The 71,788-nt window shown below is 40.9% G+C and overlaps 3 protein-coding genes across 6 annotated transcripts; 1 reads left to right on the top strand and 2 right to left on the bottom strand.

Moving 5' to 3' along the window:
* The first annotated feature begins 20,767 nt into the window (after positions 1 to 20,767).
* Positions 20,768 to 22,527, top strand: dnajc19 (DnaJ (Hsp40) homolog, subfamily C, member 19). The gene is made up of 6 exons (XM_069704718.1): positions 20,768 to 20,882; positions 21,089 to 21,140; positions 21,666 to 21,739; positions 21,837 to 21,916; positions 22,108 to 22,178; positions 22,333 to 22,527. The coding sequence occupies exons 1-6, from the start codon at positions 20,880 to 20,882 to the stop codon at positions 22,401 to 22,403; spliced, it is 351 nt and encodes a 116-aa protein (XP_069560819.1). The 5' UTR covers positions 20,768 to 20,879; the 3' UTR covers positions 22,404 to 22,527.
* Positions 22,528 to 23,213: 686 nt separating this feature from the next.
* fxr1 (FMR1 autosomal homolog 1) lies at positions 23,214 to 33,963 on the bottom strand. 2 transcript variants are annotated; one of them, XM_069704712.1, is made up of 18 exons: positions 33,887 to 33,963; positions 32,266 to 32,318; positions 32,076 to 32,169; positions 31,891 to 31,962; positions 31,545 to 31,693; positions 31,246 to 31,339; positions 30,944 to 31,060; positions 30,064 to 30,234; positions 29,184 to 29,262; positions 28,773 to 28,882; positions 28,547 to 28,633; positions 27,333 to 27,606; positions 27,128 to 27,221; positions 26,867 to 26,988; positions 26,526 to 26,735; positions 26,194 to 26,271; positions 25,393 to 25,475; positions 23,214 to 25,240 (listed from the first exon to the last, which is right to left on the bottom strand). In XM_069704712.1, exons 1-18 carry the CDS (start codon positions 33,953 to 33,955, stop codon positions 25,049 to 25,051), a joined length of 2,148 nt encoding a protein of 715 aa, XP_069560813.1. In that variant the 5' UTR covers positions 33,956 to 33,963; the 3' UTR covers positions 23,214 to 25,048. The 2 variants fall into 2 exon arrangements, with proteins under 2 accessions (XP_069560813.1, XP_069560814.1); XM_069704713.1 differs by lacking the exon at positions 26,194 to 26,271.
* Positions 33,964 to 52,430: 18,467 nt separating this feature from the next.
* ttc14 (tetratricopeptide repeat domain 14) lies at positions 52,431 to 64,122 on the bottom strand. 3 transcript variants are annotated; one of them, XM_069704711.1, is made up of 13 exons: positions 63,520 to 64,122; positions 60,329 to 60,459; positions 59,238 to 59,437; positions 58,941 to 59,025; positions 58,024 to 58,153; positions 57,558 to 57,713; positions 56,950 to 57,021; positions 56,673 to 56,792; positions 55,847 to 55,969; positions 55,103 to 55,220; positions 54,249 to 54,355; positions 53,899 to 54,098; positions 53,636 to 53,806 (listed from the first exon to the last, which is right to left on the bottom strand). In XM_069704711.1, exons 1-13 carry the CDS (start codon positions 63,651 to 63,653, stop codon positions 53,739 to 53,741), a joined length of 1,644 nt encoding a protein of 547 aa, XP_069560812.1. In that variant the 5' UTR covers positions 63,654 to 64,122; the 3' UTR covers positions 53,636 to 53,738. The 3 variants fall into 3 exon arrangements, with proteins under 3 accessions (XP_069560810.1, XP_069560811.1, XP_069560812.1); XM_069704709.1 differs by having other exon boundaries at positions 52,431 to 54,098; XM_069704710.1 differs by having other exon boundaries at positions 52,431 to 54,098; positions 60,329 to 60,456.
* Between the last annotated feature and the right edge of the window lie 7,666 nt (positions 64,123 to 71,788).

The following is a 71,788-nucleotide window of genomic DNA, read 5'->3' as shown; positions in this document are numbered from 1 at the left end:
GGCTCCTTTCCTTTCCATCCACTTTACTAGTCTCAGATACAAAGTGTGCCCATTACAGGTAATCCACTAACGTCTTTGTTGTTTGAGTGTCGAATACTTTGTTCCCCAGAATGAAGGATAAAAGAAAAGAAACTATTACAGAGAGAGAATAGAGAATGAGGCAATGTCTGCGTCTGTCAGTGTAAAATAAGAGAAAAGAAGTGACACCTGCTTCCCGACGAGCATTTAGATTTGTTTATTTTCGCAGGAGGCTACCAAGCATGAATTCACTCCGACACTACAATGCGTGAAATAAGACACTCCCCTCTGCACTACGCAGAAAAAGTTAAAGCAAATTGTGAAAACTTTTAGATTGACATGGGATAAATCATATAATTACACCGTTCAGGTAAACCAAAAGGATTCCTTGTCGACAGGAAATAAAACAGAATTTGATTTCATTCGTAAAATCCTGATGTAAAATGTGATATTTCAGTGACTACAAATAATAAACAACATAGCCAGCAGAAAGAAGCAATCAATAAAAAAAAAAAAAAGATGTCCCATACATAAAGCCTTTAAAAAAAAATTTAAAAAAAACATTCTAGAAAAATAAAACTGGTTATATAATATAAAGAAAACTGAAATTCCATTGCTAAAAAGAACAAAAAGTGAAGTTGGTGAAAGTTCAGTTTGTTCGCATAATTAAATGACCTCTGTCACTACTTTTAAGATTTAAACACCTGGAGGATATGAATGGGATCAAAATAACAATAATGGCAGCTATTACAAATCTCTGACAGTCCGGTGAGCATAAATATTTCCCCTTTGTAACTGTCATTTTAACCCCTCACTTCGCCTCCTTATCAGCATGAGACAACTCCCGTTTCAAAACCCACACCTGGAGCTGAAAGCTGCCCTGCAGTATCTAAACCAGGGGCTTTAACAGCTTGACTGTCCCTCTCCGTCCACTAATGCAGCTCGTAACACTCCCATCACCCTTCGCTATAACCCTCATTAGCTTATCGGGACAAGACAAAAGGGAATATTAGCACTGCCTAGTGTGCTCAAGGGCCAAGCTGAGGTGTCACATCTAGATAGCAGGTATTACTATGCGAGTGGCACCGTCCTTGTCCACTGATACAACTCTGTAAGCCTCTCATTGCCTTATCCTCTTAAAACAATACCCCCGTGATTCCCACTCCTCCGCCAAGACCATCTGTATTTACGGAGATATTCGCTGGTCAGCCGTTACACGTGGCACCCCGAGACTCAAATCCACGACCACCAAACTTCCCCTTAACCCCCTCTGTGTCCCTATTACCTTATCTGGAGAAGACAAAAGGCAAGCAGAGGTAGCTTTAGTTAGCAGGAGGTCTGACTGATTGACTTCGCTCGCTTTTGGATTAGCAACAGGACCGAACGCGGCTCCCGCAGGGCCAAGGTGAGGGCTGTCTTAATGCAGCAGCTTTGGGGCAGAAAGCTGCCTAATTTCAGCTTCTATCGCCGCTAGCAGGGCTTCAGGAGGCTTCCCGAGAGCCACGCGGAGCAGCAGCTAAGACAAAGTAGCGCAAGGTTAATCCCAGCAGTGGAAGAAGTCAGGAGGTATTAGTGGATATTCAAATGAAGACACACCTGTTTAAAACTTCAATGAGGGTGAACATACTGTATTTTCTACAACAGGTTTTCAATCCACTAGTACTGCAAACACACCAAAAGTGGAGTAACTATAAGTTATTGAGTAACAAATATGCTGATTCAAAAAAAGATCGACAATAATGCAAAAATAGAATAGATAGTTAACGTAGCACCCAAATGAACAGCTGACGTCATCAGATGGAACTGGTGAGCTTGTGGTTACGACACACAATGCAGGAAAGGTAAAGGCACAGTGACGGCGGGAAAATATGAGTTTTCCTCAGAAATGTTATTAAATTAGGAAGAAAAATTCTACACAATTAAAAACTACAGTATGTCAACTTGCCACACGATGGAAAAATGTACTTCCACGGCCTCTTCCTATTCTGAAACCGTCAACAGACACGTCATCGATTCATGAACTCTGAGCTTTCTGAAAATTCAGAGACGCGAAGACGTGGATTTGAAGGCAGCGACTTTCTGATGTCTTCAACGATATCGATTCGCAATGTCCAACACACAATAATGTGTAGACGTCTGCAGAAACCATGATCTAGTAAAGTCTGAATGGATACACACAGATTGAACAAATAATAATAGATAGTGAGCAAGTTACACTCTGGCTGAACCTTTTAATGATCACTCATCTTGTATGCCGTCACTTATAATATGTGCAGGTGTGCTCGTGTTTTGTGTGTGTGTGTGCGTTTATGCTTTCTACCATCTGCCTGTGTGAAAATAGATTCGATTACAGGTTTCAGTGGAACTACCCCGGCATTACTGTCAGTCTGGAAGAATACGCAGCATCTATGGCCTTTGATCATCACGCTGTCATGTCATGAAGTCGCACAACAGAAAGAAAAGGGACATGTCATTTTCTTCTTCAAAACCAAACAAAAAAACTTGAAGAAAATAACATGAAAACACTCGCTAATTTCATTCGCAAAAGAATTGACATTTTAACATTTCTTTCACACAAAAAAAAAAAACACGTCAAACCCACCTTTCATACGTAGGTACACGGCGGCATTAAATATGCCTTCTTCTTTTTCGTGTTGAATACTGTAACAAAATGTACAACAAAAAGCTGCACACTGCCTCCACAAACACATCCATCCTCCTCATGAGGAGCCAGCGAGGGAATCACAGTTCACAGGTTAAGTATAGAAGCTGTCCAAATCAGTAGGTCAGCTGGCAGACAGAGGAAATGACGGGCTTAATGACTGGCTGTTGCTGTTAATGACTGTCTATGCACAGCGAGCTGCAAGAAGAGGAGCATGACTGACAGATGCAGACACACACACACACACACACAGGTGCACTCGCACACACACAGATTACAGATGAAATCAGCCCTCAACCTCTCCTGCTCGATGAGCTCTAATTGGTGGTGAGACCCAACCATCCAGTCATGAGCGGCACAGGCCCCGCCCACTACTTTAACAGCCCATTAGCGGTTATTAGAGGGTCCTCTGGGAGCTGCACGGGTCACAACACACCGCTAACCTAACAGAGATTGATAACCCATGAGATTTAATAGAGACAATGCTGCTGCGGTCAAATTCAAAATGATGTGTGGTACTGCGGGAGGTGAGAAGATAAAAAAAAAAAAAAAGGCTGCTGGAATTAAAAGATGAAATATTCCCTTCGATACGCTCAGACATGCTTCATGTTTACAGGCCCCCATAAAAACACTCATGCAGCTACATCGTCAGCGGTACACCTTTTCACACGTCATAGCAGGGGAAAAAAAAAAAAAAAAAATCACAGGTGTATCAATGACAGCTACGTTCCACTTCGGGGAAAGTCACAGCAGTCGTGCATGCTGGCTCACTGTCATGGTTTACTGGGACGCTTAAAGGAACAGAGCCTTTTGTTAATTAAATTGGTTTCATCAGTGCTCTTCCTGCTTTGATAAGTCAAGATGTCTGCTGTGAAAAGGGCCATTGTGCTGCGAACAGATGGAGCCAATTTCCTGATGATGTTAAATGCTCCCCATTTCTAACCACATTCACATCCGACTTAAAAACCTTTGCTGTTCTCCCGTTCCTTTGATTTCTGTGTGATGTATTCTTTTCTTTTTTTTTTATTGTGTTTTTAAATGCTATTCTAATGCATTTCCTTCATCTCCTTTCGGGAAAAGGACTAATGCACTCATTATCTATTACGCAGGTGCATCAGAGAGGAGGTTAACGTCTTGTAAATGAAACAAGATTCCTGCACACGACTTTAGCATGCAAGAAATTCTTCCCAAGAACTCTGAAACTAATCAGATCAGCAGCCAACCAAATGAGTGCTCCACCAACATACACCATGTATACTTTATAAATCATACAACACACTGTGGGTTAGTACAGAGTTAGGACACTGCAGTTATGTGAAATACTTGAGATTCTCATTATTATGGTTGAATGAACGAAAAGATCACAAACAATACTGCAAATTAAAAAATTAAATCGACTTCCGAACTGTTTTTTTTACAGTCACATTTTGTTTTTGTTTTTTTTTGCTTTTAGTTCTGAACTACAGACACAAAGTTTTTGGTGCAATGTATGGAATCCCGAAAAAAAAATTAAAAAAAATTAAAAAAATTGGTGCTGAAATACTGTGAAGTGTGACTGTAATTTGTAGAAACACAACAGCGAAAAGCCAATGTGTCCTTATCTTCTCCTACTTCCTCCTCCTACACACACACACACACACACACACACACACACACACACACACACACACACACACACACACACACACACACACACACACACACACACACACACACACACACACACACACACACACAGGGGAGTAAGGGGTTCAGTTGTTCGTCGGTAACAATCAGAGCGGTGATGCATGCCATGTGACTAAGTGACTGTAACCCTCCAGGCAGACTGGGACTCTGCCTGTTAGCATGTGGCAACACCAAGATAGCTCATTACCCATTCTGTTCCAATTGAATTTTAACCAGCGTATTTGTTCCAGTGCAAATTCTGACATTTCAATATGCCAACAGAGAAATCAGCTCATTTTAATGTGGCCCGCTTGTTTATTGTTCCCTGAATTAAAAACAAAAATTTTAAAAATGAGTGGGAGGAGGGAAGGTGTGAAACTTTATTAAAAGGGTGACTGAGTCGTTTCAGGCGAAGCAACATCAACTTTAGTTTCTATAGCGTTTACCGAATTAAATTTAAGACGCTTTAATACCATACATAATACACTTTCATCACCATAATTAGTAGTGGCAACAAGGCCTACAATTATTTACTAACATTTTGATATTTTACTATATTTTCCTCGGTACTTCTGAGCTGTTTACAGCTGCAACAATGGTCGACTTTTGTGATATTTTTCGTGCAAAATTGCAAAAATCAAAGCTGTTTTTAGCCTCTCAAACGTGAATAGTTGCTTCTTGTCTCAGTTTTATATGCAGTTTGCTGAATGTGGAATGTAGGTTTGATTAAAAAAAAAGACATTTGAAGACATCACGTTGGGTTTTTGGAGAACTATTTTCTGACGTTTACAGACTGAAGTACTAATATTACTAATACTAATAATAATAACTGGTCGATTAATTCTATCATAAAAATAATAGTTGCAGCTGTACAACTGTGTATAACAAATTAATGCAATGTCATTAATTAATGTGACCCGATACAGATGAGTGGCAGAAAATTGCTGAATGGATTAACTATTAGGCAATAATTAATTCATTTTGGTTAATTAAACTTTTTGCCCAAATTGAAAGTCACCCATTAAAAGCTGATGAACTTTCAGGCTACTGTAGCAAGCAGCAGTGTTTTCTACAGGTCAGATGACACTAAAACTTCAGAAGAGGGATTTGAGGCCTCCAGCATGTACAATCCACCGCAGCACCGGTCTGACTTACACTTCATTGATGTCCTCAACCACAAGAACAAAAGATACGAATAATGTTATAGTCTACAGAAGGAAAGACAAAAGATTCAAGGCCTAAATGGCATTCAAGAGTTTTTAAGACACACAGCATAATTCATTGAAGGTAACCATAGCAACCACTCATCAGAGTGTTATGTAAAGCGACCGGTCACATCAACAAATCAATAGGCTAAAATGACTACAAACATGTCAACAACAGTACAATAAAGTGACTGCACATTAAGAAAAATAATAATAGAGGAGGTGCAGATGAAGTAGCAGAGAAACATTTCCAAAGTTGTGTGTAAGTTTTGTTTGTTTGTTTGTTTGTTTGTTTAAAATAATGAAAACCACCGAAAATGATTCCTCAAACCTCGACCAAGAACTGCAGAAAACCAAAACTGGTTGAGTTCAAATCATAATCCATCTTCAAAGTTTGTAATCTGTTTGGGTAAAAGTTATTACGAGGTTGAGTGAGTTAAGTTGAGCGAGTCAATCAGCCAATCGCATTGCCAGCACACACTCTGACTATGCAGAGTCACAGTCACCCATGTTCGTCCAAATGTGTTATTTTCAGCGTGTAGGTTGCTGCTCAGAGGTTGTTGTTGTCGTTTCCTCTTGTGACAGGGATTTTGAAAGTGGCAACACAGACAGTATGAACAATGACGCCTGAAATAGTCGGTCAATGACAGGTTCGTACCAACATCCTACATCCGGTAAGTCGGAGCATCTAATTACCGATGCATTGATGTGCACACCGTGTCGGTGTTGAAGCGCGTAAAGGTCGTACAAACTTGATGTATTTTTCTCGGGATCAATAAAGTCTTATCTCAAACTGTGATAATAAAACCTAACTTATTTGTTGAATGTGCAAATTAACCAGCAAGTGCATTTACTTTAAAAAAAAATGAAGCGGAGTAAAAGGTACAACATTTGGCCTTGAAATTCAGCAAGGCATGCTAAAACCTCGGGAAAGGTACAAGTGCCTTCAAATTGCACTTGGTAGTAGTTGTAGTAAATGTCCACTCTGTGAGAGTGAGACGGGAACTGGGATTTTTAGATGTGGACACGTTCCCTATAACTGCATCTTTAAACGCAACATTTGCAGTAAAAAGGATGCTACATCTCAAACAATAAACCATGCGCATGCTCAGAGTCAACAGGTGAGTTCACCTGATGACGTCATGCTTTCAAGCCTTAATACTGTGATTCCTCACTGTTGATCTCTCAGTGAAGTTGAGCTGTTTTATGGCAGAAAGGGAAGAACTGCAGTTTTAAAGCAGTGTCACTAGAAAAATGTAGTTTTATCATTGAAAAGATAAGAATCAACTTCAGCTTTCAACATCATAAAGGTGTACGATGTACCTTTCAGAAGACACAGAGTGATTTTGTGATAAAAAAAATAAATTAAAAAAAAGTCATTTACTTTTTCAGTGAAACTACTTCCCAGAAACCTGATCTCTACTTTAGTTTAAGATTTACGCCACAATCCTGGAATATTTTTCAGCAACGCCAACAGAGGATTCCCGCTGTAATCTAACTGTCTGAAATGAGTTCACGAAAACAGCTTTTAGATTTTTACAATCCGCTTCACTGAAAATGTGACTTCAATCCAAAGCGTCATTTGAGGAGTAAGAGAGTCAAATATATTCCAAGCTACACTAAGATTGTTTTTTACTTCTGCTGTATTAAAATGATGTTTCTTATTCCTTAACTTCTCAGTAACTCACTTTTTTTTTTTTTTTTTAACAATGACAGCTGACAGTTTGCCTCGAACTTACACCACTTGATAACTTTTAAGATGGTTAAAGTCATTTTTGATTGTCGGTGGAAGATTTCTGCGGTGTTACAAGTGAAAACTGTGTTTCATTACTTGAGACACAATAACACAGTTATTTCTTACAATGCGGCAGTGCCACTATAACACAATACATCTTAGGAAACAGTCCTGCATTGTGCTGAGCGCTTTGACTGAAAGGACTGCAGAAAGATTTATAACGCGGAGGTATTTATTCGCTATAAACATTAAGCACCTTTTACTAAGACTGAATTAAACCAGATTCTGAGCGTTTGGTTGTTAAACTGTTGTGGAAAAAGATTCCCATCTTCAGCTGTAACTCTAATCAAAATAAACTCAAGGACAGATCAGTTCTGGCGCACAAAAACCTCCAAAACTGGGAACAACATAAGAGATAAAAAAAAAAAAAAAAAAGGTAGAGAGGAGATTTTCTTGGCATGCAGGAATATGTTTTAAATTCAATGCTTCTAATAGAAGCTATTAACACAAACATAAGACGACAGACTTAATATGGATCGTATACTTTCATTCATGCTTTTAGCTAAAACGGTGCAGTCCTAATTCAGGCACCTCAAATGACAGGAGCTAAGGATGAGCAGAGAGGCGATGGCTGTTTAAGGCATTCACAAGACAAAACAGCTGATTAACAGGTGAGAAAGAGTTATAAATACTGCGTAGAGCGGACTGAAAGAGCGATGAGAAAATATAAACTGTCATAACTCACCGGTCTGTGAGCTGCAGGAGACGTCAGGTGTCAGTCAGGTGTCCAGGAACCAGTCTGCAGGCCGGACACAGAGACAGCGGACATTTGCATAAACTCTAAAGACCTCTTGTCAGGACATATTTAATCGAAACTCGATGAAAAGCTGCATCACAACTGGACCCGCTACAGCTGAACTGTTGAGTGTCTAATTAATCATCATCGCTGTGACTACATCTCAGGTGAGCTGAATAAGCGACATGCTTCCAGACGTAACGCAACACCTGGTGAAGTTCACTGCTGCTGACAGTTAACAGGTTACATTAAGTTCAGGAGCGTATTCTCCTTTTAAACGGTCTGACCTGTAATAATCCGTGAGAGCGACCCTCCCCAGGTGTCACTCAGGTGAATGATGGCGCAGATCCACGCAGGTAAGACGCCGAGTGTCCTCCAGCAGTCAGGCGCCAACACCGACGCGTGGAAGTGAAGGAACAGACGGATGAAACCAGCCATCTGAAATCCTCTTCCTGCCCCGTTCGTAATCCTCCAGCACAATGATCCCTGCAGGATGTGTTTTTTTTTCTTCTTCTTCTTCTCCTCCTCCTCCTCCTCCTCCTCCTCCTCCGGCTGCTCATCTTCACCGCCGCTCCGGACTCCTCTGCCGAGGTGTTGCCACCTGCAACAGGACAACAGGTAAGAGGAGATCAGCCGATTTCAGTGCCGCCGGAACCCGTCTTTGATTCCTCTTCTGTCCTCGGCATCGACAACTCTGTCTGCTCCTCGGAGTGCCTCTGCCAAGAGTAGCCGGGCACAGCAGTCCTGTTTGGCCGCTCTTTGCCAAACACACACAAACACACACACACACACACACACACACACACACACACACACACACACACACACACACACACACACACACACACACACACACACACACACACACACACACACACACACACACACACACACAGAAGAGAGTGTTGTTTTTTTGTTTTTTTTCAGCAGCCAAGCTAACCCTGAGCCGGGGCCCGGTCTGCCTTTGAGATGCTCTCTAGCCCACAAACACAAGACGGCTTTCATTATCTTGCCCGTCGCAGCGCAAGGCCTAGCTTCTAAAAGCTACTGATTTCTTTCTTCCCTTAGCCCCCTGCACAAAGGGAGGGCATTTTGTAAATTACTTGCTCGTTTCAGACCAACAAAAGGTACTTTCATTGAACCCTCCCACCCCCCACCCCTCCACCTCCCACACACTGCTCTCCCTCTATCCTCCCGCCATTTGATTTTGCTCAAATTTGATTACAAGGCTTGAAAAAGGAGGGGAAGAAAAGAGAAGAGGAAATAAGAAAGCCCCACAGATGGCGTGTTCATTCAGTGCTGTGAATGGCTTTATATGGGTTGCCTTTATACATGTGGCAATCCAAAGACGCTTCAGCCGCTCCGCTAAAAAAAAGAACTTGACAAAATTATTGGTTTGGCGGCTTTCTTACACGACTGACACGGGGAACTCAGAGAGAGAAAAAAGTCTGCCTTCTCTTTCTCTTTCCTTTTCTCTCGCTCTTCTCGTCTCTGCACCGCTACACGCTCCCCCTTTGGTTGTACACATCGATGAAAACAAACTAAATGAGGTGTCTGATTGTGGGAGAAAAAGAGCGTGTTTGCTTACACGGTGTGTGTTGTCATATTAATCACCACCTGCCCTGGGTCGACAACATGACGCATACCGAGACAGCAAGGTCGCATATTCAGCAGAATAGACAGGAGAATAAATACCATGACACACACACACACACACACACACACACACACACACACACACACATACATCCAGCTCAAATCAAACATCTCAGACTGAACTTGAAAACATTAGCCAACACAAAGCACACAGCGTTCTCTTCTTTCACAGGCTATAATCCCGTTTCCACAATGGACTACTCACTCTGCACTTGTTTTCCTCAGGAGGATAATTATAGGTCTTGAGACACACACACACACACACACACACACACACACACACACACACACACACACACACACACACACACACACACACACACACACACACACACGTATGCAGCAGAGGAGCCGGTGCAGAGTGAACTACGACTTGTTATCCCATTACCAGATCATCACACACACACTCACTGAAGATGGCGCTGCGAGATCTTGCACGGCCTCTCTGGTCAGAAAGTCAAACGGACAGGAGTCAGTTCATCCCTGGGTCCACTGACCACACATCAGCGTCCAGGTCGTGGGCGGGTGTCACTACATCGGTGTGTTAAAACGGTGGGTCAGCTGGCCCGAACGGCACCTTTCATCGGGCTCAATTTTAGTCGTCAATACTAATATTGTGCCGCAGTGAAACTGACACAAAGATCTGTTTCACTTGCCGAGCAGCTCCTGAACTTCACGAATGAACAGCTGGTGAAGTGAAAGAACTGGTTTCAACAGGGGTTATCACTTGTCAGACAGCGTGAATCGGTTAAATTCACATGAAGTCTTTTCCACAGAAACATGGCAAAAGACCTACAGCCGTGCTACGATTTCTGTGAAGCTGCACTTGAGGCCGACGTCAGCACGCTAACATCCTCGCAATGACGGTTTGATCATTCGTGGCATTAAGCAGGTTTTAATGTCTGCAATCTGAGCCTGTTAACATTTGAGTCTATAGCTGCCATTAAGTTTTCAGAGCTAAAACACAAAAGGAAAAGTCAGGAGATCATCATATGTTGCGAAGGAAACAGGACTTCTGTACAACTCTCACGGCAATCCATCCCCTGGTCCATTTTACCGGCCTGTGCCACGGCAGGTTGCAATACAGCCAACATGTTATTGGAGCAATAAGTAGATAAAACATCCACAACAAAGCCAAATCAAAATCAGTCTACCCACAATCTGACACTTTCCATGCTACAAAACCACGTTTGTTTGTTTTTTATCCAAAGACTGATCTGAAAAACACATGAAAGAAGCATTCTGTTGTATTTGGGTTTCACATTTTGAAAACACCTGAACTCCCCCGAAGGCAAAACAGCTTTGTAGAAACAAACAAACAAAAGAAAGAGATAATTTCCCTCCAGTGGAGAATATTGTTTCAGTACCACAAAAAGTCTGGGCTGCACACGCCAACCTGAACCCAAACGCAGTCTCTCTCTCTCACACACACACACACACACACACACACACACACACACACACACACACACACACACACACACACACACACACACACACACACAGAGCTTTGGAGAGCAGAGATATAAAGCTGTAAAACGCTGACAGGGCAGAACAGCAGCTCTCACAGCTTCCATATCTCCCACTTTAGAGATATTAGTACCACCAGCCATCATCACCAGCCGACCCACATTACAATTTTCCCTCCAACCTGCCTGACCGGGGTTCATCGCGGTGGACTACAAACCCACTTTCCCAGAGATGCCTCTCTTTTTTTTTTTTAAATGAGCACAATTTGATTTTGTTATTACTGATGAGGGCAGAGATTCCTCCTCTGCGGGCTGAGAACATTCATAATCAGCAGTTGGGTCTCCAGCCGCAAACCTGAAGTAATTATTGTCTCAAGATAAAAAAAAATTTTAAAAAACGGAAAGCAGAGGTGATTTTTTTTTTTTTTTTAAAGGAGAAAATAAACTAGAGATAGAAATGACCTTAATATTATTTCTCACTCTGGGCATTTCCAATAAGAGTATTCCATCGGAGGGTTTGATAAAAGGATTATGTGGCCAGCTTTATGTGGCCGGAGTCAAATCTGGATACGGAAGGAGAGCTGTTTGATTGAATAATTCTTGTTTCCTTTCTGCCAAGCCAGCAGTCTTCTTTGGGAAAAGTCAAAATCAGCATTATGCCAGATTTAAACATGTGCTCTGACCGTCTGCCTGTCTGACTACCTGCATCTGGATGTAGAAACAGAAACAACTGTTTCTGTTCACTGACTACATTTCAAATGTGTTTCAACAACAGCTCTGTTTCTTGGGAAAACACAGTAATCTATAACTATATAGAGCTTCCTCTTCACTTTATTCTTCTGTTTAATGCGTATTTAGGCGTCTGAAACTGTCAAAGACATCACTGACAACCCTGACGATATAGGAAAAATACTTAATCTTTCACTTTGGGGTTGATTATTCAGTTGTGTCTCATGTCTTTTTGTGTTAATCAGCATTATTAACCCACTTCCTGTGACAGAAAGTGCTTCACAGTGTGTGATTACGAAGGTTATTGTCATAAACTTGCACAAAGAGGAAAATGAAATACAAAAACTCAATACTGCCAATAAATTGACACATAAGTTACGTTTTATACGCAAAATAAAACGGAAATACGTGTAAGATTTTTGACTTTCTGTTTATCTGCAGGGTAATTTGTCATTTACTGACTATTTTTAGGCATCTTGTGCCATTTATGCAATGTGCAATATGATTTAATGGTTGTAACATACACAAAAGTAGTACTCTAAAAATAAACATTCAGAATTCTGCCATTACAATTTCAACATTTTCAAATTACTTTCATGATAAAAGGAAAACGTCACCCAAAACATACCTGTTTTGGGGTCAGTCAGTGTTACAAAGTTGCGACAGATCAGTTGGTGTTTGGCATGAAAAAAGCAAATTACTTTAATGAATAAATTTAGATGTAAACTGTTAAAATAACAAAGCATTTTTCATCTGCTGTTATCGTGCAGCATCGTCATCAGCCAGAGCAGACTGCCGTTCAGGCGTTTGACCTCACAGTTTAGTTATCATAACAGGGTTGTGACCTCACGACCTGCAGTCATTACTGCCGTCTCCTCCAATCAGCCCTCCAAAGCTCTGATAACGTCCTCTGGGACGAAACAGGCTGCTGGAATAGAGGTGACATTAGATTTATGTATGTGTGTTAGTAGTGCCGGAGCACATGCACGCCTCAGTGTGTGAGTGTGTGTGTGTGTATGTTGTCATGTTTCATTACTTATGAGGACTGAGACGTTCTCAGAGAGATGGAAAGAGGAGGAAAACCCACCAAAGTGAGTTTTTTTTTTTTTTTTTTTTTTTTTTAATGTTAGTCACCTCCCGAGGAGCTTAGTTTAGGATTTGCACTTTTGTTGAGGGTTAAGATCAAATTTAAGATTAGGTAAAGGCTAGTAATGAGTTTAAATGTAGAGTAGTTTGTGGGTAGAGCTTTGCTTTAGTTATATGTAGGGACAGTTTGGGCTTTGGAAAATTGGGTTTAAAGCGTCTTATGTCAATATGTTGCTATGGAAAAAAAACAAGTGAAGATTTATTTTCATTCTTGCTCAAATAGACTTAAAATGTCACTGGAATCTTTAAATAAAAATCTCAAGCCCGAAGCCGTTTTGCAGGTTGACTATATTTGATAGTGTAGACTGTCGTCAAACAAACTTAAACAAAAACCAAAAGCCACTGATGCACCATGGGTAATGTGGCAAGCAAAATAATCAACTGTCCACACAAAACCATTTTGTTTTTTGATTCACTTATCCCAAAGAAGCAAGAGAACAAAATAAACAAAGGAGTCATTTTTTTCCTCTGCGTCTCTCGCTCTGGTCAAAAAAAAACATAACCAACCCAAGTGCATGCTGGTCCTATACCTCCCTGCCTACCTAACCTCAGGGAAACCAAAATGAAAAAAGCAAAAACTATGAAAATCGAACCTAAATAAATATCTAAAGCAGAGCTTCTCAACTGGTCGACCCGCAATTTTCTTTAGTCATGAGGTCATGCCTCAAATTTTTGACAGTGATAGAGAAGGCCGTCATGTACTGTTAAAAACATGAGATAAACAACACAAAAAAATTGCAACTACAGTTCAAATAGGAGTAAAAACACAATTCAATTTAAACCAGACTTATTGAACTAGAGGCATACATGCTTTTATAAGGAGGTTAAACTGGCGATTCACATCAAGTTTCAAAATTAAACTTTTTGAAATAAAATGGCAGACTTTTCTTGAATTCAAGAAAAGGCCAGACTTCAGACTTAAACATGTTACCAAATGCTCGAATGAGAGCGAACTACTGACGCACACTTATGTCTTTCTAAATAAAAGCACAGCAGCAGCTTCTTTTGTTTTACCACTCAACATTTTTGGTTTCCATGCAACACATCCGTGACACACTCAAAATGGCTGTGTGATACACTGTGAGGTCATGACCCACCAGTGGAAAACCACTGATTCATAAAGTAATCCAAGCTCAGAGAAAACGAATAAGAAGAACCAGGAAACAAACCAATAAACAGCTCCTTACAAATGTTGTTGTTAATATAGTTGACAGAAAATAAGGGGAAGGAGCGGCGGGATCACGTAACAAAGATTCCTGTCTGGCTTTGAACCAGTCTTTGTTTACGTCGTATACATCTGACACTCCTTGGCAACTTGACCGCTAAGTAAAAAATGTTATCCTTTAGCCACACTGCTCTATAAGAAGGAGCATGTTCAAACTGGGATCTGAGGCGGACCAAAAAACTCAAAATTTAAAATGGACTTTTGCATGACGATTTGAAGATCTTTACAATCTTCCAAGTTCGGTTTTGACGACATGAAACTCCTTCTAACCAAATAAAAATCCCATTTCAAGCACTGCAGTTTTATCACAGTATATTTATGTGTAATACAATCAAAGATAAAGGGCATAAAACCTGTGACAAAGTGTAACTTCAGCTCAACAAGCAGCAGGTAGTTCAGCAGCTGGGCCCAACACACCTCTATCTGAGACCAGGCTAGTTCTTCTGTTGGCAACCAATGGTTTGAGACTTCATTTGAAGCACGAGGTGCTTCTTTCCTCAAGTGTGCAGCTAAATACTATTTTTTTTAAAAACACGGGTTAAGGTTAGACTGAATGCAAAAAGTAAACAGAGTGAATGCAAGTGTTTTACAGAGAGAATAAAAAGCTGTAGTTTTATTCCAAAAATAAAACCAAAGTGACAGTGAGTCTTTACAGTGTATTCATCCTGAATGAAGCCTACTTTGCAACAGTTTGAGATCATCAAGGTGAATTTACTTGTGCCTGTTTATAAAAACACGAGATAGAAAACGTGATGGAACCGTTGATATTCAGCTTAAAAATGTTTGTAGAGTTTTCTGTTAAATCTTTCACTACTTTTGCCTAAAATCTCATTTTGTTTTTGTCGTTAAAACATTTAAAAATATATAAATGTGCTGTGGCTGAATTTGTGCTTGTTTTAAAGTGCCACAATAAAAACACTGTATATGTGTTGGTTCCTTTCATAGTGAGAATATGTCCGAATTAAACTCACTCAAAAGTCAAAATGTCTTTCTGGGGATCCTGAGTGGAAAAACAGAAGACATAAGGCAGCGTCTTCAGAGGAAGGAAATCTCCAGGGATTCAGCAACCACTTGATAGACAGACAAACACAGATATAACATGCACTAATGTAATTAACCTAATGCAAAGTAGATATAGATTTATTACACTAGAGCACATTACTGCAATAAAAACTCATTCTTGTCATGATATCACAATTGCATTTCCTATTTTTCCTCCATAATAGATAATATCTCGGACCCAGTGAAGGTTAATCAAGACTTGGTGTTCCTTTAGAAGCAGTTTGGAGATCAACATTGATCCAGAATCCACGACGGTGAGGAGGAAAACGAGCATACTGAACAGTTGCATGTGAAGTCATTTAACTTGTTTGAAGAGGCTGTTGCATCCATTGTAAATACGCCGTCTTCACCCCTCCTACCTCATTTTCGTTTTGCTGATGATAACATTTGCCGTTGTAGGTCACACACAGACATGTGATAAGCTCTGTATGCTTTTAAACCAAAAAACAACAAATACAGTTAGATTTGATCAATTCAGATGTGGTTGGGATCTCAGGAAATGAATATTGAACAGTTCAACAATGTGTATGAGTAACCATGCAATAAAACGAATGCTTTTCTTTCGTGTTCATATGCTAAATGTTTAATGTTGTTTTTTTTTTTTTTTTTACAGCAGATAAGTTCATTGTGTTTATATGTTCTTCCTGTCTCCACTGTCAAATACAAAATATACTCTTAGCTGAGTAATGTAAACAAAACAAAAATTGCTTGTCATTTTCAATTGTCTGTAATTTGTAGAGTAGATGAAGGTAAATTAATCTCAGCTTTCTCTCTCCAACATCTGTAGATATTTAGTTTTAATGATGTAAAAATGAATTCTGTTTTTCCAAAGATCAACACAGCCTTTGGTGAAACTTCTTCTGTGGTGACCAGATCAAGCCTCAGAATAAACAGATGAACACATGGCTTGACTGAATCATAATATTACAGATACAGAAGCATAAATGGACTTAAGCCTAAAGGATAATTCTCAGATAAACATGTTAAAGCTGGCAAATTACCTATAAGCATGTGTCGAAAAGCCTTCTGTGTGTGAAAATGCCATACAGCTCAGTTGAAGCACCACGCCCACTAGCAGAAATGACTCGATCTCATGAAGTCACTCCAGAAATTGATTGGTCAGAGAAATAATCCGCTGACGCGAGGTTAAAACCTGACTCAATCAAAGTAGCCCTCAACGCAAATGAAACCAGCAAACATCCAATGGCTTTGTTGTTACTTGCTTTAAAGTTGAGAGGAAAGCTTTGTTTGTACAAAAACAAACGATGACAGCTTCACCATATTCCAGAGAACAACAATCTACTTCTCAAAAACTTCCGATCATCTAAATGACAAAACTTGTATTATCAAATTAACGTTTCCTACAAACAACAGTGCAAAGCTCGCTTCTCTGTCACATCACGCAGGTCAACTCGGTCCAAGTACATATCAGCCCCTTAAGTGCACAATGCAAATGCCAACTGCAACTCACAAAACATAATCGAATGCAGCACTGCAAGGCTCAAAACTTAATATCACGCCTCTTCATCTCCTCCAGGCAGCCTCACAGTCTACCTCCTTGAGTGGTGGGGGGGGAAACCTGTACATCCCTAAAGTATCTTATTGTCATTCCTAATCAAACCTCCAAATCGTAAACAATCTCAACTTTCTTCTCCCCCCTCCCGCTTCCCCCATTCATTCCTATCTGCTTATGCAGTTCCCAGAAGGCATTGCCTTTTAGACTCTCCCCTCTCCGGCGGCAAAGATGTCGGGAAAACAAATAAGGGTGGAAAACAAAACAAAACAAAGTCTCCTGAAATACCTTGTGGATGCCCAGAGGAAGGCGCTGGACAGACAGATGAGCAGATAGGTTTCCTCTGTCCTCCTCTCTCAGGCTGCCTCCTCTCTCGGCGTGCTGTGGAGAGTGACTGCTCACAGCCTGCCTGGCATATCTAATTAGAGCCAGGCTGTTGCCACTATCGGGCAGAGGATCTACCTCTCCAATCTCTCCTGACTCAATCTTCCCCATCTCTGATTTTCTTTTATATTTATGCTGGAATATTTAATTGTAGACAAAAGGTTACTCTGGGCTCTATTCATCGCACACAGGCAGAATAATCTCCTTTAAAAGGCTTGACATTTCAGGCTTTTCAAAAGGGGCTGAAAAAATTATATCCCCGCTTTTGTTAATCAATGAAGTAGAACTCCCCCGAACAAAAGAATTAAATTGCTTGGTTGGGTTAATAAAACACACAGAAATAGCAGCTTCCTGTGGGCTTTTGTGCCTGCCACTGGCTCCCTCCATATGCAACCAGCGCTGTAATTCCATATGATTTGGGGGGCAAAACTCTCATTTCTCCACACAGTTGGCTTTTTAAATCCTATTGAATGAGCAGTCTGTGAGGCTGGCTGATTGGGACCTCTTGCCTGAGACTGGCTTGCTGGGCTGCCTGGCTAGCAGAACAGGCGCTCTCCATTTAAATATGACTTCCACCGAGGAGAAACTGCGAGTCCACTACAATTTACAATTTCTATACTGCCCCCTGCTTCAGAAAAACATTGTAATTATGCAAATGATAGGGGCAATAATTAGGCCCTTCAACTGTCCCATTGTGTTAGCTGCCGTCATGTTTCAGTCCAACGGTAGGAGAAGCACAGCGGGGAATGTTCTGGTTTAAATTGCTCCTCACAGACAGTCTTGCAGATGTTCGCAGCATCTTCACTCCTATAACTAACCGTCAGCCCGAGCCAGGAAGCCTCGATATACGACAGAGTCTCGTTTAGCTGCATGCCAGTGCAGCACAGAGGCCCGCTGGTATGTGATAGATGCCGCTGTAGCCTACACGCTGTGTTTTCTATGTTATGTCTGTCGGTGTGAGCAGCATATCAACCTGCCTGCACTGTATGTGTTGTATTATAATCAATCTGTAGGAAGAAGCACAAGCTTGGCAATGATTTTTTTTTTTTTTTTTTTTTTTTTTTTTAAGTCATTCAAAAGCATAAATGTGAATTAGGCATTCTCCACAGTCCCTTTGAGCTCTGGTGAAATAGTCAGAGCTATTTTTTTTAACTATTTTCTAAGTCCTGTACTATTACTGAAGTTTTTACAGAATAGAAATGATGAACGCTTAACTGAATGAAACCTTTAAAAAATAAAAAATAAAAAGTCGTCTACACGTTTACATTAAGATCGGAGCTGAAGACTTAACATTTGGTTAAATTGAATAATTCAGTCAGTAGAATGTGAATGACCATATTTCCTGTTGAGAGTTATCCTCTGTAATTTAAGTCATTTTCATATATGAAACAGGAGAATCAGGTCCGGACATTGTTCGGAGATGTTCTCACACTACAGATGTCACCTACTTTCAACTGGAAATACTTAGTTTGTCATGAATACATCCCACTTGCTCACTGTGAATTCTCCAGACGATGACCTGCTCTTTTCACACAAAGGCTCCATCAAATCTTCTAAATGTCCAATACAACTAATTCAGACACACAAACAGCTTCTCATGACGACTGACTAAATGAGTTCAGACTGGTCGTGCATGTGTGAAAGCACCTTCAGACAACTCGCCCTTTGAAATCAAATATAGGACAGTTTTAAAGCCATAAAACGTTTCAGCTGCAAATTACTTTGAGGGTGCACATTATTTTAATGAAGGTGCACACTGGTGATTACACTTCACCTCAACCCAAATTATTAATAACATCTGTGTCAACTGTAAAATACAACTTACACCACCAAATATTATCGTTATTAAATATCACACCTGTTGTGTAAACACTGTTTGATTTGTTTGAGCAATTTAACCTTGAAAAAGGTCTCTTTTAATTTCATTTAATATAAATCAATTTACCGTTTGATTTTGGCAGCCGTCCAAACATGGACATCCGTTTCAACACGACTAATGTGTCGTAGTTTTTCTAGTTTATTTTCTCAGTTTCCAAGAGTTGCTTTCAGCTGCAGCACAGAAACAACATGCAAGGCGGCTCCCAGTGACGTAAAGCTGATTAGCACTGCTTCCAGTATTTTTGGAAAAGACACACACGTTTAGATGATGAGAAAACGAGTCGCTTCCACTAAATATCTGCAATGATGTTGACAGTGACTTTGAGTAGCCGAATCAGCATTTTCCCTGTTATCCTAACAGCTAAGTGCACCACTCAAGCGTTTTTTCCAAACCACCTAATTCACTACGGCTTCGCTATAAGCTTTGTTTTACCGATGGTTGGTGATAATTTTGCGGCAGACTGCATTTCTTTTCATGAATAGAGTCCAAAAGTCAGGTTTTTAGTCAAATAACAGCCCTTCACCGCCCACCGCCGCCGCATCACGTGAAGCCCTCCGGAAACCGAGTGAAAATCCTGCTGTTCACTAATATGCTACAAGTGTGTTCAAATCATCACACCCACTATTTCCAAAAACAATTAAGTGGACGTGCAACTGGGTAAAGTGAATAAATTATAATTTTTGTAATGATAATAATTATATTTAGGGCCCTTTTCAAGCAATAAGCAAAAAGTGCTTTCCATGGTCAGAAAATTAAAAGATATATATATATATATATATATATATATATATATATAAAGATAGAGACTCAATGAAAGATTTTAGTGTAGTCTGTCCGTTAGTAAATTATGTGTATTACCTGCAGCTCCTCTCATCATCCTGTCGGCTAACAAAACAAAAATAGAAATAGTTTTATTAACATTAATTGACACTTTTTCTTCTTGAAAAATTAAGAGCAGTTCACGGTCCCTTGCTCAGCTGAGTTCAGTCGACCCAGAGTTTTTGGTCCTGCAGCTGTATTTTGGTCTGGTACTGCTCGTAGCTTCCGGTGGCTAAAATGAGCACGCATCCCATAAATAATGGCATGTAACTCACGCGAATAAATAATTTCCCTGTTATACAGTTGTGCTCTTAGCTGCCTGGAGTGCAGTTTAAATGCTTTTCCACTGAATTGTTCTGTTGACTCTTTGGCTGAAGTGTATTAAATTAACTGGGCCACACAAACATTAGCATCAGAATAAGTAAATGCTGAGTGGCATTTAAAGTACGACCACTGGCAGCATTTAAAAAAAAAAATTTTAAATAAAATAAAATAGCATGCAATTTACGTGACCGCATTAAAACCAACAATTAGCTCAGTTTTCTTTGAGGTTAATAGCCTGGGAAAAAAATTAATTAAAGTGTGTTTATTAAACTATCATTTCAACTTACTGACGTCATCTTCTTCGCGTCCAGGAGTAGCAAACACGAACAGGTGAGCGGAGGAGGGGGGGGGGTTTAAATAGCCTTGTGGGCGGGGCTTGACGGTTCAAATCCTCCTTCCCGCCAATTTTATTTACACGGGGGAGGAAGGGAGCGGATGACGGAACAGCGCGTCGTCTTCGGCTTTCGCGACAGTCCTTCTTCATTTCTGGCATAAACACGTGAAAACGCCCGGACGGCGGCGGCGACGGAAACATGAGAGGTCAAAAGTTATGGTCCTGAGCTCTGCCAGAAACGGACCGTAACGCGCAGACATGGTAGGTCAGACGCGGTGTTTACTTTTAACGAGACGACGACGTGCGGAAACGCCGATGACACGTGGGCTAAGCTAACGTTAGCTGTTGCTCGAATGTGCCTCGCAGCTTTGGTCACGTGGCTTGTTTTTTTTTTTTTTTTACGTTTTTCATGTGATTGACAGCTTTTTTTTTTATTATTATTTTTTAAATTTGTCCTTCCTCTGCAGGCCGGCTCCATGGTGGCGGTGGGACTGGCTCTGGCTGCAGCTGGATTTGCAGGTCGGTCGGTCACTCCTCTAAAAAAATATATATATATATGTTGCGTAATGTTTGCGTGTAAGAAAACGTGCTGGTTTGATCCCTCTGACTGATGTGTTATTTTATATGACGTCATTGGATTCCTAATAGTGAAGCTTCAGTGTGTCAGCAGCGTGTTATTGTTGTAGCTGCTGCAGGTGGTGCCAGTTTGAACTACTTCCGGTTTATGTAACGGGAACAGCTGATAAATAATCAGATGAGAGGAAACAAAGTTTTGATCCACAAATTATTATTTATTTATTTATTTTTTTGGGGGAGGGGAGTTGGGGAAGTATCAAATAAAATGAAGTACCTCAAGATTGATATGCCACTTGTTTAAAGTTACTTTCCCCACCGAGTAAACAACACACTAAACAATAACATGATGAACAACGTAAACAAAAAAACACTGTAACAGACAGAAAATCAGCTTTTTTTTTTTTTATTAACCATTTATTAAGTCAAGTGTTAAAAATATGCACGTTTGCCCTCCTCTTCGTCGACCAGGTCGTTATGCCATGCAGGCCATGAAGCAGATGGAGCCTCAAGTGAAACAGGCCCTGCAGAGCTTTCCCAAGACGGTAAGAAGGAAAGCGCTCTGACAACATCTTCGCTTTCGTTTGTTTTGTTTTTTTTCCTCTTTCGTAATCCACCAACTTCGTTCTCGTGTCGTTTCAGGCTTTTGGAGGAGGCTACTATCGAGGTGGGTTTGATCCAAAGATGACAAAGAGAGAAGCTGCCCTGGTTTTAGGTGTCAGGTGTGTGGTCGCTCATCTCCACATCCGTGTCTCTTGCCACCGTCCAGCTGCGGTGTATTACTGCACATCCACGGTCGGACATGCTGCAGATTCATGGTCCTGTGCTGTACGTCTTGCTGTTGTCCACTGTAGCAGAAAAAAAAAAAGCTACCGATACTAATTCAGTCCCGTACCACTGTTCTGTCTTTCAGTCCCACAGCAAACAAAAGTAAGATCAGAGAAGCGCATAGAAAACTGATGATCCTGAATCATCCAGACAGAGGTAAGTTGAACCGTTAAAATATTTCCTGATGTTTCAATCGATGCACCGAATAGTCTTCTGATTTGTTTTCCCGTCAGTTGTCCTGCATGACAGCAAAAATTTGGATTTATAGTGGTGCCACAAATTTCAACTGTGTGTGTGTGTGACCTCACAGGTGGATCTCCCTACCTAGCAGCAAAGATAAATGAAGCGAAGGATCTGATGGATGGTCAAATCAAAAAATAGAAGTGAGGATGCCGAGTAATCTTGCGCTGCTTTTATTCATCCTGTCGCACCGACCGGCCCGAGCGAGCACCTGATTTTTCTAACCAATTGTTCTCAAATAAAATCCCACTGTACAAATTGATAACCGTCCCGTCATTATTATCTCATCTCGTACATCGGATTAACTTTGTGTACATTTCTGAAAATGTTCCACTTGACAAGATCGCTAGATTCTCAAACTTTTTTTTTTTTTTTTTTTTTTTGTCTTAAAACAATATTCACCTTGAAAGAGTTTTACAGTGCACACTTGTGAATACGAGTATTGTTTTAAGACTTGAAAAGTAAGAGGTCGGAGATATGTTGGATTGCATTTTCCATTCGTAGGAACTTAATGCAGCTCTGACGAAGCAGATACGACGGTAGACGAGCTGACATCCTCCAACCGTTATCTGAACCCTTCATCCTGACCAGCGTCGCGAAGGGTCTTCCACCGAACTCGGCTGACTTTGGGCAAAGAGACGAGATTGTTTTGTCTGCCACAAGGACAACAGACGAAGAAAGACATTCGCGCTCACAGTCGCACCACCAGATTATTTAAAATTCACCAGTTAACCGTCCGCACGTCTTCGGGCTGCTGGTGGAGGCGCAGGCAGAGCGCGCAAACCGGCCGACCGGTTTGTGTCCTCCCGAGTCCCTCCTGCACGTTAAGACGATCTAAATCGAGCGTTAGGACCTGCCACAGCCAATGAAAACGACCAAGTAAGAGGTTTAGTGAAAGCGAACATTACGTTTGAACAAGTGATGTGATGTTCATAAGTGAGCCACGCACAGTTGTGTTTTAGATCTACATGGAAGATCAAGTTTATTTAAGAACTACCTGCATACAAAACATATTGCACATCAACCAACCAGAAGATCCTTAAAAAAAAAAAACAATATACTGCAGTTGACCCAACAAAAACACTTGGGATGTCACAACTCTCAGTAGTCCAAATTGTCATTTGTCTCGAAAGGAAACCTCCAGAGATCGCATGTTTTTAGTGTCAAGAAAAAAATGAAGAGCTTTTTTTTTTTTTTTTTTCTTCTTTTTTTAAATACTGTACATTTTTTAAAAATAAATAAACCAAATAAATCTCCTTCCTCAGTGAAACAGTCGTGACCAGTTTCCAGCCAGCCAGTGTGGAAGAACCATTAAAATGACAAGTGTCGTCACCCGGGTCTGTTTTTCCAGAAACATCTCAACAACACCGGAGTCGTCTGGATCTTTCAGGATCTTTGCGATAGTGGGCTCATAAAAGTGAATAATAACCTCAAAGACGGAGAAAAAAAAAAACATGCTTTGAATCTCTGGGGGGGAAAACAGCCCACAGGATCCCTGTTTTTGTACTTGTTTAGTAATGAGATGTTTCCAGGAAAACCCGGCACTGACGGCTACATCTCTGTCCAGCACTAAACAGTTAACAGGCCAGTTTCCAGACTCAACTACAATCAGCTTTGTTAACAGAAAAAAGGTTTCGTTTCAGTGCAAAGAAAACAACTCTTCTATTGTTTTGTTTCTTTTCCAGACACGCTGTAATAACATTTTCTTCTATGACCCAAGTGGTTGCATATTGAAAAAACAGGAAGCAGCTAATGTCAAACTCCTCAACAGATATATAGAAAGAGTAACTGGATTCATTTCCCTCCCCCCCCACCCCCACCCCGCACACACACACACACACACACACGCACACGCAATAACATTAAGAACAGACACACCTGATTCGAAAAAGATGCCTCTGAAATCCTTTTCGGGCATTTCACTGACATTGCCTTCACCCGCCCGCGGTAACACAGCAGAACATTTAGCTGGCGGACGCGCCTCATCCGGTTCGGTTGCGGCAGGTCGAAGGCAAACCGGGAACACGGATTTTAGTGAAAGGATTTCATACAGTGTGCAGAGCCGGGCAACGACATGTTGAATCTACTCTCAAGGCACAACAGCTGATCACATGTATGTCGAACATACTCCGGTTTCCAACTAAAACCTATTCTGCACTGTCGAACTGCTCATGCAGAAACATTTAATGTACAAACTACCTCGGATGCACAAAACATCCTGAAATAAGGTCGTGGAAGCTTCTGGTGAAAGGCAGACTTTTTTTTTTTTTTCTTTTGTTCTTTAACCCTGCTATAGTTTTACCAATTTAAAAAAAAAAACAACAAAAAAAACAAACTGCTGCATTCATACCACAGTATGGTTTTGAGTGGAATCCCTGTCTGCGTTTTTATAAACACTGCACTCAGTCCGACCTCTCAGTGAAGAGGGGACTGAAAAGTACAGTTGGTGTACACGTCTGTGAGTCTGTGTGTGTTTGACTATCTTTGGCAAGCTCATACAGGAAGAACTATTGTAAAAAAAAAATATATATATATGTATATATACTGTAGTAAAATGAATAGTTGGACAGAACACGTGTAAAGGGGAGGTTAAGGTTCAGACCTCGAAAACTTGCACAACAGAACCGGTTTCAAATATTCAGAAGGTAAAAAAAAAAAAGAACAGTGCTTGTTGTATTTAAATGTTAAGATTCACTTCTGAGGCGGCTCCGCAGACACGCAGGTTCAATCAGGCGCAGCCAAAGAAGCTCAAATATTTGAAACCAATTTCCTTTGCTGAGATCTGACTAGGAGAGTCCATTAGCAACGGGTTGCGGGCTAGATTCCTCGCTGTAGGAGACTTTAGCCGGCCTCTCGGTGGGAGACCTGGGAGCTGTCGTGGCGCCGTTGCCCTCGCTGTCGGCGGCGTCGTTGTTAGAACCATTGGTGGTCGCCGGGTCGGCCGGTGGGCTGTGCTCGGCGATGGCGTCCACCTGACCCTGAGCAGACATAAAATATTACTAAAGTATTCATAAAGCTGTATCTACATTTAGACGTAGAAAAAAAATAAAAAAATAAATCCATGTTTAATATGTATGAACCACCAGGAACAGCTTTATAAAAGGCCAACACGTGACATTTAAACACTGACCACGTCCTTGCTGTTCTTGGAGTCGTTGTCGGTCATCTGTCTGCTCTGAGATTCAGCCCTGGATATGTAGTCGGCCACAGTCACTGCACAGAGAAAACACAACCAGCGGTAAATAGGGGAGGACGGGAGCTGAAAACGGACACCGCTTCTTATCAGTTCTCAGGGATGCTGAGCAAATCCGTCCCAGATGTTCAAAGGATGGAAGGATTTCACCGGCAGATCTCATTATTCTTGAAGATTAGTAGAAAACCGATAATCGTGGCACTGCGAGGCATCTTCACACCTGTGTACCTGTGTCACTGTAAAAAGCAGGCATGTTAGTCAGTTCCCCAACGACTGGAGAAATCACAGCCTCTCTCTCAGTCTGAGAGCTTTTCACTCATTTCAGACTCAACAAGATTACAAAAATGTGTTGCATTCAGGTTTACTCAAAAACTGTTGTAAATGACGACACAAAAACACGTTGTGGCCAAGTTATGACAACGCCTGAAACCAGAAAGATGCATACTCACTGCAGTGTATTGCACAACAAGTGCAGGTCACGTAATGTAGTTAACTTTGTTAGAAAAATGTTGTTTTACCGGATTACAATTCCCACAACGGTCAACCAACCACATTTAATCATTTAGCAACAGCCAATGAGGACAAGCAGCACTCGGTTACCAGGTAGTAAACAGAAACTCTTCGATTCTGTGTTGTTAGTGGCACGCAAACAAACACGACGCCAGGCGCACAACTTTTTAGCCAAGCCTTTTGAGAGCTGTGATCAGGGCGGGGCACGCTGGCAGTCGCCACGGTTACCTGGCTGCCTCTCCTCAGGCAGACGGATGCGGCGACGTCGGCTACGATTACGACGCTGAGGTTTAGCTTCCGGGTCATCTAGGGATGTTGGATCATCAAAAAAAAAAAAAAAAGAGAGATTGGAGGCTTAATCGCCTTCAATTCGTAGATCTGCAGTTGAACTGCCTCCTTTTACAATTTAAAAACTGGAAATACCGCACCGCCACACAACTGTGACCACTGAAAGCAGCAGTTGTTTGACTATTTTGGATACGTAAACATACACATCTAACCTGTTTGCACTGTTTTGAGTTTGTGAAGGAAGAAGCAGCCAAATCATGTGACTTCCATACCTATTCCATTTTCACTCATCGAGGCGTTGTCAGACTCGCTCATGCCGTCTATCACTGTGGCGTCCTCGTCTGTTCGGCGTCGCCGGGACCTTCGGCGGCGGTTCGCGGTAACGTTGGAGTCGCTGGCGTCTGTGTCGGCCGTCTGGTCCGTCTCCGTGTTTGTCTCCAGGGCTCCGTAGCCATGGTGATCCTCGTGGTCGCGAGAGCCACCTGCAGAGTTAGGATCAGATTCGCAGACAACAGGCCACTCTTAGACGTGTGCTTCAATAAAAGAAAAAGACTTTGGTAGGAGAAGGTTGTGTCTTTGTTTCTCTCCTCGTCCTCTACGAGTGAATCTTCACCGTAGCTGTTGCTGTAGCCTCCTCTTCCTCCTCTTCCCCTTCCTCCAAGGCCTCCTCGGCCTCTGCCGGGTCCCGGCCTCCTGCGACCGTCTCTCAGTGGCCGTGGGCCTCTCTCCCGCTCCCTGCAAGTCCATCAGAGCACACTTAGACAAAGCCTGTAGAGATGATTGCGCTTCCACCGATAACTTGAAAAACTAGGATTTTTTTTTTGTTTGTTTTCTTTTCCAACAGCTTTGGGTCTGAGACTAGATGGAGGCTCACCTGTCCTGGTCGTCTGCAGCCAGGGACCAGTCACTCAGCTCATCCCTGCGCTCTGAATCGGTCTCAGAGGCGTTGGACTGCTCTGAGTTGGTGCCTAAAATAAAAAAAAAGATGGAGAAACAGCTCAAATGGAAGAGGTAGACAATTCATAATCATGACTGGAGCATGGTATATTTGTCTAGATTTTTAAACTTCACTATTGTACCATATCCCGTGCTGTAGCTGTGGCCTCTGCGCCCGCGGCCTCGGCCGTTGTAGGAGCGGGTGACGTGTAGGGTGGATGAGGAGGCATTGGCACTGTTGTCTGCGTTATATCCTCCTCCTCTCTCCCCCCTCTCGGCTCTCTCTCCTCTTTCCCCCCTCTCGCCTCTCTCCCCTCTCTCTCCTCTCTCCCCCCTGTCGCCTGGTCGGTGACCCTGGGTGATCTGACGCAACTGCTCGTCAATCTGCATCCGCTCCAGACGAAGCTGCTCAACCTCCTGGAGCAGAAGCAGAAACAAGGAACACAGTAATAACAAAGGGAAAGCAAATAAGACGGGGAACAGAAGATGTGTGAGATTCAGCTCGTCGCTGGATGCACATGATTAATCAGCATACACACATCCTCATTACAGCCAGTGCGCCTTGTGCTGCTTATTCTGAAGCTTGCTAGGCTGCCTCCCCGTGTGTACTCCACAATCTGCCTCAGCTCTTTCTCTACCTGCTGGCCCTCCGCATGAAGCTCCACCATGTCCTACACACACAGTGCAATACACACACACACACACACACCGACGCAGCAAAAAAACAAACATGCAAACAGCACAGCAAAATACACACAGCAGAACAGCAGAGATATCTAGGATGATTATTAAGTAGTAATTGTGACATTCACAATTAACACTACACACTCCAGCTAGTCAGAACAAAAAGGAGGTTATTATAATAGGGAACTGGGCTGCGTCCACTATGAAAAACAATAGCAAACCTTCATAATCCTTTTACCTACTGCAAACAAACACATCTATTAGTATTAAATTATATAGTTTCCCATTTGGTTTTGCATGCTTCCCCATCAAGTATCATTCTAGCACTCAGTTCTCTACAGCACAAAACAAAAGCGGTAGGCCTTGTGTGTGTGTGTGTGTGTGTGTGTGTGTGTGTGTGTGTGTGTGTGTGTGTGTGTGTGTGTGTGTGTGTGTGTGTGTGTGTGTGTGTGTGTGTGTGTGTGTGTGTGTGTGTGTGTGTGTGTACAAGTGATCTGCCAGGAAGGGCATCAAAAGCATTCCCTGGGATTTTAGTTTGACGCCGTGGCATTGAGTGAAAGAAAAGAATTGGCAAACACACAGACAAACATGCATCACACATATATACACACACACACACACACACACACACACACACACACACACACACACACACACATAGAAGTGGCCTTACATTGAGGTAAGAGATGTGGTACTCCAACAAGACCTGAACATTGCCAATACTCTCCTTAGTGCCGACAAAGGTGAACGGGACCATTCCCTGTGTCAACAAAACACACAAAAAACAAAAAAACACAAGACATGTTTGTATGGGACCGTGTGAACATCCATCTGTAACGAGCGTTTGTGACGCAGCATCTTTATCGGCAGCAGTGACCGAGTCGCAGTAGCAGGCTTACTTCCTGTTTGGGCTGCTTGGTGTCGTTGTCTCCTTCTATCCGGACTCTCACCACGCCAGACTTGTCCACAATCTCCTGGATGACCTTGCCATTCTTACCAATCACTTTGCCTGCAGACACACAGCAGGGAACGATGAGGAGGTGACCAGTAGAATAATAACTAATAATAGTAATACATTGTATTTGCTTTTTGTAAAATGCCACAATATATGAAAGATTTAAATATTTTTGTCATGTTTGGGATTTATTTGCCTCCTAAATTACACAAATATTATAACAATTATTAGATTACTGTCTTGCATATTATTGCAAATAACTCCTGTAATGTGCTACCACTTCATGACTTAACATGTCACTGTTTAACAGCAGGTTTTTGGACTTTCAAAACTCAGGAAATGTTTGTCTGCATACCAACGAGGCTCCTTGGCACCTCGACAGAATCTTCCAGAAATTCCAGGTAGTTCCTGGCCTTCTTCACCGCCTCCGCCGTCTAATGGACGACACGGGATCACTTTTTCTGTTCCACATATGTATCATCCACAATAATGCATCTGCATGTTTTACATGCAATTAACAGTCAGGTTGTGAATACAGTCACTTAACCGCAAGATAATAGTCACTGAAAAAAAAAAAAAAAAAAACACTAACTGTAAAAATTTGAATATAACATATTTACAATCTCCCACATGTTGCAATGAGTTGAAACATGTCCACAATGTTTTCTCTCTGATTGTTACTGTCAAAACTTGGCTGTTTCCCTGTACTGCCTGAGACTTATGAAAACCGAGCGCTTCACAAATCTAATTTCAGATCAACAATATCATATCAAGTCCAACCTGATCTGCCATACAATAAAAAAAAACATATGTAAAATAAATATATATCTAGATATCTAGATATATACAAAATATATTTAAAAAAATATTTTTTTTTTTTTTTTAAAAAACAATAAAAAAAGACAGTATTTGTTACTGTGCCCATGTCGATCTGAGGACATCTCTGATTGCAGGTAGCCACTGGACACGCATGTTGACAATTTGTTAACTGACATTCAATGTTGCTGAAAGTTTTAAGAGGCACAACCATGAAACTGAAGGACTGAAAGGGCCAAAATATCTCTCAATATCCAGTTTTTCCCCCTGTGCTTAGTCAACTAATGTAAAAACAAAAAGGAAGTTATCGATTTGAGTGGGAAAACCCCTTTTTGTTCTTGGTTATATGCACCTCAGACCCCCCCCCCCCCCCCCCCTTTTTTTTTTTTTTTTTTGTCTTTGATTTTGGTCCAGCCTACCTCTCCGTAAATCCTGAAAGTGCCCGTCTCCTCGTCCAGCTCGATGGCAGTGACACTTGGAACCTTGCGTGCCTGCTGGATGTTGTTGCCGTGGCTGCCGATGGCCAAGCCCATCAGGTCGGTCCTCACCGTGAACTCCTCTTGGAAGGACGACACCAGCTGCCTGGAGGTCTGCACACAAACACAAGAACACAGTCCCATTTTTAACAAAGTTCATAAAACAAAAAGTTCGTCTGAAATATCATGCTCATCCTGAAACTTAAGTTCTTGGTTAAAACTGACAGATAACATATCAAACTTTGCTCAAATACAAGTTGAAGATTCTTTTGATCTCAAAGATGCTGCGCCAACAGGATGTGATGAAGACAAGAAAAGTAAAGTGCCCGCATCGTGTATCAGTTCCTTTCCAATTATATCTATGGGAGGCTGTGGCTCAGTTGGTCGCACACTAATCAGAAGGTTGGTGGTTCGCTCCTCCTGTCCACATGCCCAAGTGTCCTTGAGCAAGACACTGAACCCTAAATTTCTCCCGATGGTGTACCATCGGTATGTTTTAAGTCGCTTTGGATAAAAGCGTCAGCTAAATGAAATGTAATGTAATATTTAATTGCCACAAGTATTAGTGGTATTTCTGTATAATTTAAACAATTAAAATAGCATGGAAACAGTGAAATATTTTAAATACAAAAAGCAGCACCATAGGTGCTCCTACAAAAAGTTCAGTATCAGTAGTGTTTTATGTGACTTCTAGTGGTAGGATTATATGGTTAGTAACTGGCCTTTATGTTACCATGGTGACGGACTAACTCTTGAAATACTAAGGAAGCCAGTAGTCTCCCTCCTGAAGATACTACGCTCGGTTTTCTTGCTGCCAACTGACCTCCAGGTGTTTTGTGGCCTCCTGGTTACGTGACATGAGCAGCAGCTTGGTTCGGATGCTGCGCAGGTGCATGTCACTGAGCAAAGACACGCGCTTCACCGTCGTCTCATTGGTGGACTGAACAGACACAAACAGGAAAAATAAAATAAACAATTGTGAAAATATGCGGAGCTGCTCGTTTGTTGACAATGACCGCAAAGAAACGAACATCCGAGTTATCCGCCACGCAAACAAACATGCAGTAGAACAGAAGCTACTCTAAATATCCAAATGAAAACACAGGATCACGGCGAGTCAGTTACCACAATCACAAGCTGACTGGTCTCGGGGCAGTACGAGATGCGACAGGCTCCCACAGCTTTCTTGAAGTCCTTGTGGGCGTTCTCATTCTGGCACCTGTAACATGAGGAGTACCGGATTACCTTGCAATCCCCGATGTAAACAAATGGTTTACCCAAACATCTGACACACAGCTGAAGTCAGAATACAGACAATGCGTGACACCTACGACAAACGATTACACCCCATACATGCAGATCGTCGCTAATAAAGCTGGTGAATTCGGGAAGTGTCCATCCTCTGATGTCGTTATTGTACGTACGCTTCTTGTAGATCTTGAGGAACAGGGACAGAGCACTTGTGAAAGGAGTTCTTGGTGATGGCCTTGTTGGTGTTGACTAGACGCAGGCGCTCAAAGGTCACGATCTCGTTGTAGGTGGCGTCGCAGGCAGCGTACTCGATCACATAGAACTGGAAAATACAGACACGGTAAGTGTTTACAATAAAAACCTACAGACAGCAAAATGTATAAATTTCACCAAACAGAAATCTAATAATAATAATAATACAAAATATGAATACAAAAGAATCAGTAAGAGCTTAATATTGTTCATGTGAATACTAAATGTACAGCGTAGAAACTTCCCTTCGTAAACACCAGTACTCACCTCTCCCTTCATCATCCGGACTTTAGCCAACCACCAACCACAAGGCTCCTGGTCGTTGGCTCTGGAGAAGATCTGCCAGGAGATTAAGACAGAAGCGGCATGAGGCGCCGACAGAGACGAACACGCAAGGACAAGAGGGGAAAATAAAAATAAAAAATAGGAGATAACATCTGCGTCCGTCTCACCTCCACCTCCTCGCCCTCTCCAATCTCCTTCTTGGCATCGGCAGGCGGTGGCAGCCTGACATCGTTGAAGGGCACCTGGCGTTCTGGCTGCCAACTACAGACAAATATGTTATTTTCCTACTTTGCTTAAAATTGACGTGAATTTGACGCGTATGGAAGCAGCTGAAATGCGGGAGAAACGGAGACTCACTTGTTCTCAAAGGCAATGGTGAGAGAGTCATCGTGGATGTCTTTGACAAAGCCCTGCAGGACAGACAGACAGACAAGACACGGACAGGTGAGTGAAATAAAGTGCCACCTATTGAAAGTTTCCTGTGGAGTTTTTTTTTTTTTTTGATGTTTTTCTATGAGTGGGTCCCCGTTATGTTTATATTGCGCGTGGAGGATTGTACAAAGCCATCTCCCGGTGGCAATGGCACACAAGAGAGATGCAGCAACGTCTGGGAAGACGTAATAGCCGTCCAGCTCGAGGCAGAGGCCGTCCACAGCATCCTCTTTTGAATATCCGGAGTAACGGAGACGTTTTGACGCTGCTGTTGAGTTTTATAGCATTTTATTTTAAAGTTTTTGCGATTTAAATAGAAAACTTAAATTAGCTCCAATGTTCTTGTCTCCGCAACGGACATCTAAAATACGGTTTCTGCGTGACATGAGACGACTAGAAAGAAAGCGAGGTCTTCTTCTTTCTAAATGAGGCTTTAAAACCTATAACGTCACAAAATTAGATCAATAGCGTTTCCAAATAAAGTACGAAAGATGTTGAGTTTACAGCTTAAAAACAATCCGTTTCTATTTTGATTTTCAACCACTGGTCACTTTACGAGCAAATACACCAAATATTATACTACTTTAAAGAAAAAAATATATATATTTCCCCGCTTTCTTTCGCCCCACGCAAAAAAAAAAAAAGACACGACATCATTGAGCTTTTAATTCAAGCCTTTGTGTCAAGTTTCATTTATAAGCAGAATTAACTGGAGAGTTTAAGGCCCGAGGAAGGAAAGGAAAAAAAAAAAGGGTTATAAGGGAAGGAGGAGAGGAGGGAAGGAGACAGGCAGCAGGGTCCAGAAATAGCTCGGTGGTATCTGACCCTCTGCTGACATACCAGCTGGTCAGGATTGACAAGGAACAGCTGGCACACGCACACACACACACACACACACACACACACACTTTGAATTTAAATAGTTTGAGCGTGATGAAGTATGAAATAATAGACCAGAGTTGAGTCTGTACACGGTTAAATTAAATTAAATTAAATTAAATTAAATTTAAAAAAAAAAAAACACACGACGACCGCTGCTGCTCTTTGATCTCCAGCAGCTTAAAAAAATAAATAAAAAAAAATAATAAATAAAAAAAACCAAATAAAAATGTCGTCAGCTGTAACTTCGTTCGACCACATCTTCTGTGACGTCACCAGTTAGCCAACTAGCAGAGCGAGCTAACTTTAAGCTCCGAGGAAGCTGCAGCCGGAGTTACTAACAGCTCCCGAGGGTTAACATCTACCCGGGTTATATCGAGGTCTTCCGTTCTAGTTTGTTGTTGTTTTAAATTAGGTTCCGTAAAAAAAATAAAAATAAATAAAGTGACAAGAAAGCGAAGACTTTTAAGGGAAGCGACGCTTAGCTTAGCGTGCTAGTTTTGGCTAGCAGCGCTAACGCCAGCTAACGACAAAAAAGCGCTTTTAAAGCGGGTTCAAAGAAGCGAGTCGGAACAAGTCGCGTCGGTCCGAGAGACGCCGGCCGACGCGCCGCGCCCGTCCGACGACCCCTCGTGTTCCGATGGCGTTTTAATAAGCCGGTATTTACCTTGTAATATGCCCCGTTGGAGCCGCGGACCTCCACCACCAGTTCTTCCATATTGGACACGCAAAGCATGCCGGGACGACAGGTGCTCCTTGAAGGCACCACGAGTTGTTGTGATGACTGGAGCTGCAGCTTGTTTACTGTTTACACTTAAAACAACAACACTGATAAACAGAAATCACCCAAAAACATAAGTGCTCAAAGGAGTTCAATACTTTTCCTTTCTGTTTAATATAAGCTGTAACTTCCCCCCCCCAAAAAAAACAACAACAACAACAACATGAACTTTAACTAAAGTCATAATCTTGCAGGTCTGAGGAGCAAAAACGCACAAAAACAACAATTAAATACAGTTCAATAGTTTATCTGAGGCTTCAGGTTTAGCTCACGAGGTTATTTCTCCCTGAAATTAAGTAGTAAAAAGTAAGTCAGTAAAAGTGCTTCAAATTTCGTACTTACTTTCCAGATTTGTACGAATTAAAAGTTGTTTTAACAACTGTCGCAGAATAAATAATGTATAAATGTCTTTCAGTGAGCTACGTTTTAATGCTGACGCATCAGTAAAATGTTAATATAACACTGGTAGTCATCATTCTTCTGCATTTACTGGGTTTATAATAAGCATATTTTTAAGTAAGATTTTGAATGCAGAATTTTTTTTACTTGTAATGGCGTAGAAATTGACAGTGTGTAAGTGTTGCTGCTTTGACTGATGTAAAAGATTTTAAAATATATATATATGTATATATATATGTATATGACTAACATTGTACACAGTGAGTTTCAAACTTAATACCCAGACAGTCCAGTTTCTATTTCTAAAAATGTTTAAAAAAAAAAAATATTAGATTAAATGTTGAAGTTGAGCTTCACAGGTCATGAGATACAAAAATACATCAATGTACTGAGCAGCGGGGTAAAATTGAAGTTCTTTATTAATAGTTCTGAAAGGGCAAACTTGTGGCGCTCAGCTGAAGGAAAAAAAAAAAAAAAGAAAAGAAAAAGAGGACCTCACCTCATCTTTGTGGTTCTGGTTGCTCGGCTCTTTTTTTTTTACAGGTGTGGATTTGGTCTAGTGAATCCCTTTTCAATCCTTGTATTGCCATTGTAAGTACTAGTCACTTCAAAGTCATGCTGAGTGATGACATTTGTCCTACAGAGAAGCTTTTCTGTCCTGATGAGAGTTCATTCTTCCAGAATGATGACAGCAACAGCGGTTACTGAAAGGAGTGGTGAGCATGAAAACAGTCACCACGTACAACGGACATACGAGCCTCCAGATGTACAAACATCTCGGCCATAACAGCGATATGAGATACGTGCGTCAAGACTCCAAGCTGGTGTACAAACTTCGGGAACAATGCCTTATTGAGGGAATTCATTTTCATGTTTTCTTATCGTAAGACTGGATGTACTAATGTAATATAATGAAAAATCACCACAATCAACCTTCTCTACGGAGTTGAAAACAGTCAAATTTGCAGATTTAACTGAAAGAAAACTGTCTTCTAAAATTTGCATTTGTTGTGTTTTATTTTATATATATATATATATAATGCAGAGAAAAGCATTTTAGCAGATCTCTTCCTCAGTGTGCATGTTAAGGTGTAATGACATATACAGTACGGCATTTTCCCCACGAATGGCATCAAAATGAATCCGTTTTGCTGAAGGGTACATAACATTTATACGTCCGATGACTCATTTCACGCTACATTTGAACAGAAATTCACTCATCACGCAAAGTGTGAATAATGCGGCGTTGTGACAAAGCTGTGATGTAAAAAACATTTCAAAATATCACATTTTTTAAAAAACTAAAAGTACAGAAAACACCTTTACTGTAAATCAGGTGCAGGCGATTTCCCTCCAGCTACAACGGCTCTTGAATCAAACATAACTTCATCCTGCTTTCACTGAAACAATACAGCAAGCGTATGATATGTGTGTTTCTTCAAATGTGTTTATTTAGCTAGTTATACTGATTGCATTCACACACTCTGTTTACATTTGGGAGACAAACACACACCAGACTCTGCCCTGAGTGTGGCAGTCAGAGAGCAGGCAGCTGGCTCGTCTTTTACAAACAGCCACTGTGACACCTAGTGGCCAACAGCTACCGCCTGGGGAGTGATGCTCCAGCACAAGCAGATATTTCTTCTGAACTGGCACCACCGTGAGACTGAGCCAGAGATACACGCCAGAGCTGCATGCTGAAATGAACCTCATCAGGGTGCGTCAGTGTAAAATCAAGACATACATCCATTCAATTCATCACAGGAAATTTCTTGACGTGTTTCTTTCCTCTGTTTGATTACTGTTCAAGTTGGACTGAGGCACAAAATCAATCAATGTCATCAATTTGGAAATGTCCCTTTGACTTTTGCTCGGTCATAAGAAAATAATGGAAATGGCTTAAAATTGATTGATGTGGAAGTTTCCAAATAAAAGGTTCAGCTTCCAGCATCAAAATTCATATAAAACACCTGGAAAAGGTTTGTACTCCAAAATAAATCAGAGGAGTTTCAGTTCAAGTACACAGATTATAGGGGGTTCGACAATTATCACAGCAGTAAGCGTGTCTTTATGTTCGATCATGATCAGCTGAAGAACAGACACATACATATTTGCCTTCTATTAGCCACATTTTCCTGAATCATAGTGTGCAAATATAAAATTACTCACGGTGTGTTTGCAAAAATGTACTCGGTGTCGTTAAACAGTTCAACAGGTACTGTAGGACAACGGACAGTGATGGTATTAATTGTCATACGACAATTTTTGCTACGTTATCAATTAATAACATTATTAATATAAATTCCAAACATTTACAAAAAAGGATTCAGTATGATATTTACACATATATCAGCCTTTTAGACTTTTCTTACTTCCACAATGATCCTTTAAAGAGCGATAGAGTTACACATGCAAGAAAACAGAAGAAACTTAAATAAATGAACCTGACAGTAAAATTCAACTGTGTCCAAATACAATTCAATACAGATAAAAGATGAGAAGTAAATAAATATATATGTAGATTTTCAAAAAATTACATTGGTGCTTTGTTGAAATATAATAAAAGTAGCCATCATATTTTGTCATATCCTACCAAACTGGTATTTTTTGTATGTTGTATTGTACAACATTTTATATTGTGGCTTTAGATAGCTATTAAATTGTTGATGTGTAATCACATTTTCAGAATAAGACTCAGTACTTACACTGAGTGAGATGAAAAATTAAACAAATATACTGCTTAAATCAAGAAAATAAAAGCATAAAAACAGGTGTATGAAACCGCACATATAAATAGAAGTTATTACACAGCAAGAGATAATAAAAAAAAAAGGCGCATCTTTACAGATGCAGTGAAGTATCTTTTGATGTGTTTTGACACTGTGATGAGGCAGAGGGGATGAAGACGGCGTGTTCCTGCCGTGTTTGCACTGTGTGCAGCTCCGTGGTGAAAATACTCTGCTCGGTCTGAAGACATTTCCACAGACCCTCACAGTCTGCCTGATAGTCGGTCCTCACGTCCTGATTTAAACCAGTTTACCAATTCCATTATGCTAAGCCCGAACACTGGTTGGGAAATGATGAACGATTATGTGAAACACATAATCTCCCTGCTGCACCATCATTGCAATATGACAGCCAAATTTCATTCATCCTATCCAATTTCTTCCTTATTTAAGGAAAGAAAATTACTGGTCCCAGTAATCAGATATGTAGCAGCGAGGCTGTGTGCAGGAGTTAAGCCCACTCCCATTAGGCTTTCTGCTTTGCTCCGGCTGTAGTCAAATACATGCACACACACACAAGAAGACAGATACACATGTTCCACATGTCTGACCCTCCTCAGTTCTCACATCCCCTTTCACCCATTTCAAGGACTATTATTTGGCCTTGATATATTCTCTACAACATCATCCGTTAGCGATGCCAGTTTGAAACACAGCGTCCCTTAAGTGGTTCAGAGAGCTGCAGACAGGCAGTTCTCCCACACACACACACACACACTTCAGACTCTCTTCTCTCTCTTCTGATAAAAGCTTGCACAAATGTTCCTTTTTCCAACAACATCAAATTAAAAAAAAAAAATTGGGGTAAATTAGATAAGAATGCAATTTTGTCTTGTTGCTCGTCATTATCCTCCGACGTAAAAAAAAAAAAAAAAAAAAAGAAGAAAAATCAAATATAATGATGAGATATTATTTGTCACCAATATTCTGTCCCTTCTCTCTATGTTTGTCTTTTCTGTGGCGAGCTGCCACATTAAACACCGTGTAATTTGTTGCTCATACACTCTGGACATCAGAGGTCCTTAGAAAAGCTCCAGTGTCACAAACACAGAGAGGAGTATTGAGCCTATGACTGTTTGTTCTCCTCCACACGTCCAATTTCTCTCTGCAAGCGGGAATGCATTATAGGTGTAATTGAAAATTAGTAGTACATTTTTTTTTTTTTTTGGAGGGGTAATTTATCAGGCCTCATTGTTCCTGTGTGACACCTCCAGGGCCCGTTTCAAACAAGGAGCCTGGAGCACCGAGAGGCTTTCTGCTCGCCCCGGGCCCCGCAGCGCTCTCCCTGCTTTGTCACTAATTGTGGCCTCCTCTCCACTGAATTGTGATTCGGCTAAAAGAGCTTGTTGGCTCGATGCAATGAAGCTGCCGGTGACGCTCTCACCATTATCAAAGATACTCTTGATCTTTTCAAAAGCAGGAAATAGATTTTTTTTTTTCTTTTTCCCAAGCCCCTGTTCAATCACACAGAGGGTTGGAGGGGTGGGTGGAGGGGGGGGAGAAAAAGTAATTTGCAATGCGTCCATTAGTTCTTCATTAAAGCAAGATTAAATTGCACCTCAAATCACATCTGCCTTTTCTAGAGTAAAGGGTGACAGTTTTAGGGCCAAAACTAATTACTAGTGCCAATGAATGAGAGGAAAACAGGGCTGTTTTTACATGAGATAGTGTGGCCTGTCATTATATTCAGACTAATTCCACTCTGCCTGCTCTCTTAATGAGACCAGAACGTCCTCACATCTCTCTCTCTCTCTTTCTCTGTATCTGCGTGCGCTCCAAATGTATAATTTTGATAGCACTTGGAGTTTGCATTAATTAATTTTTCTGCGAGACCTGCTACAAGTGCCAAATCTGTGATGTCCTGAATTATCATTTAGAGAGGAAGAAAGGACAGACAGACAGTGAGGGTTAAAAAAAACAAAAAAAAAACAGATAGACAGTTTCTGAAACAGTGAGGGAGAATAAAAGTGAGACAAATACTAACTTTATATCTGCCTCCGTTCTTCTTCATCCTCCTCATATTTGTCCGCCAGTGATTAAATGCCATGCCAAGTGGCCGTCATGTTAAATCGCTAAAAAGCTGATGTTTGGTAACTTAAAAATAAACAAACTTTGTGGAAGGCAGAAAACCTAAAAAGTGAACTAGTGAAGTAGAAAGTAATTTTGTCTTACGTGGTTTAAACTGCAGAGTGGAATCGATATCTAGTCTTTAGTATAATGCTTATTTGACCACTTCCGATTCTCACATTAGTACAATTTTCCTCATAGCTGTTCATTAAAACTTGGAAATGACCACTTCTTTAAGTCATAATTAGTTATTGTTTGATAGAATGGATGGTAACGATATCATTTTGAAATGCAATCATGAATATACTCAAAAATATAAACGCAAAACTTTTGTTTTCCCTTTCATTTTTCATGAGCTGAAGTAAAAGATTCAAGACGTCTTCTGTGCACACGAAAGGTTTCTGTCTTTCAAATGTTCACACATTTGTTCAAATCCGTGTCAGTTCACCTTTGCCAAGATAATCCGTCCACCTGACTGGTGCGGCGCATCGAGATGGCGATTAAACAGCATGATTATTGCACAGGTGTCACAATAAAAGGCCACTCGAAAATGTGTAGTTTTATCACACAATGGCACAGACGTTACAAGTTTTGAGATAAAAAAAAAAAATTGGTGAACAAAATTTGAAAGACATAAAACGTTTGTGTGGATAAAAGAAGTCTTAGATCTTCTTCAATAATCTTCAACTTGTGAAAAATGGGAGTAAAAATAAAAGTGCTGCGTTTGTGTTTTTGAGTGTAGATTCCAAACTTGTATGATGGAGAAAGCACTTTGACAACGATGTTGTTCTTTTGCATCCTAGCAGGGGTAGTGAAAGCAAAATGTGGCTGCAGGACGGAGCTAAAATACTCTCTGTGTTGGTGCAGTAAAATTAAAAGAGGCATTGAAAAGATGTGGCAGGTGCAGATTCTCACACTTGAAATATTGGAAGAAAACACAGTCTAGAACTGAAGTTAGTCAGAATCAGCTTCATCATCACTTCATTCGTTTTCTGTACGTACATTTTTGCTTTTATGTTTAGTCAGTTTTCTGTAAAACACACCTGAGTTACTGTCAACTGTCAGCTTTTATAGAACTCGAAGCCGATACAGACTCACTTTACAATTTTCATTTGCAAACCGCCCCGTTCTCTTAAACTGATGGGGGAAAAAATAGGTTTCATCTGCTTCCTTTTTTTTTTCCCCCTCTCCTCTCTCCGCTCGGATCGACAGACGCTCCTCTCCCGTGTTGGAGGTTGAGGGTGGTTAGATTAGTCTAAGAGCTGAGAGCAGTCAAGTCTCGCAAACAGGATTTAGCATGTTGTCTCATAGTGGCAGCTCTGCCTTGGGATCACATGGTGCTGATGAGCCCTGGGGCATAACATGCTTATGGCAGATACACTGCGATTTACAGAGACAGGAGAAGTGCAGAGTACACCAACTTAACATGAGTGCATTTGTTAACAGTGCACAAAGTTGAGATGTTGGCATCTTTAAATGAGTCAACAATGTTGTGAGGCTTTACCCCTGCGCTGTGTATAAATCTCTTAATGCACCTTACAGGCTTTTCAGAGTTGCCAGCTGATTAGCCCTCTCAAGACGATTTTTGCCATCCTTAAAATATTTTTTATTTTTTTTACATACAGTGCATTTTTTTCCCTCGCAAGGTATCAAACCTCCTTTCCTTGCAAAAAAAATATATGCACTAGCACTAATTTTTTAAGCAGAGGAATCACCCCACTGGTTTCTGCTGAAGTGAGATTTGGCTGCAGAGACCGCGCTGGTTCCAGAAATTCAAACCTCATACCATTCCAGGCTGGGCTTATCCTAAGCTTGTTAGTATGTGTGATGCCGGCCTCGATAGGGACCTCTACATTACCATAACGCTGCTGAATTAACTATGATCTTCCACTGCACCGGGAGAAAAACTGGTCCACAGAAGTTTCGCAATATGCTGTGCAGGATATTATGATAACATGCAATAATAAATGTTTATAATCTACTTAGTGGAGGACCAGGGTTCAAATATGTTTCTATATTAGGCTTATTAATGCTCCCACAGATTTTCTGTTCCGCCATCAGACTGGCTGAGTGAAATATGCACACTTAACCGGAAACGGGGAAATAAAAGGTCTCAGAGCGGCGATTAATTAAAATGGAGATTGTGCGGAGATTTATCGCACAAGAGAGAGAAATGCTGCAGTTAAATACGCAGCAAAACACAACCTTTATGGAGACTGAGGACATGTCCTCAGTATTGTCTCTGGGAATTTGTGTCTTTTGAGGCGTTTACATTCTATATAGTTATATATATATATAGTTATACATAAACTGCATAATGGTGAGTTGATTATATGGCTTAATCTAGTATTTAATGTATATATTCCTCCTTGTAGCTTTGTTTAGACCAAAAAATGTAAACTGAAATAAAGGGATTTATATACATAGAGGTCTCTAAAACTGAATTAGGATCCTGATTCGAGATTTCAAACTTACTGAAAAAATAATTTAACATTGAAATGAAAACAAAACTATAGAAAATCAGACTATCATCATAACTATTGTGGCTCGTCCCTGCTCCTCAATGAACCTGGGTGATTAAGTTAGATTATGTCTCGCGCTTCATTTTTCAAACAATTCCCCTAAATTTGTTGTAACTTCTTGGAAACGTTGGGATCTCCAGAGGAATTTAAAATAAAGTTTTGTGGGTTTGAGCAAGTTTTGGCATGAGTTTGTAATGAGCTGGAGACGTTGTGAGGTGTGAAAGAGTCGTTCAACACTCATCTGGAATCCTGTTCAGAATTAAATTATAAGTTTGATACCGTGGTTGTGTCTTTACAGTAAATTAAACGACAGTTTGTTACCTTTGAACGGGCTATTTGTTCCCATTTGTCTCGTTTTTGTGCTAAGTGTGCTAAGCTAACTTCATATTCACTGTGCAGACGTGAGAGTCAATTTAATATTCTCATCTCTGTGCAAAAGAAGGCATATAAACCTATTTCTTAAAATGTCAAACTATAATTTTGATAATAAAACAATTGTACTGTTCTTTTGCCTCATTTTATACGTATTAAAGTGCAAAAGAGTCTCACTTTATGTCATGTTCATATAAATTAATAATCAACCATCGCTGCAGCTCAAAGTCCTCTTCTGACCTGCTCTGTTAATCTGACTGCTGGGTGAATGTTTCTGTGGAAATACCACGAGGCCTCTACACACTGGAGACGCATTAGACGATACACTCCTAAAGTATCCTTATTATTCTGCTCGTCTTATTTTGATAAACAGTAATTTGGTGTCACGGAGGACAGTAAGGACTGAATGGGACTTGTCTGTCTATCTGCCTCTCTGCCATTCACACCATTCCTCTCTGGGGTTAAGACTCCCCTCTCTCCCTCTCTCTTTCTCCGTGTTGACACATATACATATCACACACCAGGATTAGTATGACGGTGACTGTAACAAACCTCTCTTTTGAAAAAAAAAAAAAAAAAAAAAAAAAAAGAAAGAAGAAAGGGGGGAAAAAGCACCCTATTCTATAGTGGAGGTGCCCAGCCAGAAAATAGCATACTTAGACAACAATGGCGTGGTAAGTACCTTAGCAAGGATCAGCGCTGGCAGAGTGAAACACATTACAAAACAATGGCTGACTGCCTGCCTGCTTGGCTGCTTGGCTGCCTGTCAGGAGCTGCAGAGCTGCCATGAGCTGCCATGCTGTTATTTGTCAGGGGAGAGAAAAGGAGACAGAGACACACATCATCATCTCTCTCCTCATCGCCGTAAACACTGGTGTGAATGACTGGTCACAGGGAGCCTAATCCCGCCCGCAGACGCATCTCCCATGATCCCCCTCTGCAAAGTACCGGCGTGTGATGTTGTTCCACAACATGACAACAACATGGATGTGGATGCAGGGGTGACAGGAAGCGAAAGAAGAAGTGAAGCTCGGCTCGATGTGGTTTGATCCCTGGCTTGATTGCTTCTTTGGGTTTTGATTTAAGAATTAAGTCCATAATGCGCATAGTTAGACAATTAATACAATTTCAGAACCAGAAAAGCAACATAGAAGTGAATAGGACTGTTATTTTCTTGATTAATAAATTGGTTGAGTCTTTTCCAAATTAAATTCTATGGTTACAGCATCTCAATAGTGAGGATATGCAGTCTTGGTTTGTTTTATATCATGGTAAACAAAATGTTTTGGGGTTTTTGACTGTTGACTGGACAATAATAGTGTATTTGAAGGTGTCACCTTCAACTTTGGAAAAAAAAACATAATGGACATTTTTCGCAGTTTTCTGAACCAAATGATCAATCCGTTATTTGAGATATGAAAATAATCATTATTTCCAGCCCTTATAAATAAGAAAAAAGTGTACATGTACTTTAAAAATGCAACATTAAGACTAATATCATAGTTAGTGGGTTACATTTACATAAACTAGAAACAGCTTCCAACGTGCTGTAACAAAAAAAGATTAACAATCCAAAACAAATTAAAAAGCACAATCCCTGGTTTAAATAAATGACAAATAATCCCGCTGTTGAATTATGCTAAAATAACACAGAGAATATCCAGCAATTATTAACCTCCATATCATGCGTTCAGAATTAGACATTTACATTCCAATATTTTGATAGGATCTAAATCAGGAAGTCAAATATATTCCAGTTTTATTATTGGGCCAATAATGAGTTGAGATTGTTTAATGCCAGTTAAAAGAGGAAAAGGGCTTCTGTAAGAAGAGGAGGGGGGGAGGGGGCGTTACTAATGATATAAGAGCGAATGTTGGAGCATCTCCTGGAAATCTGGCAGAAATCCTAATGTCGCTCCTGTCCCTCTTTTTAATGCAAACCAAATGAGCCTGCACTGTAATAAGAAGCTTCCCAGAATTAGTTTCCGTTTGCAGAAAATTGCAAGAAAAAAAAACCCTAGTACCTTTATCTATGAATTTCACTCCAGCATAAGCAAAAAAAAAAAAAAAAAAAAAGAGGCAGACCCTCCTCTGACATTATTTGGATGACATGCCATCAGTAGCAGCAGCAAGAAATAACATTGTGCAAATTCTATGCATGTTAATGATAAATAGGAATCCACCTGCTCACAGATAAAATGAGTTTAATTTCCCCCCCACACCCCGCCACACCCGCGCCCATGTGCCTGCCTGGCCTTTTAGAAATTACTTATGCACAGCTATTATTAAAATAGGGCCAGAGCAAATGAGAAAGAAGCGCTATCTCTGGAGAGTGTGGCTGGGTTTAGACTGCTGCTGCTGCTGCTGCTGCTGCTGCCAGGACTCTCAGCTTCACACAGTCAGCGTTTCTTCCTCACACACATACACGCACGCATGCAAACACACACAGACATTGGAGCTTGTGCAGACACACCTCACCTCCTCTCAGCTCTTGTGGCAGCTCTGACCCCGTATTTACAAAATTAACCCAAATCCTTCTTCTTTTCTTTTTTCTTTTTTTTTTGGGGTGGGGGGGGAGGTGGGGGGGGGGTTGCAGTGTAATGGAATTTGTGCAAGCTTGAGTGTCTATCTGCGTGCATGTGTATGCTAATATGCGCTTGTACACCGGCGGGTGAATGCATGTGTGTGTTCCACCGTGCGTTTTGTACACTTCAAGCCTGTTTTGTATCTGAATGTAATTTTGTTGTTGGGAGGAAATTTCCTTTGGGTGTACAATGTGCTTGTCCCTGCATCTTCAGAGGAGCTGAGGATGTAACAACTGAATGCAGAAGACCTGGGAAAATATAAGTCGTAAGTGGTGACTAAAATGTATGCGCGGACAAAACGAGAGGGAAAAATGAGAATTGGGAAAGACGGGAGGGAGGCCAGGTGTTAAAAAAAAAAAAGGTCAGAGCAGGAGTGTTTTTGTTCAGAGGCTGCCGTATGTTCTCTGCCACCTCTGCTCCATTAGCAAATCAACAGATTCCTCTCATCTCTCACTTTGGCCTTGAACACTTCCCGAACATTCATCCTTTTTATCCACACAAGCTGAAGGATGTTCTGATGGCTGGCTGTGCAGCCTCTCTCTAACCTGAACCCTTGCCTCCTTGTCGCTCTGATTCAATAATGAGCGAGAGAGAGAGAGAGAAAAAGAAAACAACATACAAACTGGAACTCATTAGGTGAAAAAAATAAACTGAATTGGAACTGAATTGAACACTCGAAGGTGACATCCTGACATTGTGTGAAATTAAAAACTGCATGGGCTGTTAGGAAAGACAGAAGAGTGTTCACCTGCTGACAATAGAGCTGTCACAACTGGGTGGCAAGAACAATGTTTTAAAGCTTTGCGCATTTTATATATATATATATATATATATATAAAAAAAGTCAGTATGTCCAAAGTAAAAAAAAATGCAAAACACAGAACGTCTCTTCTGAAATGAAATGGAAGAAATAAAAAGGGACATTAGGCTGCGAGGAAGAAGTCACAGGATACACTGACTTGTTTGCATTTTGTCTCGGCGCCTCCCGCTGTGTGTGTGCTTTCTAATGACTGCTCGCTGGGAGGAAAACGGCCCCCGGGAGACGTTAAGACTTTAATGAAAAGAGGTTCCCTCTACACTTCTCGCACTCTCAGGGCAGCAATTATGTCAAAACAGTGTTTACAGTTGTAACAGTAAAGAATATTTCTGCCCTGTGAAAATGGGGCCCTCCAGTTCTTGACAGATTTACTGCTCAAATTACGGTGGCGCTTTGTCATTGTGTCACTATATAATGTTTCTCAATGATATCCTATAGTTTACAAATACTATGGTTATTATCATTACAGCGTGTGAACACAGGAGACAAACCCCGAAGACATATTATTGTGTTGACACACTTCAGCGTTTGACGCGGGTGGCACATTGTTTCAGAATGAATAATGTATGTCAATGCATATTTAGTGCGTGCACTGCCACGTAAGGATCCGTGTTTTACTCTGCAGCAGCTGGCAGCCGGTTTACTGCAACACAGCTGGTGCAAATTAGTGAAAAACAATTCTTGTTTTAAAAACTAAATTTAGGCTTTTTAATAATGGAAAGAGATATAATGTCACAACTTCTACTAATAGAGAAAATATTGAAAGGGTGTCCAAAAAACACAAAACAGCAAAAATCAAATATTGGTGTGTTGCCAGAATAAAGCTCACATGGAAACCCCACATATTGAGTCAAATCTTACATTAATATATAAACTATTGCAATCCTGAACAAAGCAACTACGTGTATTTGTTGGACATCTTTACCGTGTTTTTGTTACTTTATGGATGTGTGGGACAACACATATTCATATCCACTATAAATCCATTATTCGCATTACCGAGAAGAGCAATAAGAATTATATTATAAATAAGGTAGATTCAACGAGAATGAACCAACGACAGACTGTATGTAAATATGGACGTTGACTCCAGGTCTGAAAATTGAAGTGAATTTCGAAGTTCTTTAAAGTGCAAAACCACAGAGGGCCACTAGGGGCTTGTTCCAGAAAAACTGTCTCCATTAGACTCCCATTCGAAAAGCATCAACTTCACTAATGAAATACAAAGTCATGACATTTTTTTGCACGAGTCATTATTGTGTCATTAGCTAAATCAATTGCTTGTGATTAGTGTTCTGCTGGTACTTCTGAAAATAATTACATCATTAATTTGATATTAGGCCTCAAAGGGAGGTATGTTTTAGGGTGAGTCTGCTTTGATTGACATACCTGGGGTGCAGTCAGGTTTCCACTATGGGTAGCTGGGTACTGAATCCTCAGGTTCCCAGTCAGATCCACGTTTTGCTCCTCCCCAGCTCGTCCAATTGGTGATACTGAGTATAAATGCTACAGTATGAACATTTTATAGTACGTTACAAAAAAAATGCACATTCCCATATGTGACGTTCCACGAGTGGAATTCTTTGGCAAATTATTCATAATATTGTTCAACTGTTATTCGATGAAAATAAATTGTTCAAACAACTGACAATATGAACTGAGTGAGTGATGTTTATGTTTAGTCTTCTATTATTGTTTGCATGTCTGAAAAAGACCGTTAAAACTGTTTCAGATTTGGCACCTACGGCGACCAATTATGCAGTTAAGTTATTGTGAGAAGGAAAAGGTCGTGTAATCAAATTTTGTATCTTCTTTCTTTGGTATTTGTTAAGAGCCACTTAAAAATAATCACATTTAAATGAACACAAGAGAAGTCAAAACCCCCCCCAAAAAACAGAGTTTCAGCTTTTAAATTGTAAGACGTTCACAACTTTGTCAAACCTAATTAGACCCTTTTAATTGCATGCCGGATTTGATTAAATACTACGACACCTCGCGTCTAAACTGGTCTCCCTTCATGGTGGTTGGTTAACTTGTTTCTGTAATGGCCTTTCAAACCGTTTTTAACCATGTGAAGCACTGTGGGCCATACAATCAAATATAAGTTGCCATAGGAAGGCATCGTACGATAAAAACACGTGGCTAACGTTGCGAAACAGTCGCAGTTTGGTTCAGGCTCTGAAATGACTTGGTTAGGTGTACGAAAAGAGGGTCTGCGTTAATATACGTGTGTTATGTATGTGGTGTAAATTACGATACGCGACGTAATTTACGTTCGCAATTTCAAATAACTCAATGTTGACTTTTGTTTTCACATAAGACACAAATAACAACCTCCTGAGTGAAAATCCATCCAACCAGCCCTGATCTTGTCCCCACGCCTACTTTTTCACTCATTTAATTCCGTAACACGACTTTCTCCTTTGCTCCCGTCATAATTACTTCGGCCACTTGAGGTCGCTAAACCTTCGCCAAACCAGTAATTTTCTGACTTTGACTCATCTGGAATTGACTTCCTCCAAACACTTTACACCTGATTAGCTAAATGCTTGTAGGGCTGATTAACGCAATAAGCACACTAAAAGCAACATTAAGGCTAACGGTGTATTTTCCAGACAAATAAAATGTCATATTAGGGCCATTATACCAACAGATGTGTGGTCTTTGGGCGCCCTTGCTGGTAAGGGGGCTCACTCTGTCTGGATAAACACTGTGGTTGAGTAGGTTGGCGGGGTCGTAAAAGGGTGCACTTTGCCTGATTAGCTGACAACCAAAAACCCCCTCGAGACCAGTTCTGCATGACTACAGAAATTATTTTAAGAACGTGTCTTCCCGCAGAAGAAGTTTGAGTCCCCGCGGAGTATTGTGACAGCGCTGAGACGAGGGCCAGTGACAGCGACAGGGTGAGAGTCTGATTGAATGGCAGCAGAGGACCATACATCTTTAAATTCCTCATTATCCACTAACACACAGACGCCACGTCTGCTCCTATTCCATTACTTACTCCTCTGTATTGTCATGCTCTGAGAATTCAATGTAGTACCTTTTATTGTAGAAAATGAAAAATGTCATTTTCCCCTTCTCTCTCTCTCCCCCTCTCCTAACACTAATTTAAAATGTCTCATCTCCCTCTGCGTGTTCAACAGTCTGATTGCCTCAGTGCTGAAGAAAGAGGCCTAAGAGGAGGAATCCCCTCTCTTTGTGAAAAGGAGTCCAGGTGGGAGCAGAGCCGGAGGAGGAGGGGGAGGAGGAGAATGGAGTGGGATGCGTTCATGGAGGCGAGAATCTGCAGCTTCATCAGAGTCGGTCAAGCAGGACAGCTGCTGCCGCTGACCTCCCGAACTAGCAGACAGACCCGCACCTTCAAGGACTAAAGGTCTTCTTATTCTTCTCCCTCCAGCGGTCTCACCTCTCTGCCTCCCTCCCTCCCTCCCTCCCTCCCTCCCTCCGTCGTTCTTTCTTTTCTCTCTCTTTTTCACCCTCAGCTTATTGCAACAGTGCAGGGTCAGGACATAACCTCCCAGAGAAATAAAGTCCTTCAGGTTTGCAGAAAAAGGACAGTGGCTGGGTGTCTCCGGGTGCCTGGAAGACACATGTGTTTATGGCGCGTCCCTGAATGTTACCTATGGGCTGAGTGATGGAAACAGAGGCAACATATGGCGGGGTCTCTCTGCAGAAAAGCATTCAGAGTTTTCCTAGAAAAAGACCTGACAACACATTATTATGATATTTCAGTGCAAACAGTGGTTGATCTAGTGGTTTACCCACCACCAGATCAATTTACTGTATATGTAGGAGTGTTTTTTAAACTATGGTTGCTCTGTTTTTGTTGCGTTTCACCATTTGACACTGTTAGCATTATAAATAAGTTCAAGCAAATATATTTTGCTACGCTCTAGCTTCTCAAAGATTGACATAATTTCTGCTTTTCTTAGTCTTATATGACATCAGACTGAATGTATAGTGCTTTAAAACTTTTAATTCACACTATTATTCCTCGCTTTTGCATTTTTTTTGTGTCATCAAAAGACACCGTAACAGGTACCGTTTGAGCCGCCGCGTCGTACGGAGAGAATTTTTTTTTTTAATGATTTGGCAGCTTAGAGATGGACAACAGTCTAAGAACATAGATCTCAAAACTATAGCTGTTATATTAATGTTAGATATAGAATTTTTTTTTTATTACGGATTTGAATGAAATGCATTTAGAGGAGCCAGATTTTGTAGCTGTGTCTCTGCGTGTGACGCAACATCTATTAAAACCACTGAAATATTGTTTATAAGGTGCATCAGTTCGTTTTAGGCTCACTGGCATCCATCGAGGAAAAACCCAGTTCACCCTACTTCAAATGTAATTCTCTATAAACTTCAGCTCGGGCAGTATGGATGGAAAGTACACTGGCCTGCTGTGTTCCTGCTGGCCTTCTCAAATAAAACCCGCCGCTGCCGTCCACAAACATGATGTTCCAGTGCCCTCCAGTGGAAACCTGCGGAACTGCAGCGTCGGCGCATCTGTAAAGTGAGGAGGGGGATTTTCCAGGAGGAAGAGAGGGTTAAACTCATAAACCATGGATGGGTTTTTATATAAAACTCTGAAACATTCCGTACATCAAGGGTGATGTATTATCTAAGACTTCTGATGCATGTAACCGTTTTTAAAAGCCAATAGATACTTAAGAGCATGCATTTATCTGACGTTATACATTTAATATCATCTCTGGAAATACAAATTATTTCTTTACGTTTATGTTTCGTGACTGTGGGGGTATAAAAAAAAAAAAATGTTAAAAGGGGTTTTGTGAGACTGAAGAATGCCAAATGTACCTGAAACACCTGAAATAGATTTGAGGAACAGCTCTGCTGGTAAAAACAGATCAAATTTAACCATTTGTGGAGACATTTGGATAACTTTAGTGGTCATGTGCCTACATTCGCTTTTGTGCTGCAAAAAGATAGAGGAACGAAATTAGGTGATTTTGGTTTCCTAATATGAATTTGTGGGCAGTATATTTTATATATTTTCTTCATGGTATAAATCTGGATTAAAAAAAATGTCTTGTTTTTCTGTTCGGAAAAAGGTGCGCAGTTCAATTCATTCCATATTATTACCATTATGAGAGGACATGTTTTTTTTATTTTTAGTGCTCTCTATTTTCTCCTCTATCCACTGTTTGACCGTTCTAATTGAAAGTGCAGAGCAAAACCACACTTATCCATTTATCGCGAATTTTTAGGACGGAATAATCCGTGTGCTCGGTGATGCGTCTTGGCGAGGACCGAAAACTCCTCTCCAGTGATTCTTTGCGGGACTAATGACCCACAGAGTGAGCACTTAGCGAGATCTCCTGCAGTCGGTATTTTATAAAGATTAAGATGTCGGGCGTCTGAGACGGGACGGACGGGATCAGGAGTCTGTGTGTACGGCAGCATTAGATGAAGACGCTTCTTCTCTGCCTGTATATTAGTGCTTAATCTGCCCTAACAAGATAGACTGGGACGCCCGGCCTCTCCACCGCATCACTGATGATGGGACCAGTAATGATGGAGGAGGAAGGCGAGGGGTTGGCAGCTAAGCCTGAAGTAAGCTACTTTGGTACAGGGGTGGGGGAGGAGGGGCGGGGGGGGACGCACGGCTGGTCGCACAACCACTGATGATGTGTGTGTGTGTGTGTGTGTCCAGTTATTAAATCAAATATGTGACACCAAGTAGCTTAAAGCGCCAATAAGCCATAAGGCCACTTTGGCTTTAATTTGTCAAGCGACGAGTCCGGAGATGTGCGGCGGGCCGATGCAGTTTTGCGGCCTCAGTTTGAACGCCGCGTTGAAACGCGTCGAATGATGCACCACCAAACCTCCCGTGTCCACCTTATTCGACCCCGACGGAACACGCGTGTCCTTTTCACGCTGCGGCGAGGCAAAGCGTGACGCCGACACGGTATCCTGCGCGGCGGACCGAGGGGGGGAGGGTGGGGGTGGGGTGGGGGGGGGGGTATTTGCCCCGACGCTGGGCTGGTTTTGACAACGATGATGCGAAGGCACGTTGATGGAAGTCAGCTGAATCCAGTTTATTCTCAACATTTTTGATTTCTAATTTGTGCTCACTTCCTCTTACGCACACGATCTTTTGAATTCGTTTGGTTGAACGAATATCCCAAATCGGTGTCTTGTGATGTTGCAGTATGTTTCCTCCCTTCCCAATTCCCCCCCTCACCTCGCCTCCCTCCTTCCCTCCCTCCCTCCCTCGGACTTCAAACGGGCCGGTACGCAGCAGCTTCCACGCGTGTTCCCGATCAATACCCTGCTGGAAAATGAATCCACTTCCACACATATTACCGAGCCAGAAGAAACAGCATGACTTGGCAAACTGCAGCGCTATTTCTCTCTCTGGTAGGATCCTGTGCAACTCACTTGAAACAACCCCCACAGCTGAATATTTCCACCGCCCGGTTTTAACCGAGTTTTTTTTTTTGGGGGGGGGGGCGCTTTGATACCGTCACGTTAAAAATGTTGACTTTTATGTACAATCATTTTGACCTTGGATGCTTAGGCTGTCCTCCCGACACTCGTTAACTCGTGGTCTCTTCCAGGTCGGCTTTGGTCTTTATTTGGATAAAACCGAATTAAGTTTGTGGAAACCCTCTCGAGAATAATTCACACAGCCCCAAAAACACACTTTGGAGTTTGGTTACAAGTCGGTGCTGCTCTGCTTGAAGTAGTTTTTCCATCTACAGCCTCCCGTATTCACCACCAGCGACAGTAATACGTCATTATAATTTAGTTTTTGATAAAGAGTATAAGAAACATAAAGGGGAGTAAAAATTCGAATGAAATCGGAAACACGTGTGGCACGACAACTGGAAAAGCACGAGGACTTCACAGGGGTTTTGACATTTGAAAGGCTTTATTGATTTAACCGAGTTTGTCTCTCTACGGGACAAAGTGTGTTGGAAAACAGCTGGAGCATCTGGACAACGTAAAGCCCTGAAGAGTGCCGTAAGCACTGACAGTCAAGGTCGTTTGGGGCGAGGTTTCAACAAGTCACAGAGAGCACGCACGACATGGCACACGGCAGTAAACATAAGGCAGTTATCGTCTTTCACGATAAAAAGTCTCAACATCACAATTCAAGAGATTTTAAAGCCTGTGGAGCCAAATGATGCAATAATAACTCGTCAAAATGTTCCATATGTAAATCAGAGAGATTGTACATAATAATATTCAATTCAATTGGAAAATTTGTAAATGTATTCTGTAAGAAGATTCAATTACTGAAAAATGTTTTACTCTACCAGCTCAAATAACAATTTGAAGAGTTTGAAATCACATTTTATTCCATTTTGAGGAGCCATTATCTAAAAATCACAGCAGCTGCTAGCGGGCCTTAAATCTACCCTAAAGAATAGGACATCTCAAAGCAAAATAATTCATTTTCTCCAACACTTGCAGTAACTTACAGCAGCTGAGGACATTGATTCAGCAACACATTTGGCCATCTATTAGGTGCAGAGAAGGATTTCACGGAGCAAACATCCATTTGATCTTTTTTTTAAATTTGTTTTTTTTATATCTGGATAATATGAGCTTTTGTTTTGGAGTTATTTTTTCGCCTTCGTTCCTTTTTCTTTCTCAAACTGGGCAATCTGGTTAAAAATATCCAGCAGGTTAGTCGGGAGGTCTTTTTTAGGCCTCGTGCCGCCGTGTTCGTTATGATTCCCGGCGCTCTCTGAGGTTTTCCCGTGTCCGCGGTCCGAGCTGCTGCTCTCTTCCTCCGCTCTCCCTTTTCTCATTTCCTTCCCTCTCTTTACCTCTTCGGTACGGACTTCCTGCCTCCCTCTGTTCTCATACCTACCGCCGTCGAGGGAGTTCCTCGTCGAGGAGTCGTGTGCCGTCCTGTTCTCCGAGTGTTTGGAGGCGCAGCCGGAGTGTCCTGAACATTCTGATCGGAAACTAGACTTGCGGGAAAACTCGATCTCCGCCGACGAGCAGGAGAGTTTCCGCCTCCGATTATCATCTAAGCTGCTTCTCCTCTTTGACTCGCTGTCTCGCCTGTCCCTGCTCTCTCTACTCCTGCTCCTCCTCTCCGGGCTTCTGCTCAGGCTGTTCCTTCCTCTCCTCCTCCTTTCTCTACGCGAGTCGTCGGACTCTTCCTCCTCTGAAGCCGCTGACAGAGAGTACAGCTGACAGATCCTTTTATCTTCTGCGTCCTTCCCCTCTACCACCTCCAGCTCCTCCATCGCCCCGAACCCCGGGCCTCCCTTCTGGTTGAGAAAAGTGGCGGAGGTGTTGGGAGGTGCGGGATACCACTCCACCTCGTCCTCCTCTTTCTCCTTCCTGTCTCTCTCGCTCTTACCCTCGTCGCTCCTCCGGCTGTCCCTCGACGAGATCCTGCGATGGCGTTTACTCGCGCGCTCCGACCTCCTCTGCTTCTTTTTCTTCTTCTTGGACCTCCTGCGGGAGGAGGAAGACAACGAAGAGGAAGAGGAGGAGTTCCTGGAGGAAGCGGAGGATGAGGAAGAAGAAGAGGCTGATCTCTTCCGTTTTTTCTTCATCCTAAAAAAGAAAAGAAAAGAAAAAAAAAAAAAAAAATCGATGATCTTTTTCTTTTTAATCGCATGATTTATTTGTTTTAATTATGAGATGATCACGTGTTTACCGGCAGCAGGTTTACCTGCCACACCTTTAAAACATCAGCCAGCTTACCTCTTCTCCTCTTTTATGATCTTACGTAATTTCTCGGCGCTGGTCGGGCCGCTCTTAGGTTTGACCTGCTCCTTGGCCAGCGCTTCTTCTCGCATGCGAATGGATTTCTTTACGGTCGCCGGGCAAAGCGAGGAAACGCATGACGACGGCAGGAAGGCAGGCAAAGGCCCACAAAAAAACATATTCAAAACCAAACACCAATGACCCAAAACATACACCAGGGACGCCAAAACAGTGGTTTGGACCAGCGTAAAAGAAAGTATGGGGAGGAAAAGAAGGAGTTAGAAGTTTGAGGGAGGAGATGAGAGCATCACGACCACAGAGCGTTTTTTTTTTTTTTTTTTTTTACAATCATATGATCCAAGAGCAGATGGATGAGAATTCAAACAGCATTTTTTTTATTTATTTTTTTCCCCAATGAGACAGAGAAGGTTTCAACGTTACCGTATTTGGACCACGGCCACGACACACACACACACACACCGGCGTCCAGAGGAGGAGGAGTCGTTGTGCAGTTTTTTTTTGTTTTTTTTGTTTCGCCCCCACGAGGCAGGTGACAAGGCCATGGCAGTCGGAGGGGTCAAAGGGCACAGTCCCAGGGTCGCAGACACACACACATCAAAACGCTTCATCAGTATTACAAACAAAATTCATATTCACAGAAGAAGGAGAAGCATCTGTTCTTCATACATGACAACATAAACCAACCAAAACAAAAAAAAAGGGGGGGGGGGGATGGAGTCAGATGCTGTTTTTACAAATGACATACGTAGCTTTGATCTGTCTTTAAGCCTTAAATAGACACAGTGCATTGTGTGTGTGTGTGTGTGTGTGTGTGTGTGTTGGCCACGCACCTGTATCGTGTCTGTGATCTTGTGCAGAGCCTCCTGCGCCTCCGGGTTGGCGTCATCCAGGGACAGAGCTTTTCTGTACAGTCCCTCCGCTGTTACCAGTTTCTCCTGTTCTTCAAGTCTTAAGACACACAAAACAACCGATGTAAACAATTTGACTCGATAAAAATAAATCAATTACAATGCGTCTGCTCCCAACAGTCAGGTGACCTCCTTTTTACTACTGGAGCAAACCAGACAAGCCGCAGTATAATGAGGACTTTGGGATACACAGATAAATACATACATCACATACGTGTCCATGTAAGATCCACATTCATAAAGACGCGTCTTCTAAGACGAGACTAACAAAGCTGTGATGAACTCGCGTTTGCCGGGTTTTTGTTTCAGGAAACGAAAAATAACATTCCTCCTCACAAAGATCGTTTTGGAATCTTTGACAATGAACTTAACGCGAAGCAAAACAAAACTGGTGGAGCTGGTTGCACAGCCTGACGAGCTCAAGAAAATTATTGCCGGAAATTATTTTCCCGCGTGTCTGCGTGACTTTCCGGTCCAACATCACCGATATTTCTATATTTACGAAGCAGGTTTGTTGTACGGTCAAAGAGTGAGATTTGTCGTTAAATAGAACAGGACGTAGAATTTGAGTAAAAAAACAACAACAACAACAACAACTCTGTTTCAGTTAAAGCAGCGCTGCAGATCGCTCACATGAAACAAAAAAGGAGGTTTAAAAGCGCTCACTGTTTTCCTCTCTCCACGAGTGTCTGGCAGAGGTACTTCTTGGCGTTGCGGTGATCGGGACAGCTCTCCAGAGCCAGTTCGAAGTCTGTTATCGCCTTCATGATGCTGCCTTTGTTCGCATACCTGAGAGCAAACAATGAACGAACACAAAGTCAGAGCAAAAAAAAACAACAACAACTCATTCTCAGGTTTGTTCTGAGAAGATTTCATTTCATTTTTAGGATTTCTCTCAAACTGCTGAAACGTGTTTCTCTGGTTACGACCAACTGGATTTTTAAGACGTAAGTAATGACTGCGTACAGATGGGCTGATAACGTTCTTGCTTAAATGTGCGAAACACACAATTATGTAAATATATACAAGAAAATCTTAACATGTTTGCAACATTGCTGCAAGTTTCAGTGTTGTTTGAGTCCCTTTTCTGTTATCGTAACAGAGCTTCAACAGGTTTCAAATACAAAACAGGTTTGCCGTCATAAGGAGCAGAAACAGCCAAAGAATATGGCAACACAGACAATGAAATTATAACAAGAACAGCTGTGGTGTCCAAAATATTGTTCTTCACACCATGTTCTGACAAATGAAATGATTGTTTTCTTTGACAGTTTCTACTTATGTTCAAATTTACATGAAGCCAATGAACCGTATTCAACCCTCTAAAGAGGACTGAAACATTTTTAACATCCACCAAAATAAAAGCGCACCATCTAGACAGCTTTTACAACTCCCAAGTACTTGGTGCACAATTCACAAATTCTAAATTATAGCACCAAACCAAAGTTGCAGAGCTCTTATGACATCAAAGGTAACCTGAAAGTCAACCCACAGAGCTCCACGTGCCACCAGCGCTTCCACGTTATTTTTGTCGATTTCCAAGGCTTTGTTGTATTCGTTCATGGCTTCCACGTGACGACCGTGTTTGAAGTGGTCCACACCCGCACGCACGCTGGAAGCACACGCAAAACAAGGGTCCGGTTTATTTTTCGTGTCGAGTCAGCGGGAACCGCAGGAGGAAAGTTAAGACAGCTCATAAAAGTGACACAATTAGACACCGACAAGAAGAATCCATTTCCTGCGGTCAAAGTTGAATAGTTTAAAATTACCACTTTAAGGCCCAGGATGCAGACTGCTTCTTCCTGATGGCAGAAGCAAAATCCTCCTCTTGGAAAAGTTTACTGTGGAGACAAAGAAGCACATGAAAGAACTCTTTCGAAAGGCTTCTATTATTTGCCAGATCGAAAGCAAAAACTTGTATGATCCCTTTTAGCAGGATTCAGTTTGAAGAGTGAACTCATGTCAAGATACATTCACAAGCACTTAATACTGCATACAAAGTAGAAGTTTAATAAACAGTGACTCAAAGATGAATAAAGGAGTCATTCATGTCATTTTTTTTTGCTTGCCAGGCTCTCCACTTACAGCTGTAGGCACATTGTGCAACATGCCTTGACATTAGTTAAAGTATCTTTAAATAAATGAAGCTGAAGGAGCTCTTAAGAAGCTCTATAAGCTACCCGAGTTGTCGTCATCTTAAAAAGAGCTTTTTTTTTCCCTGGGTTTTTATTTTCAATCGCATTAGAGAAACCAAACATTGTCGCTAACAACACAGTAAAACTTCCAGGTCATGGTTAATCTCGGTTATCTAAAGGCAACCGGACTCACTGAAATAATGTGAAACTCTGACAAAATATTCCAGCTGCGACGCGTTTACCTCTGCAGTCCTCGCATCATCGACGGTGGGTGGGTGTCGCTGACGCCCACCTTCTCCAGCAGGTAGTCCACCACGGAGGGGTTGTGGTAACCGTGGCAACTCATCAGTATACGCTCGTACGTCTGGCTGGAGTCGCTCGCTGCACGGACGCTACGACTAAACGAGAGGTGGGCAGAAGTGAAAACTTAAGTGGATCTAAACACTTCATCATAATGACTTCAGTTACAGCAATTCTTGCCACAATTTGCTGCATTCGAGGGGTTTATTTTCTGAGCTGAATTAATACATCAGTGAGGCCATTTGCCGCCAAAAAAAAAAAAAAAGACCATCAGCTTGACTCGTTATCGACAGCGGGGTCGGTGAATGTCCAGTCTCAGCCAGGCTGAAACAAACAAATTTGATAGCGATCTTTTCCTTCAGCGGTCAGTAAACGTAGCTGGATGCTCCTTCCTTGTCGTGTTGTCACCTGTAGTGTACGGGCAGCTCCTCCCGGGTAATCACGCCCAGTTTGATGTGCGCCATGCTGGCAGACACAGAGGTCTGATGGAGGGACACGGTGATTTTCTCCTGGTAGCGGTCGATGTCTTTCAGTCCAGCTACAAAGAAAAAAATAAAATAAAACACAGCTTGGGAGAAGATTTTACTTGTTTTTCTGTGAGATATGAGGCCTGACAGAGGAGTGAGTCGTGTTGGTCTCAACACCCTGATGGCACTTTAGTTAACAGACTTTCTGAAAATTATCCACATTGATCAGTGACTTAGCTGATTTAAAACAAGTGTTTTGATAGTAGATTAAACATACAATTCATTTCTTAAACAGAAGTTCCTGGTTCCTCATTCCTCTTCTCTACTTTATCTTGTAGTAAACTGAATAAGTCTAAGTTTTGGAATGTTGGTTTGAGTCCAGTGTTTCACAGGTAAAACGATTCTCGACAAACCATAAGGGCATCTTACAGTGGAACTTCCAAGGCAGTTAAACCTCTGTTGTGATGATAAATATCAACATAAACAACAAAATTGTGCTACAAAATCAAGTGGGATTAAAACAAAAATAGTAACTAAAGCCCCGACTCTCAGGATTAAGGAAGTGTTCAGACATACAACAGCACTGAGTGAAAGAAACACAGCCAACACTTTTCTTCACATTTGGCTTAAAGTTTCCTGCAATGCAGCATCATCCAGCAAGGTGCTATTAGTAAAATTAATAAACTGTGTGAAGTGCCTAATAAGCCCATTATTAGGTTCCACCAAAATCGTACTGGTGAAAAAAAAAAGGTGTGACACCCAAAAAAAAACCCGCATTAAATCATCACAACAATGATTACAAGTCAACTTTATCTTTTTTGTGTAGAGATTAAGCTGCTAGTTGTTTAAGACACTCACCTCTGATTAAATCCCCGATCTGGTAGTAGGACAGGGGATCATCGTGGCTGCCAGAGGAGGGAATTTCTCTGATGTGACACAGAGCCTGAAGGCAGACAGAAATGGATTTAAATACATTCCTGCACAACAACAGTGCAAAGTCAGCAATGATTTTCAACTGCTTCTTATTCATTGAGAGTGAAACAAAGTCATGGATGTGTATTTGTATGTTTCATGCAGCAGTTTAAAGGTATCGGTTGATTGGTGAACTTCCTCCAGAGATTATTTGCATTTGACTGATTTGACTCGTCGCCCCACCGACAACTCCAGGTCCTCGATGTCCCTCTTCAGACCTCCCGACGTGCAGAGCAGCGTGAGAAAGAAGCCGTACTCTCGGATGTTGTTGATCCTCCCCAGCACAATGTCTCCTCTCTCCAAGTCCCGGTACATCATGGATCTTCTCTCCTCGTACGACACCTCCATGAACAACTCCGCCGGCGGCATGATGGCACAGGGCTCTGGAAGAGCGCAGGCAGAGAAAGCTGCATCAGACAAGACTTCTTCTTCATATTTTATTCTTACACATATACCGCACATCCATTTTAGATTCATTTTGTGTCATATTATCTATAAGGTTGTTTTATTTTTGTAGAAGTGACCTATGTATATGCACTCAGTGGCCAATTTACTAGGTCTTCCTGCACAATACAATGTCCTCCAATACAACAGTTCTGCAATAACATCTCTCTTCCAAAAGATCTGAATGTTTTGGGGCGAAACTGCCAGAAGTGTGAAAAATCCATTATATGTTCATTATTAAAGTCATAGTTAAAGATTACTCTGATCCACTGCTTGATGACTGAATTTCCCCCACGGGGATCAATAAGGTGTTATGGTGGTTAAGGGTTGTGATCCACAATCACCCTCATTGTTTCATCTGACACACAAACAGAACACAGAACTTCATCAATTACATCAATTAATCGATCATCAGTTAATTAATATAAATTATTTGATAATTATTATTCAGTAATCTTTTTTTTTAATTTTTTTTTAAGAAAAACAATAAACTTTGCTGCTTTCGTCTTTTTCTGTGTATCTTCGGGTGACTAAACAGGATGTTTGAAAATGTCATTCAGGTATGTTTCATTCTGTTCTCACATTAAGAAAAGAAAAAAAAACAAAAAAAACGATTACTTTGCAAAATGCTCCGATTAATATTGATAGTAAAAAAATAAATGTCAGCTCAGACCGAGTTCTGGTGGAGTTCTGAGAGCTCTGCATCCTTTTCCAGTAAAGTTTTTAAAGAGGTTAAAAGAGGCTAAGAAAGAGTAATTTAGCAGCTTTCCTGTAGATCAGATGTTTCACTGCGTACGAAGATGGCTTAATGTGGTCGAACCAACACACACCTGCAGCATCCTCCTCCTCCTCGTGCTCCTCTTCTTGAGGCGTGGCGGTCTTCCATGCTGGACAGAAGAGGATGTCGGCCTTCCTGGCGATGAACTGCTCCACCAGCGGGTTGTTCTGCTCTTCACCGCTGCTACACGGAAAAAAACAACAACACACAAACATTCTTTACTGGATAAAAATCTGGGCAAACAAAGTGTTGCACGAAGGATTTCCGTGAGACGGACGCAAAGGGAAATTAAATGGAACCGGTTGAAATGCTGCACTCTTGATCGCACTGAGATTATTACTCAACTTTTTTTTTTTCACGGATCTTCATCAGAGATTAAATCAACTGCATGACAGACCGACATCTTTGTTCTGCAGCCACACAGCTGAAACAACCCGTGAAAAAGCAGGGATGATTCCCACTGCCGTAAAAACGGTGTTGTTTTGATTGTTTGAATTCACACCTCTCGTCTTACCAAATAAATTAAAATCAATCTGCATTACTTTAAGCAACTACGACACAGCCGTCGTCGTTGAATAAAACAAAGAGATATTTAAAAAGCATTTAAAATCATCGACCTGAACGTAGACTTGGTTTGAAGTTATGGGATCATGTTTCCTTTGCTGCAGTCAGCTGTTTTTTTTTGTTTGTTCTGGCGGGTTGTGCTTTTAAAATTAAAACATTCAAACTTGATTCGAGTTACATTGAAGAACTTTGAATTAGTTTACATGTTCTGCTTTAATGCCCGGTTTAAAACGGTAGTTACATTACTTATACAGTTGAAACCAGAAGTTTACATACACTGTGCAAAAAGACACATAACCCTTTTTTTCTCACTGTCTGAAGTTAAATCAGACTAAACCTCTCCTGCTTCAGGTCCGTTAGGATTACCAACATTATTTAACTTTTGCTAAATGTCACAATAATGAGAAAGATAATATTTTAGAGAATTTTTCATTACTTTCTTCAGGGTCAAAAGTTTACATATAGTTCCTTAGTATTTAGTGGCATTGCCTTTGAACTGCATGACTTGGGTCAAACGTTCTGGGTATCCTTCCACAAGCTTCTTACAGTACTCTGCTGGAATTCTGGCCCATTCCTCCCGACAGAACTGGTGTAACTGAGTCAGGTTTGTTGGCCGCCTCGCTCGCACACGCCTTTTCAGATCTGCCCACAAATTTTCGATGGGATTCAGGTCAGGGCTTTGTGATGGCCACTCCAGGACATTGACTTTGTTGTCCTCAAGCCACTTTTTAACTATTTTGGCAGTCTGCTTCGGGTCATTGTCCATTTGGAAGACCCATTTGCGCCCAAGTTTTAGCTTCCTGGCTGATGTCCTGAGATGTTGCCTTAATATTTCCAGGTAATGTTCTTTCTTCATGATGCCGTCTATTTTATGAAGAGCTCCAGTTCCTGCTGCAGCAAAACAGCCCCACAACATGATGCTGCCACCTCCATGCTTCACAGTTGGGATGGTGTTTTCAGGTCTACAAGCTTCCCCCTTTTTCCTCCAAATGTAACGGTGGTCATTATGGCCAAACAGCTCCACTTTAGTTTCATCAGACCACAGGACATGTCTCCAGAAGTTAAGGTCTTTGTCTTGGTGTCTTTTTGCAAACTGTAATCTGGCTTTTTTATGTTTCTTTAGGAGTAATGGCTTCCTTCTTGCTGAGTAGCCTTTCAGCCCATGCCGGTGCAGGACTCGTTTTCCTGTGGATAATGACACTTTCTTACCAGCTTCAGCCATCATCTTCACAAGGTCTCTAGCTTTTGTTCTGGGGTTGATTTGCACATGTCGGACCAAAACACGTTCATCTCTGGGACACAGAGCCCGTCTCCTTCCTGAGCGGTGTGATGGCTGGACATTCCCATGTTTATACTTGCGTATAATTGTTTGCACAGATGAACATGGCACCTTCAAGCATCTGGAAATTGCACCCAAGGATGAACCAGACTTGTGGAGCTCCACGATTCTTTCCCTGATTTCTTGGCTGATTTCTTTTGACTTTCCCATGATTTCAAACAAGGAAGCAGAGTGTTTGAGGTGTGGCCTTAAAATACATCCCCAGGTGTGCCTTCAATTAACTCACATGTTGTCAGTTAACGTATCAGGAGCTTCAAAAGCCATGACATCATCATCTGGGACCACGTTGTTTAAAGACATAGTACTTTTGGTGTATGTAAACTTTTGACCTCAAAGAAAGTAATATAAAATTCTCTAAGAAATTCTCTTTCTCATTATTGTGACATTTAGCAAAAGTTAAATAATGTTGGTAATCCTAACGGACCTGAAACAGGAGAGCTTTAGTCTGATTTAACTTCAGACAGTGAGAAAAAAAGTGTTATGTGTCTTTTTGCACAGTGTATGTAAACTTCTGGTTTCAACTGTATCGATAAAGTAATTCAAATAATTTGCATTACATTTTTAACAGGGTATCAAGCTTTTTTTGGTAACCTATTAAATTTCTAAAGTAGCCTTCCCATCACCGGTCAAACGTTCAGGTAAAACAAATACGAAAAGAGTCACCACACATGAGTATTTTGTGGAGAAGCCTGGTGAGTCTCTGGTGAACCTGCAGACGACACACACATTTACACAACTATACCGCCAGGGGATTATAATCCCATACAAGGGTTAAGGTAAACGCATTGAACAAATCAACTGAGGAAGAACTGATCGAAAGTCGGCGCTCAGCTTCAATCGCTGATGTTAAAAACCACAAACTAAGGAGACTTCAATCTGAACAGCCACACTAAGACCATTACAAAAAAAAAAGACGTAAACGCTGTAACGGTGCGTTTAAAAAGTAAAAAGTCAAGTCAGACGAAGGACCTGGATCACATCCCTCCAGTTTTGAGGTCTTTCCACCGGCGTCCTCTCGAACCGAGAATCGACTTTAATGCTGTCGGTCTACAAAACACCGGATGGTTTCAAGGCCAAAGTGTCCTGCTGCAACTTTCAGCTCCTTTAAATCAAAGACTGAAGACTTTTTCTTTCTTTTTTTTTCCTGTTTGCTGCCTTTCACTGAACCAGATTTGAGGAGGTCTTAAACTGCACTATGACTTTGTTGTTGTTTGCACAAGTGTTTTAATCACTTGTTCTTAATTGTATTTAACTGTCCTTTTTTTTTTTTTAATTATTTTTGAATGCTTTCAGGTGAATCACTTCGACTTGGCCTGGTTGTTTCAAACACATGGACTTACCTCTCATACGTGGCCTTGCACAGGTCCGACACCACGGCTCGGAAGTCCGGGTTCTCCGTTTGTTCACATTTCAGCTTGTTGAACAGCGTTTCTCCGTGATACGTCAGACACTGTCTCAACAAGTCTCTGTCCATCCTCGGGTTGTTGTTGTTGTTGTTGTTGTTTACACCGCGGTCACATTATTGTACGAGTTAAAAATATTCAGTCCCGTCTTAAGAGTCGTCATTTTTTTTTTTTTTTTTTTGGGAGTGGGGGGGGGAAACAAAAGTTAGCTTATTTATTTTTTGAAAACACACGGAATATTTTAATGTTTCGGGAACAGAAAACGCGATTTAGTTTGTTGTTTTTAAGATAACAACGTTGTTTAGCTCGCTAGCAAACACAAATGCTAACGCTTCGGCACGTGAGGTTTCTGCTGTTTATCTTCTCAAAAACTCACAATTTTCACTTTAAAAGATCCCCGTTTCCCTGAAGGAGAAGAAAAGAACAAAACAAAACACAATTGTGGTTTGAATTGAATCGAGTTTAGCTGCATCAGATTAAACTCAACTGTTCAAATTTCCGAGCACAAGCAGGAACCATAGACGTGTGAGCATGCGCAACAGTGTGTTACACGGAAAATGTCGGGAGAAACAAGTTCCATGTAGGAACCATAGTGGCCACGATAAATCAATTATTAAATATGATCTATTTTAAATAATCAGTTAGTCTGCTGCCTTTGTTTTATTAATGAGCCCTTAAAATAATCAACTCAAAACCCCTCATCAAAGGTTATTATTTATGAACCTAATAAATTCTTAGGGATTAAGAGGCAAAAGTATAAAGTTTTTCACAAAAACTAAAAGATAAAACAGTAATAGTTCTACATACAGCTTTTGCAAGCCAACTATTCACAAGAAGTTGATGTTGGATCTCAGTGACTATCAGCAAAATTAGAAACACAGAGACAACACACACCATCAGCAAAAACAATTTGTATTGTTTTATATAAATCATTCAGATAAGGGCTCCAGCACAGGTAAATAAACTGAGTGCAACATGATTGAGGCGCAGTAAGATTTCTGTATAAAATGTAAGGAGTGTTGTGCACTATTTACACAGCTCATAAATATATCTCCGCTTACAGTCTTTTATAACTAATCTGCCGAGAGTTGAGATTAGAATCCCCGTAGTATTGCTGTAATTTATACGATAATAGTAAAAATAAAGTAATAATAGTAAACACCTGAGTTTGAATTGACCAAAATCAGAGGGAGCAGAGGAGAAGAGGAAATGCACCACGTAAACACAAAATCTGTTTGACAGTTTCAATGAAGGTTTCCAGCAGGTTTAGCTATTTACATGCAATGTTTTGTTTTTTCATTGGAGAAAACTCATAATGTTGATGTAGCTGTACTTTCCCTGTTTAACATATGTGTGCTGCAAAAATTCAGGTTTCAGGATTTGACTTCTAGCTTGAGGCTTTCAGTTTTACCTCAAACGGGGCCACTCTTGTAAATATATTTGATACAGCAGCAAATACAGCAGAGATTGATCTACGTTACTGATTTAAATTCAAAATGCAATGAAATAACGAGCTGTTTCTACACAGCATGCATCCCATCAACACCTACACCCTGAGAAAGTTCATATATATCCATTGTTTTGCTTCATTTTTTTCCACAAATTCCTTACGTTTCTTTCAAAAAACAACACAGTTAGCTGTAATTATAAAAGAAAAGATTCTCAGTCAGTTTGTTAAAATCCTGCAGAAACCTTTGAGCTCCAGAGAGTCAACTTTAGGATGGAAAGTATTCAAGGTGGACCTCAGTTTCATAACCACGTCTTCACCTCTGCACAGTTGTTTCCTCCGTCTCCCTCTGCCTGAAAATGTGTAAAAACCCAGAGCCACGTTCACGTCACTGTTCAGCAGGGGCAGAAGAGGTCAGATGGATTGGGCTGAAAAATATATACAAAAAAAACCAGATCGAAAACAACCGCACAGAGATGCAAAATTTTGAAAAATGTAACCACGCCTGAGAAGCCTGGTGAACGTGGACCTGTTGACATGCCTTTCATGCGTGGCCTTGCACTGGTCCGACATCACGCCTCGGAAGTTTGGGTTCTCCCTTTGTTCACATTTCAGCTTGTTGAAAAGTGCTTCTCCGTGATGTGTCAGACACTGTCTCAACAAGTCTCTGTCCATCCTCCGTTTTTACACCGCGGTCACGTTATTGTATGAGTCAGACAAACCGCAGTCGTTAGCTGTAATTTAGAGATCCCTGTCTTGTGTCTTTCGAAAAACAAATTTAAGTTATTTATTTGCAAACCTACAAAATATTTTAATATTTCAGGAACAAACAAAGCAATCCAGTTTAATGTTTTTAAGTCAGATAACAATATTTTTCTGCGTTGTTGAGCTTGCGAGCAAACCCCCATTTGAACCAGTTGTGCTGGAAAAAAATTCAGGTTTTAGGATTGGAATTCCAGCTTGAGGCTTTCAGATTTACCCCAAACAGGGCCACTCTAGCAAATACATTTTCCAAGTAAATGCAGCAGGGATTGATTGACATGATTGATTTAAGTTCAAAATTGTTGTTTCTACATAGCATGCATCCAATCGACACCTATACCCTGAGAAAGTTCCACAAATTCCTTACATTTCTTAAAAAAACAACAACAGTCACCTGTAATTATGAAATAAAAAACGTTACTGTATTTGCTCAAAACTCAAAACCCACTTGGCGCATTTGCGTGTCTTCTATAAATCAGTGGTAGTTATGAGCTGATGCAGAGTGGCCAAGGATTAGACATTATCTGTTATTATCTCTACCTGGTTTTTCAGGTTATATGAAGGTAGGCTCTTTCTTTCTATCACTCCCACTGAATAGCCGAGGGGTGGAGTATTTCTCAAACTAAATAAAAAGTGCAAGCACAAACACAAACCTATCTAGATCGAGTGTATTGAGAGGTGACATCTCTCATCATGGAAGGAAAACTCATTTGTTGGATATTTTTGCTGGGATTTCTTCATGGATCCACTGGACAAAGTAAATATTTATTACAAGTGATGGTTTTCATGTTTGTACTTTTATGGTATTTTGATAAGAGGAGACAGACAGGAGTATTTAATGAGCAGCTTTAATACTAATGAGGAAGTGGACTTTATTCTGTTATACATTTGACCCTTTTCAAAATGATGCTGTACGTATAGGTCTCCTTTGAAGAAAAAAAAAAAAAAGTTTAATTGTCTGATCAAATAAATTAGAGTAACTTCAAACTCAATTCTAAAATTATTCCGCATGAAAATTTGCCAAAAATGTGTTTATTCATTATTAGACATTACAAAATATTGACTGATTATAAGCATGAATATGAAAATCGGACAGGTTATTAAAACTTGATGAAGATACAGTTGTAAGATGAGTACGTACTTCATTGAACTGGTTTGTCTACAAGTGATTCATAAGTTTTGGTTAACCCTAAAGAGTCTGTTTAATGCTTGATTGGTCCTCTGTAAAGGACATTGGAGAATCATAAACACGGTTATTACCATAAATGCTGGCAGGCAGAAAGTATCAGTGGCCACTGCCTACATTTTGAAAAGTTATCATTAACTACTACTTTTCCGCTAAATTCAGACATTGTAAATGTAATATCGTCTGATAATTATTAAAACAAAACCCCAAAGAGCTTTTGTTAACAAAAGACAATTATAAAAAGTTGTTACTAAATTAGTTATAAAAAGTCACTTAATGCTTATTATTGAATAAAATAACTGGTATTTTATGATTATTAACCTTCAACTGCATCACCGTCAACTGCAGCACCGACAAGTGCAGGACGTCAACTGTGGCACCGACAACGGCAGCAACGACAACTGCAGCACCCACAACGGCAGCACCAACAACTGCAGGAACGTCAACTGTATCACCCATAAGTGCAGCACCGACAGCTGTAGTACTGGTAACTGTAGCACCGACAACTGCAGGAACGTCAACTGTATCACCCATAAGTGCAGCACCGACAGCTGTAGTACCGACAACTGCAGGAACGTCAACTGTAGCACCGACAACGGCAGCAACGACAACTGTAGCACCGACAACTGCAGGAACGTCAACTGTAGCACCGACAACGGCAGCAACGACAACTGTAGCACCCACAACGGCAACAACGACAACTGTAGCACCGACAACTGCAGGAACGTCAACTGTAGCACCGACAACGGCAGCAACGACAACTGTAGCACCGACAACTGCAGGAACGACAACTGTAGCACCCACAACGGCAACAACGACAACTGTAGCACCCACAACGGCAACAACGACAACTGTAGCACCGACAACTGCAGGAACGTCAACTGTAGCACCCACAACGGCAACAACGACAACTGTAGCACCCACAATGGCAACAACGACAACTGTAGCACCGACAACTGCAGGAACGACAACTGTAGCACCCGCAACGGCAATAACGACAACGGCAGCAACGACAACCGTAACAACAACCACCCCAGCTACAACTGGTCAGTTGACTGTAAATCATACCACTGCAGTGCCAACCGCGCCACCCCCATTCGCATCCACTACAACCTCACCATCAGTGTTAACCACCCCATTATCAACCACTACAACTTCACAACCAACTACCCTATCCCCACTCTCAACCACAACAACCGAAGGTACGCAATTCTGAATATTCTTCTTTTAAATTAAAAGTCATAAATGTACTGTATTATCCCAGTGTGACATGCTGAAAAAAGTCAGTTGACTTTAAATCATACCAAGATTAAGTGACTCTCCAAAACAAGCACTTTCCATTATTGCTATTGTAAACAAAGAATAATAGTTCCACATTTATTTGTTTTGCTCCATTCATTTCCAAATGTAATGCTTTCAAACCACTATAGGCTTGGTGTCACTAGCACATCTACGGATAAGGATAACTTCCTTTGGAGATGTCAGCAATGGAACAATCGTTGAGTTTCTTGAACAGGTATGAAAAACAAAATATTTAAATACATAACATATGAATAAATAAACTTTTTCAGCTAACTTTCAATGATAATGCAAAGAGACAAAGATAAACTTCTGTGTTTTCTCTCCATTTAGATTTTCAGACACCAGCTTCTGAATGGAATAAGCCACACAGTCTCTGTCACAAAGATTCAAAGGGTTGGAGTTGGACCATAGAAGCTTCTCATGGACAGAAAGCCAACATATAAAGACAGCATCGTTTTATCATATTTAATCTACAACCAAGCCACTAGACGTATCTGGATTGATCACCAGGTGCAAGAAAAAAAAAGGTTTTTGAGTGACATACAAAGGCTTTGGTTTGAGGCCCTCTTTCATCATTTATTCAAATTAAATCAAATATTTGCAGTCGCAGTGTTGACTGTATCAAAAAGAAAAAAGGAGTGTGATTTATTGAGTTGGCTCAAGTGTAAAATTTCACTGAACAATAGGAATCTTAAACCAAGAAATCTGATGTGTTAAAAGTTTCGTAACTATACTTTCTAACCGAAGAAGCAGATACCATACTGACAAGCCTCGTAACCAGGAAACTATGAAGAATATTCGTTGTTCACTCTTCCCTGTCATTATACAGAATGTTTCACTCAAAACTGTGACTCATAACAAGTGTATGACTATTTTCCCCCCGAATCAGGGAAATCAATTGTCTGTCAGCCGTTACTGATAAAATGTCTTCTGAACACGAATCTTTTTTTCATTGTGAACGAAACAATCATGCTTATACACAGCAAATTTCTGGAGTGAAATATCCTGGAGTTAAACAAAGAGTTTGATCTTGGGAGTTTATTTTCTAAGTTAGACTCCAGCTTCTGTTCAGTGTAACTCTCTGGTGGGGAAATATTCTGGTGTTCATTCGCTGAGTGTTGAGGAGCTCGATTCAACACGACTCCCGGTGTTGACTGCACAGCTTTGTTGCCGTATTAGCTTTTCCCAGGATGCCTTAGTTATTTCTTTGTAACTTTTGAGAATAAAGCAACCAAATTAAATCTAAGTGATGGGCAGAAATGATATTTAGTTTTGTTAAAAAATGCTGTTTATTAATATTTCAATGAAGACATAATGTTAAATAAAATGGGGCTATCATTCAAAACCATACATGTACAAGGTAGTAACCTAAGATATAAACCAATCACAGCGACCCTGATAAATTTTAGTGTTACTTGTTACGCAAAGATTTCATGTATTGTTAATTGTTGCACACTGCATACAATCACACTGCATATAATCACACTGCATATAATCACACTGCATATAATTGTTAAATATAAATTAGTGTTGAATATGTTGTTGTCTTGTTGTCAGTTTTACCTAAAACCTTTATAGTGTGATGAAATTTTAACTTTGTGAATGTCAAACAATACACACTTTTAAGTGTTTACTATTAACACTGTGAAAGAGTTCACATTCAAACAACTCAAGATTAAAGTAAAATTTACTCTTCATGGGAGTCGAGTTTTAACTCCCAAAGAGTTCAGGTTCAACTCCTGAAAAGTGTTAAAAATCAACTCCCAAAAAATAGTTACTTTCACTCTCCTTGAGAGTGTATTCGATGGTCTCACATGTACAAGCAAAAGGAGTTCATTTGAACTCAGAGAGAGTTTATTCTAAATATGTGAATTTGCTGTTTCCGCTTGTATTTCCAGTTAATTGAAAAGCCAGTTGAATGTAATGCACTTTGCTCCAGGACATTGTGTGTGCAGGTTAACTTTCAAAAAGTTTTTATTACATGAAGGCACACTTTAATGAATCACTGTTTAAGTCAAACTTTCCTGTCCTGATATTGACTTTCCTAAGTGGCAGATAAATAGAAACACATCAATTTTGACATTAAATGTAGGCTAAAGAATTTGTGATGGAAGTGACACAGTCTATTTCTTCTCAGTTTTATGGATTTAGACATTTTTTGTTCTAATTATTTTTTAACTGAAATTCTCATTTATTGTTCTGATGATGACTCATCGAGCGCTTTATAAGGAACACTGATGCAATCTAATCCAATCCAATACAGCAGCTCTGCCATTAAATCAACTTTTATAAAGCTTGGACATTGTCAGTTTTTGTTAACATGGTCAGAAAGGTAATCATTCCACGAATATAATCATTTATTACTGAGGTCATAGTGAGTGGTAGTGATGTAATGGACTGCATTTTATTGAAGCGTTCCTATTATTTCGTCCAACCCATTAACATACTTCACAGCAGGAGGGATTTAGGGATTAAAAAGCAGGGCCACCCTTGCAAATACATTTTTCCAAGTAAAGTTCAAAATTGTTGTTTCTACACAGCATACATCCAATCAACACCTACACCCTGAGAAGTTAATCTATATCCATTGTTTTGCTTAATTTTTTTCCACAAATTCCTTACAGTTCTTTAAAAAACAACTTTACTGTATTTGCACAAAAATCAAAACCCACTTGGAGCATTTGAATGTCTTCTATAAATCAGTGGCAGTTATCAGCTGATGTAGAGTGGCCGAGGATTAGACATTATTTGTCATTATCTCCACCTGGTTTTTCGGGTTACATGAAAATATCCTCTTTCACTGATGCCTGTTCACTCCCACTGAATAGCCGAGGGGTGGAGTATTTCCCAAACTAAGCAAAAACTGCAATCACAAACACAAACCTATCTAGATCGAGTGTATTGAGAGGTGACATCTCTCATCATGGAAGGAAAACTCCTTTGTTGGATATTTTTGCTGGGATTTCTTCATGGATCCACTGGACAAAGTAAATATTTATTACCAGTACTGGTTTTCATGTTTGTACTTTTATGGTATTTAGATAAGAGAAGACAGACAGGAGTGTTTAATGAGCAGCTTTAATACTATTGAGAAAGTGTACTTTCTTCTGTTATACACTTGACATTTTTCAAAATGATGCTGTATGTATAGGTCTCCTTTGAAGAAAAACAAAAAACGTTGAGTTGTCTGGTGAAATACATTCGAGTAATTTCCATGGGGTTTCTATAGTTATTCTACATGAAAATCAGATGCAAATTAGTTAATTTATTATCACAAATAAAAACATATTGACTGATTATAAGCATGTACATGAAAACCGGACAGGTTATTAAAACTTGATGAAGATACAGTTGTAAAATGAGTACGTACTTCATTGAACTGGTTTGTTTACAAGTGATTCATTAGCTTTGGTTAACCATCAATAATCCGTTTAATGCTTGATTGGTCCTCTGTAAAGGACATTGGAGATTGTAAACAAGGGAATTACCATAAATACTGACAGGCTGAA

The sequence above is a fragment of the Brachyistius frenatus genome, unplaced genomic scaffold, assembly GCF_029030835.1.
Source record: "Brachyistius frenatus isolate BFR_SWC_R1_liver_20210118 unplaced genomic scaffold, ASM2903083v1 Contig_52, whole genome shotgun sequence".
Lineage (NCBI taxonomy): Eukaryota > Metazoa > Chordata > Actinopteri > Embiotocidae > Brachyistius > Brachyistius frenatus.
The sequence above is the reverse complement of the archived record's forward strand: the minus strand, read 5'-3'. Positions and strand labels throughout refer to the sequence as shown.

Excerpts from the sequence above, each read along its gene's own strand:
- dnajc19 (XM_069704718.1), top strand. Across the intron at positions 21,740-21,836 it reads TGCAGAGCTTTCCCAAGACG|GCTTTTGGAGGAGGCTACTA; the intron begins GTAAGAAGGAAA and ends GTGTCGTTTCAG. Across the intron at positions 21,917-22,107 it reads GCCCTGGTTTTAGGTGTCAG|TCCCACAGCAAACAAAAGTA; the intron begins GTGTGTGGTCGC and ends TCTGTCTTTCAG.
- fxr1 (XM_069704712.1), bottom strand. The coding sequence starts at position 33,955 with ATGCTTTGCGTGTCCAATATGGAAGAACTGGTGGTGGAGGTCCGCGGC. Across the intron at positions 32,170-32,265 it reads ACCATTGCCTTTGAGAACAA|TTGGCAGCCAGAACGCCAGG; the intron begins GTGAGTCTCCGT and ends ATTTGTCTGTAG. Across the intron at positions 27,607-28,546 it reads ACCACATCTCTTACCTCAAT|GAGGTTGAGCAGCTTCGTCT; the intron begins GTAAGGCCACTT and ends CTTCTGCTCCAG.
- ttc14 (XM_069704709.1), bottom strand. The coding sequence starts at position 63,653 with ATGGACAGAGACTTGTTGAGACAGTGTCTGACGTATCACGGAGAAACG. Across the intron at positions 60,460-63,519 it reads TGCAAGGCCACGTATGAGAG|CAGCGGTGAAGAGCAGAACA; the intron begins GTAAGTCCATGT and ends TTTTCCGTGTAG. Across the intron at positions 55,221-55,846 it reads CTCGTGGAGAGAGGAAAACA|ACTTGAAGAACAGGAGAAAC; the intron begins GTGAGCGCTTTT and ends GTGTGTCTTAAG.